This window comes from Triticum urartu, chromosome 6A (assembly GCF_056163025.1).
Source record: "Triticum urartu cultivar PI428250 chromosome 6A, HENAU_Tu73, whole genome shotgun sequence".
NCBI classification, from domain to species: domain Eukaryota; kingdom Viridiplantae; phylum Streptophyta; class Magnoliopsida; order Poales; family Poaceae; genus Triticum; species Triticum urartu.
The window spans coordinates 562862958-562935046 of record NC_141878.1 but is presented as its reverse complement, the minus strand read 5'-3'; the positions used below and the strand labels follow the sequence as shown (position 1 = coordinate 562935046).

At 45.2% G+C, this 72089-nt stretch overlaps 4 protein-coding genes and 2 pseudogenes across 5 annotated transcripts; 2 read left to right on the top strand and 4 right to left on the bottom strand.

Annotated features, from left to right (window-relative positions):
- Nucleotides 1–2988: 2988 nt before the first annotated feature.
- Nucleotides 2989–6608, bottom strand: LOC125512782 (sugar transport protein MST4). 2 transcript variants are annotated; one of them, XM_087528824.1, is made up of 4 exons: nt 5971–6198; nt 5089–5182; nt 4525–4649; nt 2989–4399 (listed from the first exon to the last, which is right to left on the bottom strand). In XM_087528824.1, the coding sequence occupies exons 1-4, from the start codon at nt 6045–6047 to the stop codon at nt 3409–3411; spliced, it is 1287 nt and encodes a 428-aa protein (XP_087384950.1). In that variant the 5' UTR covers nt 6048–6198; the 3' UTR covers nt 2989–3408. The 2 variants fall into 2 exon arrangements, with proteins under 2 accessions (XP_087384950.1, XP_048533821.1); XM_048677864.2 differs by lacking the exon at nt 5089–5182 and adding an exon at nt 6367–6608 and having other exon boundaries at nt 3002–4399; nt 5971–6290.
- A 1667-nt stretch (nt 6609–8275) lies between these two features.
- Nucleotides 8276–9307, top strand: LOC125512781 (phylloplanin). Its single transcript, XM_048677863.2, has 2 exons — nt 8276–8511; nt 8613–9307. Exons 1-2 carry the CDS (start codon nt 8346–8348, stop codon nt 8951–8953), a joined length of 507 nt encoding a protein of 168 aa, XP_048533820.1. The 5' UTR covers nt 8276–8345; the 3' UTR covers nt 8954–9307.
- A 1515-nt stretch (nt 9308–10822) lies between these two features.
- LOC147966349 (uncharacterized) lies at nt 10823–11717 on the bottom strand (annotated as a pseudogene).
- A 4305-nt stretch (nt 11718–16022) lies between these two features.
- On the bottom strand, nt 16023–16361 carry LOC147966348 (uncharacterized). Its single transcript, XM_087530797.1, has one exon. The coding sequence runs from the start codon at nt 16359–16361 to the stop codon at nt 16023–16025; it is 339 nt and encodes a 112-aa protein (XP_087386923.1).
- A 3234-nt stretch (nt 16362–19595) lies between these two features.
- Nucleotides 19596–19997, bottom strand: LOC147966347 (uncharacterized). Its single transcript, XM_087527230.1, has one exon. The coding sequence runs from the start codon at nt 19995–19997 to the stop codon at nt 19596–19598; it is 402 nt and encodes a 133-aa protein (XP_087383356.1).
- A 7935-nt stretch (nt 19998–27932) lies between these two features.
- LOC147966346 (uncharacterized) lies at nt 27933–55053 on the top strand (annotated as a pseudogene).
- Nucleotides 55054–72089: the final 17036 nt, after the last annotated feature.

The following is a 72089-nucleotide window of genomic DNA, read 5'->3' as shown; positions in this document are numbered from 1 at the left end:
TAATCACCTCTATGAACTCACACACGCATACTCTACCTCCTATGAGTACTTTCAAGAGACTGAGCCGACATATAATTTTCGGATTTTACGAAGTCACTGTAGGCGCCTCGTAGTCACCGAGAACGTCTCCTCCACTGAACGCATATCGTCGGAAATTCTGCAATAAATTCAGGACAAATACAAACACCAGGACTTGAACCCTGGTAGGTGTGCACCTATAACCATCTCAATCACAGGTTGGTTCTTACACTTCGCCGAGGTTATATTGGTCTTCGCAGAGTATTTCTCATACCCGACTTCATTTATTTCCCTGTAGTGCAATACAAATACGAAAATACTAACTAACAACCGTTCCATGGGAAGGGGATCACATGTGACCGCATTTTTCTGACAGTTTTAGTTGCGACGCCAGATGAAACATTGACAATTTCTGCCCGTTTTAGTCTCAAAACTTCTTTCTTTCCAGTAACCGTTATGCGTTCTTGAAGAAAATGCCATGAGTCTGTGAAAAACCTGCCAGCAAAAACGGTTTGCTTATATATTCAGAAGTTTCTTTTGTCCTCTCTTATGGAGGTAGCCAAAAGTGATTTTGAAAATGTGGTTCAATCTACTCCCTCTATGTAGCTTTCCGTCAAATTTTGATCATAAATTTAACTAATAAAAGGTTATATGTAAAAATATAGTAGCATATATTGGAAACTTATTTCAAATAAGAATCTTACAATATAAACTTGGTGATGTCACTTGTATTTTGCTAGTTAAATTCATGGTTAAATTTTGACCTAACATAGAAGAGAGGCTAATAAATTCGGATGCTGGAAGTAAATTAGTATCGGGTTAACCTACTTTTATGGAAAGAGATCCTCTGACTTAGATCAATCTACTGCAGAGGGAAGTAGTATGCCCTGCTCCGTCCGTTGGTGATCTAACGACATTCGCTGGTGGGGTACAACCAAAGCGCTCTTTTCGTTCGTGCCCACACGAACCCAAGCGGCCCAATCCTACGCCATGCACCGATTCATCTCTTGCTTGAGCTCTCGTCTCGCTTCTAAAAAAAAACTCTTGCCTCGCCTTAGGTTCGCCGTCGGGGACGAGCAGCTCCGGCAGGAAGCGAGGCCGCCTAGCCGTGGAGGAGGCGGAGCCAGCCTCTGCCCGTCCAGGCTGTGACGCCACCTAGCCGCGGAGGCAACTGAGCGTCGGAGCGAGACACGATGCCTCGGAGCCGTCGAGGCCGTGGAGCTGCGGAGGCCACGAAGCCAACGCCGTCAAGGCTTCCGCGGGCCATTTGCTCTGCTGCTTGCATTTGGTCTTGCTGTACGAATTTTTTCAGAGTAACAACAGAAAAGCTCTGTATGACTGAACTAGTGTTATACTCTGTTGTAGTTCTGCTATAGAAGCTCTGTTGTTACGCTAGTTGTGCTGAATTGATCAGATTTGAATGGTCCTTGTACATGTGCAGAGTTGAATGTTTGTTAAATGTTTGTTATGACTGAAGAATAGTTCCAGTAAACTACTTGTGCCTATGCAGAAAAGAACAAACAATTTTTGTGTGTGTGTGTGCAGAATCGAACGGAACTGAATTGAAGCAAGAAAGGTGCATAATCCATGCCATGCTTCTGCAAACACTTCCCCAACGGCCTCTCCCATTGCAATATCTTGATCTTTATAAAATGTTTTAGGCCCCTTTCCTTTATGAGCTATTAGAAAGGCCTCAAACAACCACAAGGACGCAAATGTTTCATCATACATGAGAGCAGCACCAAAAACTACAGTTTCTCTAAAATGATTGAAACCGAGGGTACTTTGTTAAATAATCCCTTTTGTCTTGTGATCGAAGACCCTCATTTGCACAAACAAATCTACATGATGTAACCTTGCCATCGCTTGGCCTTTTGTTTGTATACCTTTTTCTTGCTTCAAATCCTTTCTGTATACTATAGGTAAGCCAAAATGACCAAGCCTCATCTGAATTTTTGAATTCCATGCCAACATGAGGTATCAAACTAGGCAATACTACTCTGTAATGTAAAAATAACATGAACATTAGTAAGGATGGCAACTTTACTCACGGGTACGGGTACCGTACCCGCATGGGCAGGGTATGGGCACACTTTTATACCCCATACCCTACCTGTTAAGTCATGGGTAGGGTACGGGTATAGCCTTGTACCCGCAGGGATACCTATACCCTGCCCATTTGTGAACTAATGTTAAGTTGTCATCAATTAGTCATTAATTTGTCATGTGACTCGTCTAGTCCTATTGACTTAAGGAGTATGGTGTGATTTCTAAATACTGATAATGGTCATTTACTCATCTACTTGTTATTGAGCTGAGATAATTAATTTTTTTAGTCAAATGTGCTATCAATGAGCATAAAATTGTGAACAACTTGTGTACTATTTGTTCTACCCGCCGGGTACCCATCGGGTATGGGTATGGGTAAAGTTTCATACCCATGAGTATGGGTATGGGTAGAATTTTGTACCCACTGACTATACGGGTATGGGTACGGTATTGCTCTACCCTACCCATACCCTACCCATTGTCATCCTTAAACATTAGACTTATGGAAGTGTATAAAAAATATTGGGAGTAATACCTTTGAACATCGATCAATTTTATTCATGTGTTAGGCGTCGAGAGAAAGGACTGTGGAGACTTACCTGAGCTTGGCGAGCAGAGCAGCAGTCCCCACCGGGCGCCAGCGATCTCCTTCTAGTGAACTTTCCCGCCGTTTCTGTAACCCTCGCTCTTTTTCTGTGGCCTCTTGTGCCCTTTTCCCCTTGCTTCCCTCGCTTGCGTCGCGTTGGGCCGCATGAGCCGGTAGTTTTACTGGCGAACTGAGCGACAAAGCCCGTTCTACGTTCCTGCCATCGGATGGCCAACGGACGGCGCACGCCGTACTACTTCCCTCTGCAGTAGATCGATCTAAGTCAGAGGATCTCGTTCCACTTTGATATACACACCTGAGTGTATATCCAACATGTTATGGACAAATGGACAATTAACCGCGGGCATAGAATATCTAACACTGTGATCTAGTGGAAGCACCTATTTTGTTAAGGGGCTCCTGAAATTGAGTGTTACATGATGCCATACAATATTTGAAATGTATTTTAATATATAAGTGAAAAACTAATAATCATAAAGATCCCAATCCTATACAAACTCTGATTCATTGATGCGACCTTTTCGCTGCAACATCAAGCTCTGGTACTTCTTTCCGTGAGAATGAAGAAGCTATGGGGTACTCCCCGCTATATGCGCTCCATGGACTATCATCGATCATAACTGTGCAGACGACTGGAGCACCAAGATATGTTTGTGTTGCATGTAAGACCCAAGATTTGCGAAATCTTGATTTTGACTTGTTTACAAAATAAAGCCACACTGGTTGATGTTACTTCATTCTACAAACGAATCAAATAATGACACCGTGGATGGCGTTTCCTCCTCGCTGATGACGTGGTTGTCACCTCCATCATTCATTAATTGCTTCCAGAACCAGTGTAGTTTCCACACTCTTTCAGCCATCTCCTCGATGGGAATGTTCTTTGTTTCGGGTAGGAAGAAGAGGACGAAGAGCGACATGATGGCAACACAGACGGAGAAAAACACAAATATGAAGGACTTGAGGCGGCAGAGCATCGAGAGGAAGACCTGCGCAAAGACGAATGTGAAGAGTAGGTTCGTGCAGACACTGATGCTCTGCCCCGCGGAGCGCGTCTCGAGCGGGAAGGTCTCGCTCGGGATGAGCCACCCGAGTGGGCCCCATGACCAAGCAAAGGAGGATACAAAATTGCAGATGATGACAACGACCATGATGGCCCAATCATGGCCGAGGTGGTCTGAGCGGTCGGTAACCCTTGTCCTCATCACCACGGCCATGGCCACTAACGAGAGGAACATTTGCACGCCGGCATCCAGCAGCAACATCCGTCTCCCCACTCGGTCTACAGTGTACATTGATACAAATGTTGACAATACGTTCACTGCCCCCGTGATCACTGCCGAGTAGAGTGAAGCCTCGGTCTTAAATCCCAATGTGGTGAGCAGCACCGGGGCGTAGAACATGATGGCGTTTATACCGGTCAATTGCTGGAACATCTGGAGGAGGATGGTGATCATGAGAAGGGGACGGTTGTGGCGTTGTAGGAGGCTGCGAAATGGGTTCTTGATGTCATGGGCGATGCGACTGGCCTCCACGATCTCATTGAACTCTGGCTCCACGTTGTCGGTGCCACGGATCTTCTTGAGCATAAATTTGCCTTCCTCTTGACGACCGCGCTCAATGAGGCTATTGGGTGTATCGACCATGAAGAATGCACCTAGGGTGAACAACACAGCCGGGAATCCCGCGAGGGACAAAGAAAGACGCCATCCCCAAGGGTGGATCCTGCATGAGGATGAAAACCATTTGCTGGTAAGTCTATAGGCATATACGCTCATTTTATGTAATGCAAAAGTTCTATATATGGTAGGAAATAAGCATAGCATGGAAGACGCCTGATGGGCAGGTACCTGTTAGTGCCATAGTTGACGAGGTTGGCGAACAAAATGCCGACAGTGATGTTTATCTGGAACAGGGAGTTGAGGCCACCGCGGATTGTAGTCGGTGCGATCTCTGACAAGAACAGAGGAATAGCCTGCACATGTACATGTCAGTATATCAACATCGTAATATCAAAACATGAGGTCAAGAAATAATAGGCTATTATTCTGTGTGATGGAACCTGCCCACTAGGGTTCATGTCATAGACTTGACATGGGTGGTCGTATTTTCTTGGATTTATTCTAGGCTTTCCGACTTTATCTGTTCAGTGATCATCTCCATCTACTACAAAACGGCTATGGTGACTTCATCAATCTCAAGATCTGTCGGCTCAATCTATCGAAAGTGCTCATAAGATAAGATATGTGTGCATGTGTTCATAGGAATGCGCGTGTGTGAGAGAGAGACAGTGTTTGCATTTGCACTTTGTTTCTAGAAAAATTCTACTCATATAGTTCACTAATAATATGTCTATGATTGCACAAAACACTGATGTAACCACTAACAACGTGCGTTTTGTGCATAGAACTAACCCGATATGCAGTTCGACCAAACCAATTTGTGATATACACTTCCACCAAACCAATACTTGATCCCCACTCTTGTTCATTGCCAACACTTGTTGCTCTTGAATAGTCGATATTAATGTGCAAAAATAAGAAATCAGTTTGTGAGCCCAAGATTCATATTGCGCGTCAAGTTTTGACCATAAATCACCTAAAGAAATATACCTTATATGTAGCGAGAAGTAACACAATTGGAAAGTTGTTTTGGATCCGAATCCAACAATATATTTTTTGAGACATATAACTTACATTTTGATACTTAAATATATAGTCAAAATTTAACCCAAATTATAAAGGGACTAATAAATCCCAATGGAGTATGTGTATATTGAGGCTAGCTTCATCGTAAAGAACAAAAAGAAAACAATCTCATTCATTTAAACTTCCTACTATCCTATACTTTAATTTATGGGGTCGAAAAAATACAAATTTTTTAGAAGTAATTTTAGCATGTACTCCCTCCGTTCCATATTAATTGTCTCTCAAAAGAATGTATCTAACATCGAAATACGTCTAGATACATCTGTTTCAGGACAATTAATATGGGATGGGGAGAGTTTGATTAACCTGTCATATACTTCTACTCCCTCCGTTCCTAAATATTTATTTTTTCAGAGATTTCAATAAGTGAGTACATACAAAATAAAATGAGTGAATCTATACTTAAAATATGTTTATATATATATATATATATCCGTATGTAGTAGATCATTTGAAATATCTAAAAAGACAAATATTTAGGAACGGAGGGAGTAGTATAAAAAAATGTTAGATGGATAGACCACTTGCATTTTAGTTTTTGTTTGGGAGCTGCATAACATATAATTTGAAGTCCGGGAACTTTCTGACCTGGCTGGCGAAGCCAACACCGCAGCCAAGCAGGATCCTGCCGACGATGAGCATACCGAGGTTCCGCGCAGCGCCATTGAAAATGACGCCGACGATGAAAAAGGCGCCGGCTATGCGCATAGTGGCGCGGCGGCCGAGCCGGCGGGTGGTGTAGGACGCGAAGAGGGTGGAGACGAGGCCGGCGAGGTAGAGGGACGAGGTAAAGAGCTGCAGGCCTTGATTGTCGTATCGGCAGTAGTTGCTCCCCTTGTTCTCGCGGCTCTTGCGGAGCACCGTCGGGAAGAACTCACGCTGGAAATCCTCCATGGATGTCACCCCACCTATGCATACAGATGATTTGTTAGATACACCATGGTCCTACTTGTTAATTGCTTTGTAGAACGATGTTTGCTGTACCAGAGATGCCGATGTCGTAGCCGAACATGAGCCCGCCGGTGGCCGCCGTGACGCAGGAGGTGACCACCATAGGCGTGATCTTGGCCTCGAACTCCATGCCGGACGGCGGGGAAGACGCCGAGAACCCTCCTGCCGGCATCTTGGCTCGGCGGCCAAGCTAACCTCAGATGGATTGATATTCTCGTCCCAAGGTAGCCATGGAAATAAGACGGAACTAGGAGCTGTATTTTCTTCAGACAATCATTCAAAAGTAAATATATCACGCGACGGCTCCAGCTGTCGGTGTACACAGGAGGCAGGGCAGTGAGACTAGTCTCCAGTCGTCGGAGAAACTTCAAACGTATTGGCTCGCTCAGCCGCTGGTCAGTCAACGGACTAGTGCTTCACAAGGAAGAGTACTCCCTTCCTTTCCAGCTTTGGTTAAAGTCAAACTTTATAAACTTTGACAAAGTTTATACATAAAAATATTTACATATACAATAACAAATTAATATCATTAAATTTATTATTGAATGTACTTTTACATCCCATCATGTAGATTTGTTATGTAAATATTTATATTGTTTTTTATAAACTTGGTCAAATTTTATGAAGTTTGACTTTAGTCACTTCTAAAATGCAGAGTAAATAAAATCGAGGGGTACCTTGTTAAAAGTCAAGTTACACGTCCCACCAAATCAGCCTTTGCACACTGTAAAAAGTGGTAGAGCAGCTATAATTGATTTTTTAAAAAGATAACAGGTACCTGTTCCTCCTTGGATGGGGACGATCCCTCCCCGCCCCTGCCACCGGTGGCCGACGACAACAACACGATTGAGCTATTGCAACGGCTGCCGCGTCCAGGTGCTCCGGCTGGTGAGAGGGGTTCTCGAAGATGAGGAAGGCATAACTAATGGCGGCAGCCTCTCTTGCACTCAACAAATTTATCCCCTGCCACGTCACCATGACAAGCAAGCCCCCTTGTCAGATCTAGTGTCAAACATGGCAAATCGTGCGTTCAATGTTCCATTACAAGTCATCCGGCGTTTTTTTGCTAAAAAAATGAATACTGATGTTTTCCATGATTACGGCCATAATTGTTCTGACAGTTGGGTTCTGGCTGCAACATTTTGGTTTTAGGACAACTGCTAAAGGTGTTGCAAATATGCAACACTTGTAGCAAAAATTTGGGGCAGTTGCAAATTTTTTTTGGCATCACATAGGTATAGGGCGTCTTCTGGAACTGTTTTTCTTTTGGCCAAAACGAACCCAAATGACATGTTTTTTGGCACAACCATATTTTTATATCATCTGTTGGAGATGGCCTAAGACTCTAAACAGATCCAATATGGGAATGAAGCACGTATCCAATCGACAAGGACATCGCTATAATTTCTCCCTTCTTGGCACTGTTAGGCACATGAACCAATATTCATCAATAACTCCACCCGCATGCACCAATCGAGCACGCCGTGGAACAGCATCCCCACGGATCACGCGCGCACCCTACGCATGTTGTACATTCTATAGGTTGGTTATTCGTCGTAATAATCTGGCTATCATTTTTGCGAATAATAAGGCGTGTCCTCGCCCTCGATCGTAGCTCTCGCGATCAAAAATCTTTCTAGCTTGGCTTGGCATGCATGCGCTGGTGCTTTACGCTGCTAGTGCTCCATCTCCATGCATGGTGCCCGTGAACTGATCGAGATTTTTGCTGCTTGAAGCATGCGCTTGGGCGAACTTTAGACCCTTCCCATGCCGACGCGGACAGCAGCGTGCCCAGCTACGACACTGCAAGCACGCGCGCAGCGATTCAGTGGAACCAGAAAGTGTTGCATTGCGGCTACCTTGGAGTCGTCGTAAAAAACCGCGGCAACTTGGCCTCCTCGCATGCCTATAAAATGGGGATCCATGCAGCAGCATGAGCCACCACACTCAACGCAGCACAACATCCTCACACAGTCACGCATACAACAAAGTGGTCGAGCGTGTCGAAGCAAATGGCAGCCAATAGCCTTCTTCTCGCCGCTCTCCTCCTCGTCGTCGTCAGCCTCGCGCCGCGCAGTGCGGAGGCGGACAAGCAGCTTCCACTGGCCCTCGTCGCCGGCGTGGTGCCATGCAGCGCTGGGAGCTCCATCAACGTGGCTGCGGTTCCGCCGTTCCCGAGTAAGGAAGCACCTCTCATGCATGTTTCTTGCCTAATGACTGCAACTGTTGTCGGGCCGTCCTAACTATCGTTATTTGACTTGATTTTCGGCTCCGGGCAGACGCCGTCGTCCACATGGTGTGCGGCAGCAGGGTGGTGGCCGGCGCCAAGGCGGACGAGAGAGGAGCATTCACCATGAACATGGGCGCGGTCACGTCGTCGCTGCTCGCCCCTCTGCTCGGCAACCAGTGCAAAGTGGTGGTGGTCACCCCGCTAGCCGCGTGCAACGCGTCCCTGGCCAGCGTCACCGGGACGCTGGCCGCACCGGTGCAGCTCCTGGGTGCTGACAGCGGCGGCGGCCTCGGAGGACTTGGCGGCCTGATTGGCCTCGTCGGCCAGATCGTGGGTGGCCTCCTCGGCGGCATCCTTAACATCATCCCCTTGCCCTTCTCCGTCGTCTAGATGCTTGGTACATCGATCACCGGCCAGCGCCCTTGTCCATCCATGGCACGGCTGAATTATAAATACGTAAGCAGAAATCAATACGTACGTATATATATAGGACCAACCTACCGATGGACCCAACTATATATCCCCGCTTTATTATGTGTGTATGTAATCTACTCCTGTGGTGTACGTACTCCGTATGTGTATGTGTTACCGCTTCTAAGGAGCACATAAGTAAACCAATAGTATTGCGTAATACTCTGAGAGTGTGTCGTGTAATATAAGCGATGTTCGTTTGTGAAAAATAAAGCTAGGTGTGTGACTGTAAACGTGATTGGTTAATTAACTGCTTATATATCAGCTTACTTCTTCGTGGCTCCCGTACAAACTACAAAGTTACGTCTAAGGCCTTGTACAATGCAAGATGTTTAGAGAGGTGCTTAGTATTTCCTTTATACGAAAATACTTGTTATCAAAATGGATGAAAAAGGATGTATCTAGAACTAAATTAAACTGAGTTTTTTTTTCTTTAGCAACGATGCTTATTTCTTTAGGAGAATGCCTACTTAAGCGTCTACCCTGTATAAATAAGCACTGACGCTTAAGAAAAATTTGATTTATTTCTATAAATATCTTCCCTAAGCACCTTGCATTGTACAAGGTCAACTGGCACCATGCAACTAAATCTTCCTTGGTCCCTCAAGTCTCAAAACCGGATAGTTTGGTCCTAAATAAGATTTTGAGCGCGTTGACTGGGTTTGACCGCCACAAAACCACCCGATGAACAGTAAATCCAATAATTTTTTGGGGGGGTCCAATATGCTTATATGCGCAAGGTGCGACCAACTTTTCATGGTCTTTTGACACTCAAGGACCTCGTGGCAAAAAAAAAATCTGCCCAATGTGTAGTAAATTCAAAAAAAAATCGAAAAAATCTGAAATTTTTTAGGGTCCAATATTCTTACATATGCATGGTGCGACCAGAATTTTGTCATGAAATGACATCGGACAGGCTCTAGGAAAACAACAAGTTTTGGCTATTTTTTTCTGAGCAAAAATTTCTTCTTTTTTGCCACGAGCACCTCGAGTGTCGAAAGACCACGGAATTTTGGTTGGACCTTGCTCATGTAAGCATATTCGATTCTTTGAATTTACTGTTCATTAGGCGGTTTTGTGGTGATCAAACCCAAATGTGCTTAAAATCTGGTTTAGGACTAAACTTATCCGGCTATGAGACTTGAGGGACCAAATGTAGACCGATATTTTTTGAGCGACCAAGCCTATACTTTTTGAGAACTTGACGGACCAAAAACATGCTTTTCTCTTTACTTATTTTCAACAAAAAAGACCCACATCTACTACGAAAGTTTATAAATACAAAGCACCCTAAATAAAAAAAATACATCGAAGGCCATGCATCATCAAACAACCGCTATCGCCGTCAGAACGAGTCATCGACGCGCCGTTTTGTCACTGCTCACTACCAGAGCCGGTTTAACCTTGTTGATGACATTTGGAAAATCTTATTGCATGTACCCCGTCACACTTTTGAACCCTCCAACTCTTGATGTCGCGCTCAGACGGCTAGAAAGCAGGAATTTACGCCAAAGCTCTATTGACTCCGCCCTGGCGGACAAATTTGAGGAGGATAGGAGCCCCGCCGTCCGCCCGAGAAGGGTACATTTGCCTAGTCTATTGTGAGTTGGCTACATTATTTGTGAGTTGGCTACATTATTACATCAGCCGGAAAATGGCGTGAGCTTAGGGGTAGCATGTAGTTACTGTGTTGGTGCTCCAGCAGGTGCAGCTCCGGGGAGAGCTGGACAGCCATGAAACTGAGGATGCTGCGTCGTTGTGCCTTGGCTTTCGTGTTGTCGTGATTGGTTACCCAGAGGCAAAACCTGCCGCCTCCACAGTAGCCGACCTCGGCCAATTGCCCGCGTGTTCTATATCCAGCGCGCCATAGCTCCTCAGAAGGGTATGCTTCCGGCCAGGTCGCGACGACCGCTGGCGGCCTGGCGTCCATGTCAACGGTGCAAAAGGGATTCTCATCGTGATGACCATCTAACGCACGAATGCCGAATAGCAGCCGCCGACCGGTGCCGAGGAAGTCCGGGACTAGCACGCCCCTCCTGTTGATGGGCAGCTGCCAGGCGCCCTCCGCGCGCCACCGGCGGTGTGCCGTGTGATAGGAGTAGGTGCCCTGGTACCGCAAGGAGACCCAGACGCGTGCGCCCGACACAAAGTAGGCCTTGACTGCCGCTCGGCGGCAGGCAAGACCCGGTGGGTCCGGGTCCGGGACGGCGCTCCAGGCCCAGCGACTGCCGCCGCCAGGGCTAGGCTGCTGCTGGAGAGTCTCGAACCGGGGTCCCAAGTCGTATCCGGGGAAGGCGGAGATGGCGAAGAACATGTGGCAGCCCACGGGGACTAGGAACACCAAACACTTGGCGGAGGTCATGTCGGGGCCGCGGGAGAGCGCGGTGCCGTCGTAGAGCACGGTCCGTCCGTTGGCGCCGACACCGGCAATGAGGTCGCCGCACGGAGAGTCCGAGAACACCATATACTCTTTGGGGTTGACTTTCTTAAAGCAGACGGCGGGGTCGGGCAGGCTGAGCAGCGGCACTGGCGGCGGCGGGCAGTCGACGTCGGCCTGTGGTTGGGGTTTCTCCTGGGAGGAGAAGAGCCGCCTGAGGTCGAGGTTGAAGAGGAGGAAGCCTCCTTCACTGTCGTCCGGCGCCGCCACAAACAGTCGGGTGCGGTAGCGCTGCGAGTCGGCCATGGCCATGTATCGAACTATCGATCGACTCCTCCATGATTGATTTCGAACGATCTGCAAACAATATATAGTCGTCTCTTTTCTGGAGTCCGCCTCCGGATTGGACACAAACTGTTGCCGCTAGATTAGGACGAGCCGTCGACGCCTCTCTTTTTTAGGTAGTTAACCGCACGCAGAACCGACTCTACCCGATGAACTTGGGACGATGAGAATAAGGACCGCATTTTAGATGTATTTTAGCTTGCTAAACGGAAACACTAACGTTCACACGTGTGGCAATTTTATAACTCGTTCATATGTGTGGATCATCGTCCAGTGCAGTTTGCATAAATCTTGACACATTAAGGCAGAATTTACATGCCACGTATGACGGTCTTGATGTGTGGGTGTTGGAGAGTTTGCCCACACGCCCGCACCACGATGTTTACCGGCTGTGCTGTGTAGGCGAACTAGTTTCTGCATGCACAGTCACCACCTAGTTCATGCGCGTGTGGGCGAACTGCTTTTCGCCCACACGACACTCATACGTTAAGGATGGCAACTGCAGTTACGCGAACATGGCAGCTAGGTAAACACACATGGCAATTGTGATTCTTTGCTAAACGACAACTGCAGCTGCGCGTACGTGGGAACCAGATAAGCACACATGACAAATGTGATTAACCATACATGGCAATTATGGTTGGACCACACGTAGCAACTAGGTAAACACACATGGCAACTATTATTTGACCATATGTGGCAAGTAGTTAATCACACACGGCAACTACCATAAATTAGACATGGTAACTATAGTCAACCAAAACAGATAGAGTTGCCATGCTTTTACAACTACACTTGCCATCCCGGATAACTACATCTACCAACCAGGATGGCAACTAAATGTCATCCCGCGGGTACCTAACGTAGCTGCGTCAGGATGTGTGGGTATTTTTACTTCGTGTCACACGCGCGGGGTGGAGATGAGTAATATTTGTTGGGCGTGTGTCATGAAGTAGCCGCATCCACACGTGTAGGCAATTCTAATGCCCGCCCACACACAACCTGTGTGGGCTGCCTCTTGCTCACACCACACACGATGTGTGGGCGTGTTTCAAATATACTACACGTGTGGTGAATATTAACGTCCTTTGCTAAATCACATGTAGATGAGATATAGTTTATAATTATCTCACATCTAAGTACATCATCACCGTAAGATCGCGGGTGCGTCGCTTGTGTCGGCCCGTTTATGTCGTTGTCTCTGCTTTTTTTATTTTATTTTCACCCACTGTCGCACCTTTGGGTTGGGGCCGTTTGCCCTTTTTCTCCGTGAATTCCCCCCCCCCCCTCTCTATTTTCGTGTTTGTCGCTTGGGTGAACATATGTCGTTGTTTTATTTAATTAATAAATTTAAGAACTTTTTTAAAATCCATAGTATTTTTATTTTTTACTTTTTATATTTCCTTTTCCTTTTTCTTATTTTCTATTTTATTCTTTAAAAAATCATGAACTTTTTTGCTACTTCTCATGTAGATTAAATTTTGTAATGTGTCGTTTTTGGTTGTTTGATCTATTCTCTTTAAATGTCGTGGAAAACTTCACATGCAACTTGCCATTCGATCTTTTGTTGCCCTTTAGTTCTACTAAATCTTACCTAGATGAAATTTAACCATGTCTCATTTGAGCCCCTCGTTGTTTGATCTTTTGTTGATGTTTTGTTGCAAGAACTTGATTTAGCATCGCCCACCGCGTTTTTGATCATTGTTGTCACTTCAGTTACAAAGGTCCTATTAGTTGCAAGTGCATCCTCGCCTCACAACTAGGAGATTGATCTTTTTTTCCGCACTTGCAAATCAACCAAAGACTCACAACTAGGCCTGGCCCATTTCTCTCCCAGTTGCAAGTCCACCATTGATATCCAACTGGGCTTCTAATCTTTCTTACCCTCAGTTGCATGTCCACCCATTACTTGCAACTAGGTTCTTGATCTTTTATTGCCACAGTTGCAAGTCAAACAAAGACCAGCAGCTAGACCCGACCCTTTTTTCCCGATTGCAAATCCACCATTAACATGAAACTGGGCCTTTGATATTTTTTTGCCCCCAATTGCATGTCCATCCTTGGCTCGCAATTGGGCTCGTCTTTTTTGTCTCTAGGTTGAAGTACAACACTCGACTTGCAACTGGGCTCGATTTCTTTTATTTTGAAAAGGCCTGCCATTTATTTAGATGCAACTTGAGGGTGGTCTTGCAACTGGGCCTCACTTTTTTCACCTCACTTGCAAGTCCACCACCGACTCGCAACAAGGGGTTGACTTTTTTGTCCTAGTTTAAAGTCAACCATTGGCTCGCAACTATGTCCGCTCCTTTTTTTTAGTCTTAGTTGCAAGAAAACCATCGACTCGTTATTGGGTTCTTGATCTTTTTGCCGCAGTTGCAAGTCAACCAAAGACTCGCAACCAGGCAGCATCCTTTTTTTGTCCCGATTACAGGTCCACCATTGACATGCGTCTGTTGATCTTTTTTGCCCCTAATTGCATACCCATCCTCGACTCACAAGTGGGCACGACTTTGTTTGTCTTCAGTTGCAAGTCCACCCCTCGAATAGCAACTGGGCTCGATGTTTCTTTTGTTTTGCAACTGGTCCCTAGTGATTTTTGCATTAGTTGCAAGTTGGTTGTGGACTTGCAACTGGGCCCGCGTCTTTTTTCACCTTACTTACAAGTCCACCATTGACTCACACCTAGGGGCTGACCTTTTTTGTCATAGTTCCAAGTCAACCATCGAGTCACAACTATGCACGCCCTTTTTTATCCCAGTTACAAGAAAATCATCGACTCACAATGGGTCTCTTAATATTGTTTTGTCGTAGTTGCAAGTCCATCATTGACATACAACTAGGCTCTTGATCTTTGTTTCCCTCACTTGCATGTCCACCCTTGACTGGCAACTAGGTGTGACTTTTTTATCTCCGGTTGTAAGGCCACCACTCGACTAGCAACTAGCTCGATTTTTTTTTGCAAGTGGGCTTGAGTCTTTTTTTTTTGCATTAGTTGCAAGTCCACCTTTAACTTGCAAGTGGGTCTGACTTTTTCCGCCTCAATTGCAAGTCCACCATTGACTCACAACTAGGTGATGCTTTCTTATCCCAGTTTCAAGTTAATCACCGTCTCGCAACTGGGCTTGCACCATTCTTTATCCCAGGACAACCATCAACTCAAAACTGGCCTTTTGATCCTTTTCTTTGCCACTGTTGCAAGTCAACCAACGACTTGCAATTGGGTCTAACCCCTTTTTTGTCCTAGTTGCAAGTTCTCCATCGATATGAAACTAAGGCTTTGGTCCTTTTATTTCCCCTAGTTGCAAGTCCACTGTTGACTTGAAATTGGACCCAGCGTTTTTTACACAATTGCAAGTCCAACATCGACTCGAAACTGGGGTCGAACCCTATTTTTTATCCAGTTGCAAGGCCACCATTAACCCACACCTGAGTCGATTCTTTTATTTGTCTGAGTTGCAAGTCCACCATTGACATGCAAGTGGGCCCTTTGATCCTTGTTTCCCTGTTTGCAAGTCCATTCTTTGACTCACAACTGGGTCTGGATTTTTGCCTTAGTTGCAAGTCCACCAACGACTCATAAATAGGGCTGATTTTTTTGCATCTTACATGACTAAGCCCTACAATTCATTTTTTGACTGTGGAAGTTTTCTATTATGCGTAGGATACACATGAAGCATGTCATCACATCAGTCCGCATGTGCATGCATGTCAAGGTAAATACTAGTACATGCATATATCCAAGGTAAAGGTATAAAAGAATGCACAACAATCAACGCATACAAATATGCACTGAAAAACTTAAAAGGTTCACCGTACACTAAATTTGTTAAAAGAAATGTACATCATATATTAAAAGTAGTTCTTCTTGCACTAAAAAAGTCCAGTTTGTATATAAGAAATGTTTCGAATGTTCAAATATGTTCCCATTTTCAAAAATTCTTCACAATTTCAAAGAATGTTCAAGTTTTCATAAAAAAAAGTTCAGGTTAACAAAAAATGTTCGGAATTTCAAAAAAGTTTTTTAGGGGCTGGACAATAGTAATAAGAAGAAAAAGGAAACATCGTCTGGCCTGGACAACTAAAAAAACGAATAGGTCCTTTTCACCGAAACAGGGCTGAAAAATAAGACAAAAACGAAATAGCATCTGGTCGGGACAACTAAATAAAAAATGAAATAATGAGAGAAAATTGTCAACCGGAGGGCCACAAACAAAGGTGACATCATTTTAGATGTGACATTATATCTCATATCTAGATGAGATATAATCACACCCATATATCTAGTGCAAGGAGGTCCACGCAGCGTCCACCATAGCACGTCTGGCCATGCTTGCACGCTTTGTTGCAGCCGCCGCAGTGTTGGACGCTGGCGACAGTGTCCACACACTGGCCGCTGCAGCACGCCGTCCCCGTCGCGAGGCATGCTTCGGCTGACTTCTTGGAACAATCATACGCTGGCAGGGGCATGTGGACGGTGCCGCCAACAAGCAGGAAACGGCTCCTCCTTGCAGGGTGACGGGGGCTTGCGCTGGTGCCGGCCATGGCTGGAACAAGGGCACTGGCAGCGGCCAGCACCGTGATGAGAAGTAGGGCGGCGCTCGCCATTGTGGAGACAAGGAGAAGTAGTGCAGGTGTTTGGCTTATTGGCTCGTGGCACGGCTCTTAATTAAGGTAGCTCAACTGCTCAAGGATGTGTGTGTGTGTGGAGGAATGCCTCTCAAGGCTGAAGCATCACGCTTTATATAGAAGAGACCATGGGAAGAAAGTCAGCAGGTTAGCTCTGCTCTCTTAAGGTTGAATTTTCATGGAAATTAGACTTCAAGAGACGCCAAGCAGCTGCTTTTGTCCGGAGCAAAAATGATTGAAAATAAACGAAAGGCTTCAGGTACAACGGTTGTATCGAGTGTGAAGGTTTCAGAAAGATAAAATTAAAGGTTGATCAATCAATACTCCGGGTACTTGTTAAGCAACCAGTTCACAATAATAGCTAAGAACACAGAATGGCTGCAAAATTGTCATAGCACTAAGTGTAAATAAAGTAAGCTAAGCTCCACCAAGCACTAAGTCTGCATAACTAATTGTACACGGGATGCAATGAACCAAATGTCGCCCGTCCACGCATGCTGGACGTGTTGGGCGATCATAAGCTGAAGACATAAAATAAGTTAAGCATATGATTAAGAACGATGAAATTAACCCTCAAGCGAATGCACAGGGCGGTGGCTTCACATGCTACGCCCCCAAATTGTGCACAACGGCAAGACCATCAAGTCACCCTGTGTTTGAGGCATCTGTGGATCCAACCATTCTTCATACAGTACTTAGCTGGGATATGGAAAGCCGTTCAAATACATAATCATCGAGGAATAATGTTTAGGAGAACCATGGAACCATCACACCTCTCCTATCTGTCATCAGATCGACATCACCTCGAGATATGTGGCATACAGTGTCATTTGAGAATGTTTACTAATCTACCAACAGGAATCTTTTTAACAAACAGCTAGAGTCGCATTGGCTTTATGGTTCTGAAGAAAGCGCTCAAACACCGAGACCAATCCGTGGCCGTGATGGCGGATCCGGTCATCACAGCCTCTCCGGGGAAACCCTTGATTTTATGTGGATGATGGCGACGCCTTGGCATCATATTTCCTCTTGGGGCGGCGTCTTTGAAGTTCGGCATCGGTGAGCGAGATCAATGGATGGCAGTGGATTTGGCATCCAATCTTCTGTGGCAACGATAATGATGTCAACTCTTCTATAGCGTATCCATGGGATTGTCTCGGTTTGTTTCTTGCTGTGAAGTCAAAACGGCGGCGGCGGCGTCCCTGTGGCCAGTGGCGAATGAAGAGAAAAAACGAAGGGTTGGCTCAAAGTTAACGGCGAGAAAACCATACAACATTTTGAAGAGAAAAGAGCATTATCTCCTAATCCTTTTGTCCAAATAAGCTAATATTTTGCCAAAATAGTACTGAAAATATATATATTATTACTGTCATTTTATGGTTCTTTTTTGAAAATATCAAATTTTGAACGGAAATTTAAACCCATCTAGCTAAATATCCGTTATCTCCCGGTACTTTCGCTCCAAACAAGCTGAAACTTTCTTAGATTACTACTAGAAACATGTACTATTTGCTAGATTAAAAATCAAATTTTTAACCTAAATTTGAATTTGTGTAGCGGCCATGACGGCGGTGACGTCCACGGATGTCGTGTTCCTCCCTGGAGGCGTCGTCAAGGATCCCTTTCCCTTTCTTCCTGAATCTGGATGGGAACCCAAACCTTTTGGTTTTTGTGGCGGCAACGCTCTGGCGTTGTCCCCTTGTTGGAGGCGTCGCTATGGGATGACAGAGCTTTGAGTGCACTGGATTGTCAGTGAAGGGTAGTGCGCGATGGCTTGGGTTTGTCCCGGCGACAACCCTCCTCAGGTACCGCTCCCTCGGATGCACCATCTTAGTCTCTTATGTCAGCCCGATGCGGTTCTCTGTGGGCGGTGGTGCTGTTGATCTTGCGGTGAACTTCTTGGGTGATTCTTCCTGCTTGGTTTCTGCCCCCGGACAATTGTGTCGTCTGCTTCCGTTTGAGCTCTGGGGTGAGTCACTCTGTCGTGGCGGTGCGGCGTCCTTCGAGCCAGGACGAGAGGACAGGTGCGTCCTCTTCGATGACAGTTAAGGAAGATAGCGCATCCAATTTCATCCACATGTGGCTGACGACGGTGCAAGCTCTCTCCCGCGTTGTGGTCGCTTCAAGCTATCCCTCCCTCGCTTCATTGGATTTTCGCCTTGGTGGATGAGGACCTCACCGATCAAGCTGTGTTTCCTGCTTAGTTCTAGTTTGTTTGATCGTTTGATGTCTTGTAAGCTAATCTGTCAGCAGCATGTACCCTGTATCTTTGTCGTCTTCCTGTTTCTCAGGGCGTCATTAATTTAATGCCGGGCGATGGCCTATTTTCTAAGAAAATCATTAGATTGGAACTGAGTGGTCATCACGTTCTCTAAGCAGACACACTTTTATAAATTTGAATAAAAAACAGTAACGAATTCAAGAAATTATTTCTATGTACGACAAAAACGTTATCCAACTATTCTTCTTCTGAGAACAGGGCAAAGGTAAACTCCTAATTTGGAAACTGGGTTAACAAAGGGCTACAACAACAATTACATAGCCAAACAAAGCGTGCTATATATTCATATAGGCTACAAGTTAAGCTTGACTGCATTAGTTTTATATATAGCTTTAGTTTAACAAAATGTGATGAGCAACAAGTTTGTCATACCAATTACATAGCTTTAGTTTTATATATATCTTTAAGTAATATTCACATCTTATAACCAATAAAGACGCATTATCTGCAAAAGGATGCTAGAAATTATGCAGCACAAGGTTTCACCTTGATCATTACAAGTGTTCATCAATTCTATCTGAGATCGGAATAATAAAGAGAAAGCACATTCCACATATCTTGTGTCTATTTTTTTACAATGTACTGTATGTTTTACCAAAATCTCAACAATTTGAACAGTTCAGATTCACCACCTTCGTTCTGATTCACGGTTAGAAAAACTGAGATCACAGTTTTTTTATTTAAACAATATTACTAGCAGATATCATTACCACAGCACCAAGTTTTGGTAATATTCGACGGCCACAATATCAGTCACAACAATTTCCTACCGTACTAAACTGGCAGTCATTAATTATAATATATACATATAGGTTTTGATCTTATATAGCTCAAGCCCACACTCGCTTCTGCATGGGCACATAGCTATATATCTAGGACAGATATTCAGATACGATGGTCGACGAGCGCATGGTAATGTTGAACTTGGTTAATTACTGCGCATAATAGCAGAATCCATAGCTGCACTTCTTGTTGCACTTGTTGGAGCAGGTGCCACAGTTCTTCTTGTCGGAGAGGAGATCCACGCAGCGTCCACCGCAGCACGTCCGGCCATGCATGCACGCTTTGTTGCAGCCTCCGCAGTGTTGGACGCTGGCGATAGTGTCGACGCACTGGCCGCTGCAGCACGCCGTCCCCGTCGCAAGGCATGCTTGGGCCGACTTCTTGGAGCAGTCGTATGCTGGCAGGGGCGGGTGGACGGTGCTGCCAACACGGAGGAAACGGCTCCTCCTTGCCGGGGGCAGTGCGCTTGCGCTGGTGCCGGCCATGGCTGGAACAAGGGCACTGGCAGTGGCCAGCACCGTGATGAGGAGAAGCAGGGCGGCACTCGCCATTGTGGAGACAAGGAGAAGTAATGCAAAGTGTTTGGCTTATTGGCGGAGCTCAACTGCTCAAGGATGTGTTTGTGTGTGGAGGAATGCCTCTCAAAAGGCTGAAGCATCACGCTTTATATAGAAGAGAGCACGGGAAGGAAGTCAGCGGGTTAGCTCTGGTCTCTTGAGGTTGACTTTTGATGGAAATTCGACTTCAAGACACTCCAAGAAGCTGCTTTTGTCCGGAGCAAAAATGATTGCTAATAAACGAAAGACTTCAGGTACAACGTTTGTATCAAGCGTGGAGGTTTCAGAAAGATTGATCAATCAATACCCCAGGTACTTGTTAAGCAACCAGTTCACAACAATAGCTAAGAACAGAGAATGGCTGCAAAGTTGTCGCAGTACTAAGTGTAAGTAAAGTAAGCTAAGCTCCACGAAGCACTAATTTTGCATCACTGGCACACGGGATGCAATGAACCAAATGTCGCTCGTCCACGCATGCTGGACGTGTTGGGCGATCATAAGCTGAAGACTAAAATAGTTAAGCATATGATTAAGAACGATGAAATTAACCCTCAAACGAATGCACAGGGCGGTGGCTTCACATGTTACGCCCCCAAATTGTGCACAACGGCAAGACTATCAAGTCATCCTCTGTTTGATGCATCTGTGGGTCCAACCATTCTTCATACTTAGCTGGGATAAGGAAAACCGTTCAGATACATAAATGCTGATGAATAATGTTTAGGAGAACCATGGAACAACTCCTATCTGCCATCACCGTCACCTCAAGATATGGGTCATTTGAGAAAGTTTACTAATCTATCTACAGGAATCCTATTAACAAACAGATAGAGACGCAATGGCTTCATGGTTCCGAAGAAAGCACTCAAATACCGAGACCACTCTGTAGCACAGAGGTGCTTTACCTTGGTGCTTCTGTGGTCACCATGGCCATGATGACGGATCTGGCCATCGCGGCCTCTCCGGAGGAAAACCTTGATTTTGTGTGATCGGACGATGGCGGCGCCTTGGCATCGTATTCCCTCTTGGGGGCTTTGTCTTTCGAGCTCAGCATCGACGAGCGAGACCAGTGGATGGTGGCGAATTTGGCGCCCGATCTTCTTGTAATGATGGGAGTGATGTTGGCGGCACGACAATGGTTGAGATAGTTTGGCTCTTCTCTAGTGTTTCCACGGGATTGTCTCAATTTATTTCTTGTTGTGAAGTTGAAACTGCAGCGGCGGCGTCCCTGTGGGCTATGGCATATGATGACTTCCTGCATGTGATTCATTCGGCGATCTTCCGTGGCGCTAGTTGTGCCTGGTTTGTTCTTTGTAGTTCTTCGTCATAATCGAAGTTGCGTTGCCTGGTCGCAGGTGGCTGAGTTCTAGCGTGGATCTTCATGCAGGTCTACATGGTCTCTACAGTTAGGGTTGACTCAACGAACGCCAACGATGAAGTTGGGTCGTTTTGCTCAATGTTTAGAGATGGCGATGACGCCTTCTAAGGGAGGAATGATGATGATGATGATGCATGTGTGCTATCTCAGCGAGATCCTCTGTGGAGTGGTGTGCGTGGGGTGTCGTGTGTCTGTTTGTGTGCGCGCGCCACTCAGTGGTTGTGATAGTTTTTGCCATGTTTATCATAAAGCTAGGTAATCTGGTTTTAGCTCTACGGGAGCAACTCTTTTCTTGAGCACTATCAACGGTACAAAAGAAAGATAAAAGTATGTATCATATGAAATGTTATTTTACTTGAGCACTATTAATGCCTCTTAACTAAGTTGAGCCGCCTCTTAAACCGGTTGTCGATGATGCCATCAATTCTCTCTATTCTTTGATTAATTCAAACCATATCATGAAATTTAAACTATATTCACATCAATACAATCATTTTACGGCATTCCATTCTCGGTGTCTATATTGCTTATAGCGATTCGGAGATAGGTATTGTATGTCGCACCCCGTAGATGGACATGCGCAATGTGCAACGGACAAGAGGCACATGTATTATGCAAGCCATGCGCGGGAGCGTACGAGCATGGATTTTTATTCCGACCTTTTCACATTTTTTTGATAGTTTTTCACTATGTCTAGAAAGTTCCTAAAATATGTACTTGGGGATATTTTTACAAGATTTTTGACTTGTATTTAAAATATTGTTCGTCATGTATTATAGGAAAACATTCAATTATGTGAGTAAATGTGTATTACCTATTTTAGAAAGAATAATTTATTTAGAATTTCTTCAACGTGTATTTGCAAAAAAAAGTATTTCCATGTAGAAAAAATATATGAGTTGCTTTTGAAAAAAATCATGTAATTAGAAATTGTTCAATGCGCTAACATTTCCCCCCTATTTTTCAAGAAGTGTTCAATGCACTATTGTTTCCTACTAAGACAGGAAAAATATAAAAAAACAAAATGAAGCTTAGAAGAAAGGAAACTTAAAAAATCATAAAAAAAATAAAAGGACAACAAAAGGAACCTGAGACAAAACCAAGAGAAAATAACAAAAGCAAGACCCAGAAAAAGAACACAAAAACCGGGAACAAAAACAGAAAAAATTAACAGTGGTAGAGGGTTGTGGCCCATGTGGGAAGTACCGCTGTTGGACCGCAGGCCGCTATGCGCTCGCTAGATCCCGCCATGTGCTGCGGCCCAATGGGCTCCTCTACCTCTCACGAGCCCCTCAATAAAAACAACAACTCGCTCTCTGACGAGGTTGTTTTATTTGTTCGCTACTTCCTAGTGTATACTTCTTTTAAGAACGCTCACTAAGAAAGAGCAGAGAGTTTAATCACAAGTTGACTTTTAACCGGTTAACTGTTGACTTTTAGATAAATTTTCTTTAAAAATTAGGAATTCAAGAAAGTTCAACAAAAATTCAATAAGTTCACTGTATTCGGAGAAAGTTCATTGATTTGATAAAAAGTTCATCGATTTTTTTAAAAAGTTCACAAAATGGAAAAAGAGTTCATGGATTTTGAAAAAAAATCAACAATTTCATTAAAACTGATAAAAATTTGAAAAAAAGTTCACAATGAAAAAAAGTTAATCTATTTTTTGAAAGAATCACAAATTTGGAAAAAGTTCTTTGATTTTTTTTTGAAAAAACTCATCAATTCTGAAAAATGTTCATCAATATTCAAAAAAATTCATAGATTTTGAAATATAATCCACTAAGTTGAAAAGATTAATCGTTTGTAATAAAAATATGAATTTTAAAAAGTACGTGCATTAAAGAAAAGAAAAAGAAAGTAAAAATGAAAAGGAAAAAAGAAAACCAAATAGGAAAGAGTGCGCTTTTCCAGTGTTGTATTTTACGGAAACGAATCTAGCACTTGAGGTCAGGTTGCCCAGTTTGTTAGTGTGGCCGTACTAAATTCTGAAGGAGCGTGATTCGAATCCTGCAGGACACACTTTATTTGCAGTTTTAAAAGTAGAAAATGATAAGTAAATAGGCAGTTTTTCAATTAAATTAATCCATGAATAAATCATGAGCATGACATGGACATCATTGATAACACACTGATCTATATACAAATACAGTTTTCAAAGTGCTCTTCTCGGTCTGTGATGATCTCACTCGTATGGTAAGGAATTTTTATTGGGGCTCGGCAGAAGGCAAGAGGAAAGTGCATTGGCGCGGATGGGACTATTTGATGCAGCCCAAGTCGAAGGGGGGTGTGGGGTTCCGAGACTTTCGAATGTTTAACCAAGCCCTGTTAGCACGTCAAGCGTGGAGGCTCTTAACTAAGCCAAACAGCCTATGTGCCCAAGTTTTAAAAGCAAGGTATTACCTATTAGGCAGGTTGGATGATACAGTTTTCACTGGAAATGCGTCATCGTCATGGCAAGCGATCAGTTATGGATTGGATCTTTTGAAGACGGGCCTAATTTGGAGAGTTGGCAACGGCAGAAGTATTTGTGTTTGGCGAGATAACTGGATCCCCAGGCCCTTTTCCTACAAACCAATTTCTCCGCAAGGAAGATGTCGTGTTTGGTTTGTTTCCGACTTGTTAAACCAAAACGGATCATGGAACTTTGAGCTTTTGAATGCTTACTTTGTTGCTGCGGATGTACAAGAAATAGCAAAAATCAGGCCATCCCCGAGGTTGGAGGACGGTGTAATAGCATGGGGGCCAGGTAAGCATGGGATATTTACTGTTAAGTCGGCCTATAATCTGGCCTTCGAGGAGGCGCACTGGGCCACTGAGTCATCCTCCAGCTCATCACCTTCAGGACAAAGGAAGTGTTGGGATTTTGTTTGGAAGAGCTGGGCACCGCCTTCAGTTCGCAATTTTGCATGGAGGCTTGCCACTAATTCACTCCCTACCTGGCAGCGGAAGCATAAAATTGGCCTCGAAGTTGTTAGCAACTGTCCGGTTTGTGGGATGGAGGAGGAAGACAACTTTCATCCGTTCATTAACTGCCAGTTGGGACGGGACCTGTACCTTGCCATGTCCAAAGTTTGGGCGATCCCGGAGTTGGATTCCATACGCAACAATGGGAGGGAGTGGCTGCTCCATGTTCTAGCACCATTGAATGATGTAGGGCGGATGATGGTCTTGATGATATTTTGGAGAAGCTGGTTTGTCCGGAACGAAGTGGTGCACTGCAAGCCTGCACCACATATGGAGGCTTCAGTACGGTTCTTGCGAAGCTATGTGGACTCCCTGATTGGAATCAAGTTATTCCCGCATGCAGATCCAGCAAAAGGCAAATCTCCTATAGTATATGAAAATCCAATACAATCCGAAAGTGTTATTACTGTGACAGAGGAGAAGCCATGGAAGCCACCGGAGTTGGGGTGGAACAAACTGAACACCGGCGGGTCCTTTGATTCGTCTGGTAATGCTGGGGCGGGAATGATTTTACGAGATCACCATGGCACCATTAATTTTTCGGCTTGCAGAACCTTGTTCTCCTGTAGAGATGCCTTGGAGGCGGAGCTTTCCGCATGCATGGAGGGGTTATCGTTGGCGATTCAACGGACTGCTGGAAATGGATTCTCTTGAGGCCGTCCGTTGAATTATAAGCTATATAAAAATACTAATTATTAATAAGCTATATGAAAATTGTTAATTATATCCATAAAGAAAATTATGATATTAGAAAATGTCATAAATTTCAGAAACAATACGTCACATTTAAGAAAATATTCACTTGTTTCAAAATTTTGTCCGTCTCATTTCCAAAAAATGTTTTTACAACGTAGAAAAATCTTTTCATAGTTCAAAAAAACATTTATTTGAAAGATATTTCGGAAATTTTAAACATGTATTTGAATTATTTTTTAAACATGTATAATATATGTTTTACATGTGTACAAGAAATTTACAACATGTACTAGAAATGTATTGACAAAGAAACAGAAATAAGCGAAGAAATAGAAAAACATGAAAATCCAAAGAAAGAACAAAGAAAAGCAGAGTATAGAGTAGAAGGAAACCAAAGAAAACAGTTGAAAAAACAAAGAAAACAAAAAAGAATAGCCGATGAACCACTGTAAACAAAGAAAACGAGAGAAAAACAACAGAGGAAAAAAAAGGGAAAACCCGGAGTTAACTAATCAAACGCAGCGACCAGAGGTGGGCGAGTGAAGGCATCGAGTGACACAGGGCGGCCTGTATCGTACTCCCTTCTTCCCAAAATATAAGATGTGATTGAACTTTTCTGGTTTTCGTTGCACAACTTTGACTATGATTTTCATTTATTGTATGTCTATAAAATCAGTATACATACATATAAAATAAAATTGTTTTGCAAGACAAATACAACGATGCCATTTATACATGTTCAATGCATATACTTTGATACTCTCTTCATTCCAAAATATAATGCGCCCGCGCTTCCCGAGGTCCAACTTTGACCATAAATTTAACCAACGAGACCAACTGCGGCGGAAAAAAAAATATAATTGAAAACTTCTTTCGAATACGAATTCATTGATATAATTTTTGCTCCCGCCGCAATCGGTCTTGGTAGTTAAATTTACGGTCAAAGTTGAAGCACGGGGATAAAGGAAGCACTACATTGTGGAATGGAGGGAGTATATATTAGTGGTCAAGCTCATGCATCAAAGACCGTAAAAAGTCAATCGCGACTTATATTTTGGGAAGGAGGGAGTACTCCTGTAGGCGATTTCTATTAAAATTTGGTACGGGCAAGACATAGGCCTCATGTTGGACTGGACCTTCTTAGAAAGTCCTTACTTCAGTAGCCCACTTCAACCCCTGGCTTAACTCTTTTTTTTTTTGCAGGACGGTTTTTGCTGCAGCGAAGGCAAAATGGGCCGGCAGACCTTGTAGACGAGCTGTTTTGATTTTGTTTCTTCTTCGGTTTTTAATATCTTTTTAACCAAATAATTGGCTGTTTTTTAGGAGATATATATATATATATATCATAAAACCTATTAAAATTGAAGTTACTGTTTATAAAATTGTTCGATATTTGCTTTATAAAAACTAGAGTGTATATCAAAAGAAGTTTTATCTATATTTAAAAAAAATTAGGATGTATTATAATAATATGATGTATAATTTGAAAAGTTCATCATATATATCAAATTTACATAAAAAGTAAATTATATAAAAAATGGTCACTGTATAACAAAAAATTCCAGTGTGTACTTGAAAAAATTAGCATATATTGAAAAGTTCAGACAATATTAAAGAAACTGTAAAATTGCAACAATTAAACAACCTGAAGAAGAAAGGCTAAGATCTGAAAATAGAACGAAAAGGAAAGAATAAACATAACAGCCGTTACATGGGCCGACTCGCCTAGAGGAGCCTTCAGCGTAGTTTGAACTATATGACATACACGGGCGTCGTATAGGATTGGCCAACCTTTTTGATGGACGTTCATGCTTGCCGTCAGCATGCAGAATCATCATAACGGAAGTAACGCCATCATCATGATGTATAGTACATACAATTAGCAATAACGAACACCCCCCATCAGCTAGCCAGTGCCATTAACAACACGGCACACTGGCACAAGATAAGGCATGCTCTGATGCAGACGCCGACGTCGCTCGTCGCACCCAACTTGTACTACGTATGGCCAAAATTAATTGTTTTTTCTTGAAATGATCGATCGGGGCAGGAAGGATCCGAGGAAGTGTGACATCTTCCATGAAATCCATCCGGTCCAGCGACTGCAACGCTACCCAGCTCGTAATGCAGAATCTAGCTAGTGCAAATTTTATGATGATTAAACAAGTCTTATCCTTATCTGCTGCTTAACCTCTTTCTTATGCTACTTCATCCCGCTTTGGAGCTTTAATTAGTACTCCTCCATCCCGCTGACATAGCTGGCAAAAACGTCTTATGTAAGACGGAGGGAGTAATTACTTCGACAAAGTCTCGGGAAGAAATTTCCTTGCATTTTGTTTCGTGCAAGCTTGGCAGTGTGGTGCTGATTACAGTAAGCTTCTATTTTTCTCTCATTTTACATTTGCGGGGAATATACTTCCTCCATTCTATAATATAGTGCGTCCACAATTTTCAAGATTCACTTTGATTATAAATTAGACCAATAATATATAAATCATTTTACTAAAAAGTTACATCTTTAAAAACTTTTTTCGAATACGAGTTCAAAGGTATCTATCATGCTCTCGCTGCAGTCGCCCATGTTGATTAAATTTATGGTCAAAGTTAAGTCTCAAAAAACGTGAGTGTGTTAGAGTATATCTCCGTGTATCACTGATGTATAGAAATATCCCAACCTACCTGATTTTGTATGATATGGTTGTGATCTCCCTTGGCCTCCAAGGCATGTAACTCTCATGTATTCCTATATATATATGTAACACGAGGGCCACCCCATGTGTGGCGCATTGCCTAAAACCTTCTCGTTCACTTGGAATCAGATAGATCGATCCTCTCCTCCTACAACCCTACCACGTCGGTAGCCCCCTCCCGATCGCCGTCCCCTCGTGATGGCTGGCACCGCCGCTTCCACCAACTCAGCCCTCACCTCTTCCTCCCTGCCCGCCTCCCACTCCACCACCGCCGGCCCCCTCGTCAACTCCACCATGCCCGCCTCCGCCTCGCCGGCTGTGCAAGTCGCCAGCGTGCGCACCCACGTGCCCTTCACGCTGGATCTCCACACCTCCAACTTCGCCAAGTGGTGGATGCTCATCCGCGTCCTCTTCGGCAAGTATGACTTGCTTTCCCACGTCACCACCGTCACGGCCGAGGCGGACCACACGCCGGACTGGACCCGCGAGGACTACGTCGTCGGTCCTGGCTGTACGGTTTCATCTCCGACGAGATTCTCGATCTGATCATGGCGAAAGATCAAACGGCGCATGAGGCTTGGACTCTCATCTCCAATCTCTTTCTGGATAATCAGATGACTCGCGCGGTCTACCTCGAGGCCGAGTTCCGTGGTCTCGTGCAAGGCGACTTCTCGGTCACCACATACTGCCATCGCTTGAAGGCCCTCTCCGACGCCCTCGCCGACGCCGGCACTCCGGTCACGGACCAAACCCTCGTCCTCAACTGCATTCGCGGACTCAACCCGCGGTTCGCCGACATCACCACAATCGTGACCATGCAGAACCCGCTCTCGACCTTCGGGCAGACACGCTCTCTGTTGGTTCTCCGCGAGACTCAGCTCGCCAACACCTCCGCCGTGGCCAACCAGACTGCTCTGTACGGCGGCCACTCTTCCCAGGGCTCCGGCCTTGGCGGCGCCAACTCCAACCGCAGCGACAACCGCGGTGATGGCAACCGTGGCGGCGGCAACTCCGGTGGCGGCGGCAACCGCAACGGCGGAAATTGGCGCAAGAAGCGGCAAGGCAGCGGGTCCGGCGGCAGCAACTCCGGCGGCTCCCGTGCCGGTGCAGGCGGCCAGCCCGCGGATCTGCTTCAACCCATACACGGGCCAGCCGCTGCAACCCCAGGGCGCTCCCGCGCCACGCCCGACTGGTGGAGCCGGCCTGCTAGGCCCGCGTCCCCCGGTGCTGCCACCCGCCCAAGCATTCACCTCCCTGGTGCTACCTCTTGAGCTTGTGTTGGTTTTCCCCGAAGAGGACATGATGATGCAGCAGAGTAGCGTGAGTATTTCCCTCAGTTTTTGAGAACCAAGGTATCAATCCAGTAGGAGGCCACGCGCAAGTCCCTCGTACCTACACAACACAAAGAGCTCAACGCAACCAACACGATTAGGGGTTGTCAATCCCTTCACGGTCACTTACGGAAGTGAGATCCGATAGATAATATTTTTGGTATTTTTGATATAAAGATGCAAAGTGAAAAGTAAAAGGCCAAGTAAAAACAAAGCAGGATTAAAGTGATGGATATTGATATGATGAGAATAGACCCGGGGGCCATAGGTTTCACTAGTGGCTTCTCTCAAGAGCATAAGTTTTCTACGGTGGGTGAACAAATTACTGTTGAGCAATTGACAGAATTGAGCATAGTTATGAGAATATCTAGGCATGATCATGTATATAGGCATCATATCCGTGACAAGTAGATCGAAACGATTCTGCATCTACTACTATTACTCCACTCATCGACCGCTGTCCAGCATGCATCTAGAGTATTAAGTTAAAAACAGAGTAACGCTTTAAGCAAGATGACATGATGTAGAGAGATAAATTCATGCAATATGAAATAAACCCCATCTTGTTATCCTCGATGGCAACGATACAATACGTGTCTTGCTGCCCCTTCTGTCACTGGGAAAGAACACCGCAAGATCGAACCCAAAGCTAAGCACTTCTCCCATGGCAAGAACTACCAATCTAGTTGGCCAAACCAAACAGATAATTCAAAGAGACTTGCAAAGATAACCAATCATACATAAAAGAATTCAGAGAAGATTCAAATATTGTTCATAGATAGACTTGATCATAAACCCACAATTCACCGGTCTCAACAAACACACCGCAAAAGAAGAAGATTACATCGAATAGATCTCCACAAGAGAGGGGAGAACATTGTATTGAGATCCAAAAAGAGAGAAGAAGCTATCTAGCTAATAACTATGGACCCGAAGGTCTGAGGTAAACTACTCACACTTCATCGGAGGGGCTATGATGATGTAGAAGCCCTCCGTGATGACGGCCCTCTCTGGCGGAGCTCCGGAACAGGCCCCAAGATGGGATCTCGTGGATACAGAAAGTTGCGGCGGTGGAATTAGGTTTTTGGCTCCTGTTCTGATCGTTTGGGGGTATGTGGGTATATATAGGAGGAAGGAGTACGTCGGTGGAGCACCGAGGGGGCCACGAGGCAGGGGGGCGCGCCCTGTAGGGGAGCGCGCCCCCTACCCTCGTGACCGCCTCTGGTACTTCTTGGAGTAGGGTCCAAGTCTCCTGGGTCTTATCCGAGAAGAAAATCACGTTCCAAAAAGGATTTTTTTGTTTGGACTCCGTTTGATATTCTGTTTCTTCGAAACACTGAAATAGGCAAAAAAACAGCAATTCTGGGCTGGGCCTCCAGTTAATAGGTTAGTCCCAAAAATAATATAAAAGTGGAAAATAAAGCCCATATAGTCCAAAACAGTAGATAATATAGCATGGAGCAATCAAAAATTATAGATACGTTGGAGACGTATCAGGCATCCCCAAGCTTAATTCCTGCTCGTCCTCGAGTAGGTAAATGATAAAAAGAGAATTTTTGATGCGGAGTGCTACTTGGCATAATTTCAATGCAAAATTTCTTAATTGTGGTATGAATATTCAGATTAGAAAGATTCAAGACAAAAGTTCATATTGACATAAAGAATAATAACACTTCAAGCAAACTAACAAAGCAATTATGTTTTCTCAAAGTAACATGGCCAAAGAAAGTTCATCCCTACAAAATCATATAGTTTAGTCGTGCTCCATTTTCGTCACACAAGAATGCTCTCATCTTGCACAACCCCGATGACAAGCCAAGCAATTGTTTCATACCTTAATAATTTCAAACTCATAAACTTTCACGCAATACATGACCGTGAGCCATGGATATAGCACTATGGGTGGAATAGAATATAATGATGGGGGTTGTGTGAAGAAGACAAAAAAGGAGAAAGTCTCACATCAACGATGCTAATCAATGGGCTAGGGAGATGCCCATCGATTGATGTTAATGCGAGGAGTAGGGATTGCCATGCAACAGATGCACTAGAGCTATAAATGTATGAAAGCTCAACAAAAGAAACTAAGTGGGTGTGCATCCAACTTGCTTGCTCATGAAGACCTAGGGCACTTGAGGAGGCCCATTGTTGGAATATACAAGCCAAGTTCTATAATGAAAAATTCCCACTAGTATATGAAAGTGATAACTCAAGAGACTCTCTATATGAAGAACATGGTGCTACTTTGAAGCACAATATATGAGACTCGCTATATCATGGTGCTACTTTGAAGCACAAGTGTGGAAAAAATGATAGTAACATTGCCCCTTTTTGTTTTGTTTTTTTTGGGCCTTCTTTTTTTCTTTGGCCTTTTTTTTGGGGGGCAATGCTCTATTGAATGATGATCATCACACTTCTACTTATTTACAACTCAATGATTACAACTCGATACTAGAACAAAGTATGACTCTATATGAATGCCTCCGGCGGCGTACCGGGATATGCAATGAATCAAGAGTGACAAGTATGAAAAATTATGAACGGTGGCTTTGTCACAAATACTATGTCAACTACATGATCATGCTAAGAAATATGACAATGATGAATGTGTCATGATAAACTGGATGGCGGAAAGTTGCATGGCAATAATATCTCGGAATGGCTATGGAAATGCCATAATAGGTAGGTATGGTGGCTGTTTTGAGGAAGATATAAGGAGGTTTATGTGTGAAAGAGCGTATCATATCACGGGGTTTGGATGCACCAGCGAAGTTTGCACCAACTCTCAATGTGAGAAAGGGCAATGCACGGTACCGTAGAGGCTAGCAATGATGGAAGGGTGAGAGTGTGTATAATTCATGGACTCAACATTAGTCATAAAGAACTCATATACTTATTGCAAAAATCTACAAGCCATCAAAAACCAAAGTATTACGCGCATGCTCCTAGGGGGATAGATTGGTAGGAAAAGACCATCGCTCATCCCCGACCGCCACTCATAAGGAGGACAATCAAATAACACCTCATGTTTCAAATTTGTTGCATAATGTTAACCATACGTGCATGCTACGGGACTTGCAAACTTTAACTCAAGCACTTCTCAAATTCATAATTACTCTACTAGCATGACTTTGATATTAATACCTCCATATCTCAAAACAATTATCAATCATCCAACTTTTCTTAGTATTCAATGCACTCAAAAGAAAGTTTCACAAATCTTGAATACCAAGCAAGTTATTATCAAGCAAATTACCATGCTATTACGACTCTCAAAATAATTTAAGTGAAGCATTAGAGATCATAGTTTTTTTAAACAAAACACCACCGTGCTCTAAAAGATCTAAGTGAAGCACATAGAGCAAAATTTCAACGCTCAAAAGATATAAGTGAAGCACATAGAGCAAAACTACATAGCTCAAAAGATATAAGTGAAGCACATACAGTGTTCTATCAAATTTTAATTCATAGATGACTCTCTCAAAAGGTGTGTACAGCAAGGATGATTGTGGCACACTAACAAACAAAGACACAAATAATACAAGACGCTCCAAGCAAAACACATATCATGTTGGTGAATAAAAATATAGCTCCAAGTAAATTACCGACGGAAGTGGACAAAAGAGGGGATGCCTTTCGGGGCATCCCCAAGCTTTGACTTTTTGGTGTCCTTGGATTATCTTGGGGGTGCCATGGGCATCCCCAAGTTTAGGCTCTTGCCACTCCTTGTTCCATAATCCATCAAAAGAACTCACCCAAAACTTGAAAACTTCACAACACAAAACTCAATAGAAATCTCGTGAGCTCCGTTAGAGAAAGAAAACATAAAACCACTTCAAGGTACTGTAATGAACTCATTATTTATTTATTTTGGTGTTAAACCTACTATATTCCAACTTCTCTATGGATTATAAACTATTTTACTAACCATAGATTCATCAAAATAAGCAAACAACACACGAAAAACAGAATATGTCAAAGACAGAACAGACTGTAGTAATCTATAACTAACGCAAACTTCTGGAACTCCAAAAAATCTACCAAAATTAGATGACCTAGATAATTTGTTTATTGATCAGCAGCAATTTGAATCAGTATTTTATCACGTTCTGATGATTTTTAGTAATTCGGGCACTGAACACAAAGTTTCTGGAAATTACAGCAAGATCAAATAACTATCATCCAAGAAGATCCAATAGGTCTAGCTTGGCACAAATACTAATTAAAACACAAAACTACATCCAAACAGAGGGTAGATGGGTTATTTATTCCCTAACAGAAGAAAAACACAAAAAAAATTGGGTTGCCTCCCAATAAGCGCTATCGTTTAACGCCCCTAGCTAGGCATAAAAGCGAGGATAGATCTAGGTATTGCCATCTTTGGAAGGCAATCCATAAGTGGCTCTCATGATGGTTTCATATGGCAATTTTATTTTCTTTCTTGGAAAGTGTTCCATGCCCCTTTTTAATGGAAATTGGAATCTAATATTCCCTTCCTTCATATCAATAATCGCACCAACCGTTCTAAGAAAAGGTCAACCAAAAATAATAGGGTAAGAAGGATTGCAATCTATATCAAGAACAATGAAATCTACAGGCACATAATGTTGGAAATATGCCCTAGAGGCAATAATAAAATGGTTATTATTATATTTCTTTGTTCATGATAATTGTCTATTGTTCATGCTATAATTGTGTTATCCGGAAATCGTAATACATGTGTGAATACATAGACCACAACACGTCCCTAGTGAGCCTCTAGTTGACTAGCTCGTTGATCAAAGGATAGTCATGGTTTCCTGACTATGGACATTAGATGTCATTGATAACGGGATCACATCATTAGGAGAATGATGTGATGGACAAGACCCAATCCTAAGCTTAGCTCAAAGATCGTGTAGTTCGTTTGCTGTAGCTTTTTTGAATGTCAAGTATCATTTCCTTAGACCATGAGATTGTGCAACTCCCGGATACCGTAGGAGTGCCTTGGGTGTGCCAAACGTCACAACATAACTGGGTGACAATAAAGGTATATTACAGGTATCTCCGAAAGTGTCTGTTGGGTTGGCACGAATCGAGACCGGGATTTGTCACTCCGTATGACGGAGAGGTATCTCTGGGCCCACTCGGTAATGCATCATCATAATGAGCTCAATGTGACCAAGGGGTTGGTCACGGGATCATGCATTACGGTACGAGTAAAGTGACTTGGCGGTAACGAGATTGAACAAGGTATTGGGATACCGACGATCGAGTCTCGGGCAAGTAACGTACCGATTGACAAAGGGAATTGAATACAAGATTGATTAAGTCCTCGACATCGTGGTTCATCCGATGAGATCATCGAGGAGCATGTGGGAGCCAACATGGGTATCCAGATCCCGCTGTTGGTTATTTACCGGAGAGGCATCTCGGTCATGTCTGCGTGTCTCCCGAACCCGTAGGGTCTACACACTTAAGGTTCGGTGACTCTAGGGTTGTAGAGATATTAGTATGCAGTAACCCGAAAGTTGTTCGGAGTCCCGGATGAGATCCCGGACGTCACGACGAGTTCTGGAATGGTCCGGAGGTAAAGATTTATATATAGGAAGTCCAGTTTCGGCCAGCGGGAAGGTTTCGGGGGTTACCGGTATTGTACCGGGACCACCGGAAGGGTCCCGGGGGTCCACCGGATGGGGCCACCTATCCCGGAGGGCCCCATGGGCTGAAGTGGCGTGGGAACCAGCCCCTGATGGGCTGGTGCGCCCCACCCAAGGGCCCAAGGCGCCTAGGGTTGGAAACCCTAGGGGGCCGTTGCCTCCCGAGGGGGCATGCGCCCCCCTGGTTGGAAACCCTAAGGGGGCCGTTGCCCGAGGGGCCGCCGCCCCCCCTTTTAGATGGGATCTACAAGGGGGCATGCGCCCCCTAGCCCCTATATATAGTGGAAGGGAGGGAGGGCAGCCGCACCTTGCTCTTGGCGCCTCCCTCTCCCTCCGTAACACCTCTCCTCCCTGCTTGTGCTCGGCGAAGCCCTGCCGGGATCCTGCTGCATCCACCACCACGCCGTCGTGCTGCTGGATCTTCATCAACCTCTCCTTCCCCCTTGCTGGATCAATAAGGAGGAGACGTCTTCCCAACCGTACGTGTGTTGAACGCGGAGGTGCTATCCGTTCGGCACTTGGTCATCGGTGATTTGGATCACGGCGAGTACGACTCCATCATCCCCATTCACTTGAACGCTTCCGCTCGTGATCTACAAGGGTATGTAGATGCACTCCTCTCTCCCTCGTTGCTAGATGACTCCATAGATTGATCTTGGTGATGCGTAGAAAATTTTAAAATTCTGCTACGTTACCCAACAGTGGCATCATGAGCTAGGTCTATGCGTAGTTACTATGCACGAGTAGAACACAAAGTAGTTGTGGGCGTCGATATTGTCAATTTGCTTGGCGTTACTAGTCTTATCTGGATTCGGCGGCATCGTGGGATGAAGCGGCCCGGACCAACCTTACACGTACGCTTATGTGAGACCGGTTCCACCGACTGACATGCACTAGTTGCATAAGGTGGCTGGCGGGTGTCTGTCTCTCCCACTTTAGTCGGATCGGATTCGATGAACAGGGTCCTTATGAAGGGTAAATAGAAATTGGCAATTCACGTTGTGGTTTTTGATGGGGAACGTAGTAATTTCAAAAAAATTCCTACGCACACGCAAGATCATGGTGATGCATAGCAACGAGGAGAGAGCATGATCTACGTACCCTTATAGACCGATAGCAGAAGCGTTAGCACAACGCGGTTGATGTAGTCATACGTCTTCACGGCCCGACCGATCAAGCACCGAAACTACGGCACCTCCGAGTTCTAGCACACGTTCAGCTCGATGACGATCCGCGGACTCCGATCCAGCAAAGTGTCGGGGAAGAGTTCCGTCAGCACGACGGCGTGGTGACGATCTTGATGTTCTACCGTCGCAGGGCTTCGCCTAAGCACCGCTACAATATTATCGAGGATTATGGTGGAAGGGGGCACCGCACACGGCTAAGAAAACGATCAAGTGGATCAACTTGTGTGTCTAGGGGTGCCCCCTGCCCCTGTATATAAAGGATCAAGGGGGGGGGGGTGCGGCCGGCCAGGAGGAGGGCGCGCCAGGAGGAGTCCTACTCCCACCGGGAGTAGGATTCCCCCCTTTCCTAGTTGGAATAGGATTCGGGAAGGGGGAAAGAGGAGAGAGAGAAGGAAGGGGGGGGGGCGCCGCCCCTCTCTCCTTGTCCTATTCGGACTAGGGGGGAGGGGCGCGCGGCCCACCTCTCCTCTCTTCCACTAAAGCCCACTAAGGCCCATATACCTCCCGGGGGGTTCCGGTAACCTCCCGGTACTCCGGTAAAATCCTGATTTCACTCGGAACACTTCCGATATCCAAATATAGGCTTCCAATATATCAATCTTTATGTCTCGACCATTTCGAGACTTCTCGTCATGTCCGTGATCACATCCGGGACTCCGAACAAACTTCGGTACATCAAAAAGCATAAACTCATAATATAACTGTCATCGAAACCTTAAGCGTGCGGACCCTATGGGTTCGAGAACAATGTAGACATGACCGAGACACGTCTCCGGTCAATAACCAATAGCGGAACCTGGATGCTCATATTGGCTCCCACATATTCTACGAAGATCTTTATCGGTCAGACCGCATAACAACATACTTTGTTCCCTTTGTCATCGGTATGTTACTTGCCCGAGATTCGATCGTCGGTATCTCAATACCTAGTTCAATCTCATTACCGGCAAGTCTCTTTACTCGTTCTGTAATACATCATCTCACAACTAACTCATTAGTTGCAATGCTTGCAAGGCTTACGTGATGTGCATTACCGAGAGGGCCCAGAGATACCTCTCCGACAATCGGAGTGACAAATCCTAATCTCGAAATACGCCAACCCAACATGTACCTTTGGAGACACCTGTAGAGCTCCTTTATAATCACCCAGTTACGTTGTGACGTTTGGTAGCACACAAAGTGTTCCTCCGGCAAACGGGAGTTGCATAATCTCATAGTCATAGGAACATGTATAAGTCATGAAGAAAGCAATAGCAACATACTAAACGATCGGGTGCTAAGCTAATGGAATGGGTCATGTCAATCACATCATTCTCCTAATGATGTGATCCCATTAATCAAATGACAACACATGTCTATGGTTAGGAAACATAACCATCTTCGATTAACGAGCTAGTCAAGTAGAGGCATACTAGTGACGTTTGGTTTGTCTATGTATTCACACAACTATTATGTTTCCGGATAATACAATTCTAGCATGAATAATAAACATTTATCATGATATGAGGAAATAAAATAATAACATTATTATTGCCTCTAGGGCATATTTTCTTCAGTCTCCCACTTGCACTAGAGTCAATAATCTAGATTACACAGTAATGATTCTAACACCCATGGAGCTTTGGTGCTGATCATGTTTTGCTCGTGGAAGAGGCTTAGTCAACGGGTCTGCTATATTCAGATCCATATGTATCTTGCAAATCTCTATGTCTCCCACCTGGACTAGATCTCGGATGGAATTGAAGCGTCTCTTGATGTGTTTGGTTCTCTTGTGAAATCTGGATTCCTTTGCCAAGGCAATTGCACCAGTATTGTCACAAAAGATTTTCATTGGACCCGATGCACTAGGTAGGACACCTAGATCGGATATGAACTCCTTCATCCAAACTCCTTCGTTTGCTGCTTCCGAAGCAGCTATGTACTCTGCTTCACATGTAGATCCCGCCACAACGCTTTGTTTAGAACTGCACCAACTGACAGCTCCACCGTTTAATGTAAACACGTATCCGGTTTGCGATTTAGAATCGTTCGGATCAGTATCAAAGCTTGCATCAACGTAACCATTTACGATGAGCTCTTTGTCACCTCCATATATGAGAAACATATCCTTAGTCCTTTTCAGGTATTTTAGGATGTTCTTGACCGCTGTCCAGTGATGCACTCCTGGATTACTTTGGTACCTCCCTGCTAGACTTATAGCAAGACACACATCAGGTCTGGTACACAGCATTGCATACATGATAGAGCCTATGGCTGAAGCATAGGGAACATCTTTCATTTTCTCTCTATCCTCTGCATTGGTCGGGGATTGAGTCTTACTCAATTTCACACCTTGTAATACAGGCAAGAATCCTTTCTTTGCTTGATCCATTTTGAACTTCTTCAAAACTTTGTCAAGGTATGTGCTTTGTGAAAGTCCAATTAAGCGTCTTGATCTATCTCTATAGATCTTAATGCCCAATATGTAAGCAGCTTCACCTAGGTCTTTCATTGAAAAACTCTTATTCAAGTATCCTTTTATGCTATCCAGAAATTCTATATCATTTCCGATTAGCAATATGTCATCTACATATAATATCAGAAATGCTACAGAGCTCCCACTCACTTTCTTGTAAATACAGGCTTCTCCAAAAGTCTGTATAAAACCAAATGCTTTGATCACACTATAAAAGCATTTATTCCAACTCCGAGAGGCTTGCACCAGTCCATAAATGGATGGCTGGAGCTTGCACACTTTGTTAGCTCCCTTTGGATCGACAAAACCTTCCGGCTGCATCATATACAACTCTTCTTGCAGAAATCCATTTAGGAATGCAGTTTTGACATCCATTTGCCAAATTTCATAATCATAAAATGCGGCAATTGCTAACATGATTCGGACAGACTTAAGCATCGCTACGGGTGAGAAGGTCTCATCGTAGTCAATCCCTTGAACTTGCCGAAAAACCTTTTGCGACAAGTCAAGCTTTGTAGACAGTAACATAACCGTCAGCGTCAGTCTTCTTCTTGAAGACACATTTATTCTCAATTTCTTGCCGATCATTGGGCAAGTCAACCAAAGTCCATACTTTGTTCTCATACATGGATCCCATCTCAGATTTCATGGCTTCAAGCCATTTTGCGGAATCTGGGCTCACCATCGCTTCTTCATAGCTCGTAGGTTCATCATGATCTAGTAGCATGACTTCCAAAACAGGATTACCGTACCACTCTGGCGCGGATCTTACTCTGGTTGATCTACGAGGTTCAGTAGTATCTTGTTCTGAAGTTTCATGATCCTTATCGTTAGCTTCCTCACTAATTGGTGTAGGTGTCACAGAAACAGGTTTCTGTGATGTACTACTTTCCAATAAGGGAGCAGGTACTGTTACCTCGTCAAGTTCTACTTTCCTCCCACTCACTTCTTTCGAGAGAAACTCCTTCTCTAGAAATTTTCCGAATTTAGCAACAAAAGTCTTGCCTTCGGATCTGTGATAAAAGGTGTATCCAAAAGTTTCCTTTGGATATCCTATGAAGACACATTTCTCTGATTTGGGTTCGAGCTTATCAGGTTAAAGCTTTTTCACATAAGCATCGCAGCCCCAAACTTTCAGAAACGACAACTTTGGTTTCTTGCCAAACCATAGTTCATAAGGCGTCGTCTCAACAGATTTTGATGGTGCCCTATTTAACGTGAATGCGGCCGTCTCTAGAGCATATCCCCAAAACGATAGCGGTAAATCAGTAAGAGACATCATAGATCGCACCATATCTAGTAAAGTATGATTACGACGTTCGGACACACCATTACGCTGTGGTGTTCCGGGTGGCGTGAGTTGCGAAACTATTCCACATTGTTTCAAATGTACACCAAACTCGTAACTCAAATATTCTCCTCCACGATCAGATCGTAGGAATTTTATTTTCTTGTTACGATGATTTTCAACTTCACTCTGAATTTCTTTGAACTTTTCAAACGTTTCAGACTTATGTTTCATTAAGTAGATATACCCATATCTGCTTAAGTCATCTGTGAAGGTGAGAAAATAACGATATCCACCACGAGCCTCAACATTCATCGGACCACATACATCTGTATGTATGATTTCCAATAAATCTGTTGCTCTCTCCATAGTACCGGAGAACGGTGTTCTTGTCATCTTACCCATAAGGCACGGTTCGCAAGTACCAAGTGATTCATAATCAAGTGGTTCCAAAAGCCCATCAGTATGGAGTTTCCTCATGCGCTTTATACCGATATGACCTAAACGGCAGTGCCACAAATAAGTTGCACCATCATTATCAACTCTGCATCTTTTGGCTTCAACACTATGAATATGTGTGTCACTACTATCGAGATTTAATAAGAATAGACCACTCTTTAAGGGTGCATGACCATAAAAGATATTACTCATATAAATGGAACAACCATTATTCTCTGATTTAAATGAATAACCGTCTTGCATCAAACAAGATCCAGATATAATGTTCATGCTTAACGCTGGCACCAAATAACAATTATTTAGGTCTAATACTAATCCCGAAGGTAGATGTAGAGGTAGCGTGCCGACTGCGATCACATCGACTTTGGAACCATTTCCCACGCGCATCGTCACCTCGTCCTTAGCCAATCTTCGCTTAATCCGTAGTCCCTGTTTCGAGTTGCAAATATTAGAAACAGAACCAGTATCAAATACCCAGGTGCTACTGCGAGCATTAGTAAGGTACACATCAATAACATGTATATCACATATACCTTTGTTCACCTTGCCATCCTTCTTATCCGCCAAATACTTGGGGCAGTTCCGCTTCCAGTGACCAGTCTGCTTGCAGTAGAAGCACTCAGTTTCAGGCTTAGGTCCAGGTTTGGGTTTCTTCTCTTGAGTAGCAACTTGCTTGCTGTTCTTTTTGAAGTTCCCCTTCTTCTTCCCTTTGCCCTTTTACTTGAAACTAGTGGTCTTGTTGACCATCAACACTTGATGCTCCTTCTTGATTTCTACCTCCGCAGCTTTTAGCATTACGAAGAGCTCGGGAATAGTCTTATTCGTCCCTTGCATATTATAGTTCATCATGAAGCTCTTGTAGCTTGGTGGCAGTGATTGGAGAATTCTGTCAATGACGCAATCATCTGGAAGATTAACTCCCAATTGAATCAAGTGATTATTATACACAGACATTTTGAGTATATGTTCACTGACAGAACTGTTCTCCTCCATCTTGCAGCTATAAAACTTATTGGAGACTTCATATCTCTCAATCCGGGCATTTGCTTGAAATATTAACTTCAACTCCTGGAACATCTCATACGCTCCATGACGTTCAAAACGTCGTTGAAGTCCCGATTCTAAGCCGTAAAGCATGGCACACTGAACTATCGAGTAGTCATCAGCTTTGCTCTGCCAGACGTTCATAACATCTGGTGTTGCTCCAGCAGCAGGCCTGGCACCCAGCGGTGCTTCCAGGACGTAATTCTTCTGTGCAGCAATGAGGATAATCCTCAAGTTACGGACCCAGTCCGTGTAATTGCTACCATCATCTTTCAACTTTGCTTTCTCAAGGAACGCATTAAAATTCAACGGAACAACAGCACGGGCCATCTATCTACAATCAAACATAAACAAGCAAGATACTATCAGGCACTAAGTTCATGATAAATTTAGGTTCAATTAATCATATTACTTAAGAACTCCCACTTAGATAGACATCCCTCTAATCCTCTAAGTGATTACGTGATCCAAATCAACTAAACCATGTCCGATCATCACGTGAGATGGAGTAGTTTCATTGGTGAACATCACTATGTTGATCATATCTACTATATGATTCACGCTCGACCTTTCGGTCTCCGTGTTCCGAGGCCATATCTGTATATGCTTGGCTCGTCAAGTATAACCTGAGTACTCCGCGTGTGCAACTATTTTGCACCCGTTGTATTTGAACGTAGAGCCTAACACACCCGATCATCACGTGGTGTCTCAGCACGAAGAACTTTCGCAACGGTGCATACTCAGGGAGAACACTTCTTGATAATTAGTGAGAGATCATCTTATAATGCTACCGTCAATCAAAGCAAGATAAGATGCATAAAAGATAAACATCACATGCACATCGTAGCATCGTTGTCGTCTCGCCAATCTTATGCTTCCACGACTATCGCTACCGCTTAGTGATAAAGTAAAGCATTACAGCGCGATTGCATTGCATACAATAAAGCGACAACCATATGGCTCCTGCCAGTTGCCGATAACTTGGTTACAAAACATGATCATCTCATACAGTAAAATTTAGCATCATGTCTTGACCATATCACATCACAACATGCCCTGCAAAAACAAGTTAGACGTCCTCTACTTTGTTGTTGCAAGTTTTACGTGGCTGCTACGGGCTTATGCAAGAACCAATCTTACCTACGCATCAAAACCACAACGATAGTTTGTCAAGTTGGTGCTGTTTTAACCTTCGCAAGGACCGGGCGTAGCCACACTCGGTTCAACTAAAGTTGGAGAAACTGACACCCGCTAGCCACCTTTGTGCAAAGCACGTCGGGAGAACCGGTCTCGCATAAGCATACGCGTAATGTCGGTCCGGGCCGCTTCGTCCAACAATACCGCCGAACCAAAGTATGACATGCTGGTAAGCAGTATGACTTATATCGCCCACAACTCACTTGTGTTCTACTCGTGCATATAACATCAACACATAAAACCTGGCTCTGATACCACTGATGGGGAACGTAGTAATTTCAAAAAAATTCCTACGCACACGCAAGATCATGGTGATGCATAGCAACGAGGAGAGAGCATGACAGCGGAAGCGTTAGCACAACGCGGTTGATGTAGTCGTACGTCTTCACGGCCCAGCCGATCAAGCACCGAAACTACGGCACCTCCGAGTTCTAGCACACCCCGGACTCCGATCCAGCAAAGTGTCGGGGAAGAGTTCCGTCAGCACGACGGCGTGGTGACGATCTTGATGTTCTACCGTCGCAGGGCTTTGCCTAAGCACCGCTACAATATTATCGAGGATTATGGTGGAAGGGGGCACCGCACACGGCTAAGAAAACGATCATGTGGATCAACTTGTGTGTCTAGGGGTGCCCCCTGCCCCCGTATATAAAGGATCAAGGGGGGGTGGCCGGCCAGGAGGAGGGTGCGCCAGGAGGAGTCCTACTCCCACCGGGAGTAGGATTCCCCCCCCCCCCTTTCCTAGTTGGAATAGGATTCGGGAAGGGGGAAAGAGGAGAGAGAGAAGGAAGGGGGGGGGGCGCCGCCCCCCTCTCCTTGTCCTATTCGGACTAGGGGGGCAGGGGGGCGCGGCCCACCTCTCCTCTCTTCCACTAAAGCCCACTAAGGCCCATATACCTCCCGGGGGGTTCCGGTAACCTCCCGGTACTCCGGTAAAATCCTGATTTCACTCGAAACACTTCCGATATCCAAATATAGGCTTCCAATATATCAATATTTATGTCTCGACCATTTCGAGACTTCTCGTCATGTCCGTGATCACATCCGGGACTCCGAACAAACTTCGGTACATCAAAAAGCATAAACTCATAATATAACTGTCATCGAAACCTTAAGCGTGCGGACCCTACGGGTTCGAGAACAATGTAGACATGACCGAGACACGTCTCCGGTCAATAACCAATAGCGGAACCTGGATGCTCATATTGGCTCCCACATATTCTACGAAGATCTTTATCGGTCAGACTGCATAACAACATACTTTGTTCCCTTTGTCATCGGTATGTTACTTGCCCGAGATTCGATCGTCGGTATCTCAATACCTAGTTCAATCTCGTTACCGGCAAGTCTCTTTACTTGTTTCGTAATACATCATCTCGCAACTAACTCATTAGTTGTAATGCAAGCAAGGCTTGTGTGATGTGCATTACCGAGAGGGCCCAGAGATACCTCTCCGACAATCGGAGTGACAAATCCTAATCTCGAAATACGCCAACCCAACATGTACCTTTGGAGACACCTGTAGACCACCTTTATAATCACCCAGTTACGTTGTGACGTTTGGTAGCACACAAAGTGTTCCTCCGGCAAACGGGAGTTGCATAATCTCATAGTCATAGGAACATGTATAAGTCATGAAGAAAGCAATAGCAACATACTAAACGATCGGGTGCTAAACTAATGGAATGGGTCATGTCAACCACATCATTCTCCTAATGATGTGATCCCATTAATCAAATGACAACACATGTCTATGGTTAGGAAACATAACCATCTTCGATTAACGAGCTAGTCAAGTAGAGGCATACTAGTGACGTTTGGTTTGTCTATGTATTCACACAACTATTATGTTTCCGGATAATACAATTCTAGCATGAATAATAAACATTTATCATGATATGAGGAAATAAAATAATAACATTATTACTGCCTCTAGGGCATATTTCCTTCAGTCTCCCACTTGCACTAGAGTCAATAATCTAGATTACACAATAATGATTCTAACACCCATGGAGCTTTGGTGCTGATCATGTTTTGCTCGTGGAAGAGGCTTAGTCAACGGGTCTGCTATATTCAGATCCGTATGTATCTTGCAAATCTCTATGTCTCCCACCTGGACTAGATCCCGGATGGAATTGAAGCATCTCTTGATGTGTTTGGTTCTCTTTTGAAATCTGGATTCCTTTGCCAAGGCAATTGCACCAGTATTGTCACAAAAGATTTTCATTGGACCCGATGCACTAGGTATGACACCTAGATCGGATATGAACTCCTTCATCCAGACTCCTTCGTTTGCTGCTTCCGAAGCAGCTATGTACTCCGCTTCACATGTAGATCCCGCCACAACTCTTTGTTTAGAACTGCACCAACTGACAGCTCCACCGTTTAATGTACAGCTCCATATATGAGAAACATATCCTTAGTCTTTTTCAGGTATTTCAGGATGTTCTTGACCGCTGTCCAGTGATCCACTCCTGGATTACTTTGGTACCTCCCTGCTAGACTTATAGCAAGACACACATCAGGTTCGAAGCACCACGTGATGATCGGGTGTGATAGATTCTAACATTCGAATACAACAGGTGTAAGACAGATTTACACACGCAATACACTTAGGTTGACTTGACGAGCCTAGCATGTACAGACATGGCCTCAGAACACAGAAGACCGAAAGGTCGAGCATGAGTCATATAGAAGATACGATCAACATGAAGATGTTCACCGATGTTGACTAGTCCGTCTCACGTGATGATCGGACACGGCCTAGTTAACTCGGATCATGTTATACTTAGATGACTGGAGGGATGTCTATCTGAGTGGGAGTTCATTTAATAATTTGATTAGATAAACTTAATTATCATGAACTTAGTCTAAAATCTTTACAATATGTCTTGTAGATCAAATGGCCCATGTTGTCCTCAACTTCAACGCGTTCCTAGAGAAAACCAAGCTGAAAGACGATGGCAACAACTATACGGACTGGGTCCGGAACCTGAGGATCATCCTCATAGCTGCCAAGAAAGATTATGTCCTAGAAGCACCGCTAGGTGACGCACCCGTCCCACAGAACCAAGACGTTATGAACGCTTGGCAGACACGTCCTGATGATTACTCCCTCGTTCAGTGCGGCATGCTTTACAGCTTAGAACTGGGGCTCCAAAAGCGTTTTGAGAGACACTGAGCATATGAAATGTTCGAAGAGCTGAAAATGGTTTTTCAAGCTCATGCCCGGGTCGAGAGATATGAAGTCTCCGACAAGTTCTTCAGCTGTAAGATGGAGGAAAATAGTTCTGTCAGCGAGCACATACTCAAAATGTCTGGGTTGCATAACCGCTTGACTCATCTGGGAGTTAATCTCCCGGATGACGCGGTCATTGACAGAATCCTTCAGTCGCTTCCACCGAGCTACAAGAGCTTTGTGATGAACTTCAATATGCAGGGGATGGAAAGGACCATTCCTGAAGTATTTGCAATGCTGAAATCAGTAGAGGTAGAAGTCAAAAAGGAACATCAAGTGTTGATGGTGAATAAAACCACTAAGTTCAAGAAAGGCAAGGGTAAGAAGAACTTCAAGAAGGACGACAAGGGAGTTGCCGTGCCCGGTAAGCAAGCTGCCGGGAAGAAGCCAAAGAATGGACCCAAGCCCGAGACTGAGTGTTTTTATTGCAAGGGAAGTGGTCACTGGAAGCGAAACTGCCCAAAATACTTAGCGGACAAGAAGGCCGGCATCACGAAAGGTATATGTGATATACATGTAATTGATGTGTACCTTACCAGTACTCGTAATAGCTCCTGGGTATTTGATACCGGTGCGGTTGCTCACATTTGTAACTCAAAGCAGGAGCTGCGGAATAAGCGGAGACTGGCGAAGGACGAGGTGACGATGCGCGTCAGGAATGGTTCCAAGGTCGATGTGATCGCCATCGGCACGCTACCTCTACATTTACCTACAGGATTAGTTTTAAACCTCAATAATTGTTATTTAGTGCCAGCTTTGAGCATGAACATTGTATCAGGATCTCGTTTAATTCGAGATGGCTACTCATTTAAATCCGAGAATAATGGTTGTTCTATTTATATGAGAGATATGTTTTATGGTCATGCTCCGATGGTGAATGGTTTATTCTTGATGAATCTCGAGCGTAATGCTACACATATTCATAGTGTGAATACCAAAAGATGTAAGGTTGATAATGATAGTCCCACATACTTATGGCACTGCCGCCTTGGTCACATAGGTGTCAAACGCATGAAGAAGGTCCATGCAGATGGACTTTTAGAGTCTCTTGATTACGAATCATTTGACATGTGCGAACCATGCCTCATGGGTAAAATGACCAAGACTCCGTTCTCAGGAACAATGGAGCGAGCAACCAACTTATTGGAAATCATACATAAAACTGATGTGTGTGGTCCAATGAGTGTTGAGGCACGTGGTGGCTATCATTATGTTCTCACCCTCACTGATGACTTGAGTAGATATGGGTATGTCTACTTAATGAAACACAAGTCTGAGACCTTTGAAAAGTTCAAGGAATTTCAGAGTGAGGTTGAGAATCAACGTGACAGGAAAATCAAGTTCTTGCGATCAGATCGTGGGGGAGAATACTTGAGTCACGAATTTGGCACACACTTAAGAAAATGTGGAATAGTTTCACAACTCACGCCGCCTGGAACACCTCAGCGTAATGGTGTGTCCGAACGTCGTAATCGCACTCTATTAGATATGGTGCGATCTATGATGTCTCTTACCGATTTACCGCTATCATTTTGGGGCTATGCTTTGGAGACTACCGCATTCACTTTAAATAGGGCTCCGTCGAAATCCGTTGAGACGACACCGTATGAATTATGGTTTGGGAAGAAACCTAAGCTGTCGTTTCTAAAAGTTTGGGGATGCGATGCTTATGTCAAGAAACTTCAACCTGAAAAGCTCGAACCCAAGTCGGAAAAATGCGTCTTCATAGGATACCCTAAAGAAACCATTGGGTATACCTTCTACCTCAGATCCGAAGGCAAGATCTTTGTTGCCAAGAATGGGTCCTTTCTAGAGAAAGAGTTTCTCTCGAAAGAAATAAGTGGGAGGAAGGTAGAACTTGATAAAGTATTACCTCTTGAACCGGTAAGTGGCGCAGCTCAAGAAAATGTTCCTGAGGTGCCTGCACCGACTAGAGAGGAAGTTGATGATGATCATGAAACTTCAGATCAAGTTGCTACTGAACTTCGTAGGTCCACAAGGACACGTTCCGCACCAGAGTGGTACGGCAACCCTTTCTTGGAAATCATGTTGTTAGACAACGGTGAACCTTCAAACTATGAAGAAGCGATGGCGGGCCCGGATTCCGACAAATGGCTGGAAGCCATGAAATCCGAGATAGGATCCATGTATGAAAACGAAGTATGGACTTTGACTAACTTGCCCGTTGATCGGCGAGCCATAGAAAATAAATGGATCTTTAAGAAGAAGACAGACGCGGATGGTAATGTGACCATCTATAAAGCTCGTCTTGTCGCTAAGGGTTATCGACAAGTTCAAGGGGTTTACTACGATGAGACTTTCTCACCCGTAGCGAAGATGAAGTCCGTCCGAATCATGTTAGCAATTGCCGCATTCTATGATTATGAGATATGGCAAATGGACGTCAAAACGCCATTCCTTAATGGTTTCCTTAAGGAAGAATTGTATATGATGCAGCCGGAAGGTTTTGTCGATCCTAAGAATGCTGACAAGGTGTGCAAGCTCCAACGATCGATTTATGGGCTGGTGCAAGCATCTCAGAGTTGGAACATTCGCTTTGATGAGATGATCAAAGCGTTTGGGTTTATGCAGACTTATGGAGAAGCCTGCATTTATAAGAAAGTGAGTGGGAGCTCTGTAGCATTTCTCATATTGTATGTGGATGACATACTGTTGATGGGAAATGATATAGAATTCTTGGAAAGCATAAAGGCCTACTTGAACAAGTGTTTTTCAATGAAGGACCTTGGAGAAGCTGCTTATATATTAGGCATCAAGATCTATAGAGATAGATCGAGACGCCTCATTGGTCTTTCACAGAGTACGTACCTTGACAAGATATTGAAGAAGTTCAAAATGGATCAGTCAAAGAAGGGGTTCTTGCCTGTATTGCAAGGTGCGAGATTGAGCACGGCTCAATGCCCGACCACGGCAGAAGATAGAGAAAAGATGAGTGTCGTCCCCTATGCCTCGGCCATAGGGTCTATCATGTATGCTATGTTGTGTACCAGACCTGATGTAAACCTTGCCATAAGTTTGGTAGGAAGGTACCAAAGTAATCCCAGCATGGAACACTGGACAGCGGTCAAGAATTTCCTGAAGTACCTGAAAAGGACTAAGGAAATGTTTCTCATTTATGGAGGTGACGAAGAGCTCGTCGTAAAGGGTTACATCGATGCTAGCTTCGACACAGATCTGGATGACTCTAAGTCACAAATCGGATACGTGTATATTTTGAATAGTGGGGCAGTAAGCTGGTGCAGTTGCAAGCAAAGCGTTGTGGCGGGATATACATGTGAAGCGGAGTACATGGCAGCCTCGGAGGCAGCATAAGAAGCAGTCTGGGTGAAGGAGTTCATTACCGACCTAGGAGTCATACCCAATGCGTCAGGCCCGATGACTCTCTTCTGTGAGAACACTGGAGCTATTGCCCTTGCCAAGGAGCCCAGGTTTCACAGGAAGACCAGGCATATCAAGCGTCGCTTCAACTCCATTCGTGAAAGTGTTCAAAATGGAGACATAGAGATTTGTAAAGTACATACGGACCTGAATGTAGCAGATCCGTTGTCTAAACCTCTCCCTAGAGCAAAACATGATCAACACCAGAACTGCATGGGTGTTCGATTCATCACAATGTAACTAGAATATTGACTCTAGTGCAAGTGGTACACTGTTGGAAATATGCCCTAGAGGCAATAATAAAATGGTTATTATTATATTTCTTTGTTCATGATAATTGTCTATTGTTCATGCTATAATTGTGTTATCCGGAAATCGTAATACATGTGTGAATACATAGACCACAACACGTCCCTAGTGAGCCTCTAGTTGACTAGCTCGTTGATCAAAGGATAGTCATGGTTTCCTGACTATGGACATTAGATGTCATTGATAACGGGATCACATCATTAGGAGAATGATGTGATGGACAAGACCCAATCCTAAGCTTAGCTCAAAGATCGTGTAGTTCGTTTGCTATAGCTTTTCTGAATGTCAAGTATCATTTCCTTAGACCATGAGATTGTTCAACTCCCGGATACCGTAGGAGTGCCTTGGGTGTGCCAAACGTCACAACGTAACTGGGTGACAATAAAGCTATATTACAGGTATCTCCGAAAGTGTCTGTTGGGTTGGCACGAATTGAGACTGGGATTTGTCACTCCGTATGACAGAGAGGTATCTCTGGGCCCACTCGGTAATGCATCATCATAATGAGCTCAATGTGACCAAGGGGTTGGTCACGGGATCATGCATTACGGTACGAGTAAAGTGACTTGCCGGTAACGAGATTGAACAAGGTATTGGGATACCGACGGTCGAGTCTCGGGCAAGTAACGTACCGATTGACAAAGGGAATTGAATACGGGATTGATTAAGTCCTCGACATCGTGGTTCATCCGATGAGATCATCGAGGAGCATGTGGGAGCCAACATGGGTATCCAGATCCCGCTGTTGGTTATTGACCGGAGAGGCGTCTCGGTCATGTCTGCGTGTCTCCCGAACATGTAGGGTCTACACACTTAAGGTTCGGTGACGCTAGGGTTGTAGAGATATTAGTATGCAGTAACCCAAAAGTTGTTCGGAGTCCCGGATGAGATCCCGGACATCACGAGGAGTTCCGGAATGGTCCGGAGGTAAAGATTTATATATAGGAAGTCCAGTTTCGGCCAGCGGGAAGGTTTCGGGGGTTACCGGTATTGTACCGGGACCACCGGAAGGGTCCCGGGGGTCCACCGGATGGGGCCACCTATCCCGGAGGGCCCCATGGGCTAAAGTGGCGTGGGAACCAGCCCCTGATGGGCTGGTGCGCCCCACCCAAGGGCCCAAGGCGCCTAGGGTTGGAAACCCTAGGGGGCCGTTGCCTCCCGAGGGGGCATGCGCCCCCCTGGTTGGAACTGCCCCCCTTTTAGATGGGATCTCCAAGGGGGCATGCGCCCCCCTAGCCCCTATATATAGTGCAAGGGAGGGAGGGCATCCGCACCTTGCTCTTGGCGCCTCCCTCTCCCTCTATAACACCTCTCCTCCCCGCTTGTGCTTGGCGAAGCCCTGCCGGGATCCTGCTGCATCCACCACCACGCCGTCGTGCTGCTGGATCTTCATCAACCTCTCCTTCCCCCTTGCTGGATCAAGAAGGAGGAGACGTCTTCCCAACCGTACGTGTGTTGAACGCGGAGGTGCTGTCCGTTCGGCACTTGGTCATCGGTGATTTGGATCACGGCGAGTACGACTCCATCATCCCCATTCACTTGAACGCTTCCGCTCGTGATCTACAAGGGTATGTGGATGCACTCCTCTCTCCCTCATTGCTAGATGACTCCATAGATTGATCTTGGTGATGCATAGAAAATTTTAAAATTCTGCTACGTTACCCAACACATAATTCCTATTTGCAACAATAAGAACATCGTTAATCCTTCCCATAGGTTTCTTAATAGTAGAATCCGCGAGATGTAAGTTTAAAGAGCAATCATCAAGATCGCGGAAATCTAGCAAATCACACAAAGTTTTGGGGATAGTGGAGACACTAGCACCCAAATCACACAAAGCATAAAACTCATGATCTTTAATTTTAATTTTGATAGTTGGTTCCCACTCATCATAGAGTTTTCTAGGATAGAGACTTTCAACTCAATTTTTTTGTCATAAGATTGCATCAAGGCATCAACAATATGTTCGATGAAGGCTTTCTTTTGACTATAAGCATGCGGAGAGTTTAGCACGGATTGCAACAAGGAAATACAATCAATCAAAGAGCAACTTTCATAATTAAATTCCTTGAAATTCAATATAGTGGGTTTAGCAACATCTAAATTTTTATTTCTTTCAATCCCACTTTCATGAATTCATCATAAAGATCTAAATACTCCGAATTTTTGGAACGCCTTCTTGGTAAAGGAAGATCATGTTTAGTTTCATCAAGATTCATATTGCAAAACAAAGATTTTATAGGGGACACATCAATAACTTTTAGATCTTCATCTTGATTTTCATAGGTATTGGAAGAACACGCTTTAATAAAGGCATCTTTTGAAGCACGCATCCTAGCGGATCTTTCCTTGCACTCATCAATGGAAATTCTCATAGCTTTGAGAGACTCATTGATATCATGCTTAGGAGGAATATATCTAAGCTTTAAAGAATCAATCTCAAGAGAAATTCTATCAACGTTCCTAGCCAAATCATCAACTTTAAGCACTTTCTCTTCAAGCAAAGCATTAAAATTCTTTTGTGAATTCATAAACTCTTTAACACTATTCTCAAATTTAGAGGGCATCTTATTATAATTTCCATAAGAGTTGTTGTAGGAATTTCCATAATTATTAGAAGTATTACTAGGATATGGCCTAGGATTAAAATTCCCTCTATAAGCGTTGTTACCAAAATTATTCCTACCAACAAAATTCACATCCATAGATTCATTGTTATTCTCAATCAAGGTAGTCAAAGGCATATCATTAGGATCAGAAAAAACACTCTTAGTAGCAAATAATTTCATAAGTTCATCCATCTTTCCACTCAAAACATTAATTTCTTCTATCGCATGCACTTTTTTATTAGAAGATCTTTCAGTATGCCATTGAGAATAATTAACCATAATATTATCTAGGAGTTTAGTAGCATCTCCTAAAGTGATTTCCATAAAAGTGCCTCCCGCGGCCGAATCTAAAAGATTTCTAGAAGCAAAATTCAATCCGGCATAAAAAATTTGCATAATCATCCACAAATTTAAACCATGAGTAGGGCAATTACGTATCATTAATTTCATTATCTCCCAAGCTTGTGCAACATGTTCATGATCAAGTTTCTTAAAATTCATAATATCGTTTCTAAGAGAGATGATCTTAGCGGGAGGAAAATACGTAGAGATAAAAGCATCTTTGCACTTGTTGAAAGAATCAATACTATTTTTAGGCAAAGACGAAAACCAAGCTTTAGCACGATCTCTAAGCGAAAAAGGAAATAGCTTCAATTTAACGACATCATTATCGACATCTTTTTTCTTTTGCATATCACATAAATCAATGAAACTATTCAGATGAGTAGCGGCATCTTCACTAGGAAGGCCGGCGAATTGATCTTTCATAACAAGATTCAACAAAGTAGTATTGATTTCACAAGATTCAGTATTGGCAAGAGGAGCAATTGGAGTGCTAAGAAAATCATTACTGTTGGTATTGGTGAAGTCACACAATTTGGTAGTATCTTGAGCCATCTCGACAAACAAGCAATCCAACACACGAGCAAACAAAAGAAGAGCGAGAAAAAGGCAAACGGAGAAGGAGAAGGGGAAGGGGAAAGAGAGGGCGAATAAAACGACAAGGGTGAAGTGGGGGAGAGGAAAACGAGAGGCAAATGGCAACTAATGTAATGTGGGAGATAGGGATTGTGATGGGTACTTGGTATGTTGACTTTTTGCGTAGACTCCCCGGCAACGGCGCCAGAAATTCTTCTTGCTACCTCTTGAGCTTGCGTTGGTTTTCTCCGAAGAGGAAAGGATGATGCAGCAGAGTAGCGTAAGTATTTCCCTCAGTTTTTGAGAACCAAGGTATCAATCCAGTAGGAGGCCACGTGCAAGTCCCTCGTACCTACACAACACAGAGAGCTCAACGCAACCAACGCGATTAGGGGTTGTCAATCCCTTCACGGTCACTTACGGAAGTGAGATCCGATAGATAATATTTTTGGAATTTTTGATATAAAGATGCAAAGTGAAAAGTAAAAGGCAAAGTAAAAACAAAGCAAGATTAAAGTGATGGATATTGATATGATGAGAATAGACCCGGGGGCCATAGGTTTCACTAGTGGCTTATCTCAAGAGCATAAGTTTTCTACGGTGGGTGAACAAATTACTGTTGAGCAATTGACAGAATTGAGCATAGTTATGAGAATATCTAGGCATGATCATGTATATAGGCATCACGTCCGTGACAAGTAGATCGAAACGATTCTGCATCTACTACTATTACTCCACTCATCGACCGCTATCCAGCATGCATCTAGAGTATTAAGTTAAAAACAGAGTAACGCTTTAAGCAAGATGACATGATGGAGAGAGATAAATTCATGCAATATGAAATAAACCCCATCTTGTTATCCTCGATGGCAACGATACAATACGTGTCTTGCTGCCCCTTCTGTCACTGGGAAAGAACACCGCAAGATCGAACCCAAAGCTAAGCACTTCTCCCATGGCAAGAACTACCAATCTAGTTGGCCAAACTAAACGGATAATTCGAAGAGACTTGCAAAGATAACCAATCATACATAGAAGAATTCAGAGAAGATTCAAATATTGTTCATAGATAGACTTGATCATAAACCCACAATTCATCGGTCTCAATAAACACACCTCAAAAGAAGAAGATTACATCGAATAGATCTCCACAAGAGAGGGGGAGAACATTGTATTGAGATCCAAAAAGAGAGAAGAAGCCATCTAGCTAATAACTATGGACCCGAAGGTCTGAGGTAAACTACTCACACTTCATCGGAGGGGCTATGATGATGTAGAAGCCCTCTGTGATGACGGCCCTCTCCGGCGGAGCTCCGGAACAGGCCCCAAGATGGGATCTCGTGGATACAGAAAGTTGCGGCGGTGGAATTAGGTTTTTGGCTCCTGTTCTGATCGTTTGGGGGTACGTGGGTATATATAGGAGGAAGGAGTACATCGGTGGAGCACCGAGGGGCCCACGAGGCAGGGGGCGCGCCCTGTAGGGGGGGGGGGCGCCCCCTACCCTCGTGACCGCCTCCGGTACTTCTTGGAGTAGGGTCCAAGTCTCCTGGGTCTTATCCGAGAAGAAAATCACGTTCCAAAAAGGATTTTTCTGTTTGGACTCCGTTTGATATTCTGTTTCTTCGAAACACTGAAATAGGCAAAAAAAACAGCAATTCTGGGCTGGGCCTCCGGTTAATAGGTTAGTCCCAAAAATAATATAAAAGTGGAAAATAAAGCCCAATATAGTCCAAAACAGTAGATAATATAGTATGGCGCAATCAAAAATTATAGATACGTTGGAGACGTATCACCTCTCTCCTCTCCACGGCCAGGCCTTCGGCACCAACGCCCCTCGGTCCCTGGCTACAACCCGGCACCTCAGTGGGACTGCGCTGCGCTGATGGCCGCCTTGAACAACGCTGCATCAGCCTCCAACGTCGGTGAGTGGGTCATGGACTCCAGAGCCACCTCCCACGTGGCTTCCGACCCCGGTATGCTTCGCCACCTCCTTCCTGCTTCTTCCTCCTCCATTGTCACCGTTGGCAATGGCTCCACATTACCCATTTCTCATACTGGTGATGCTTCTATTCCTACTTCCGCTCGCACACTTTTTCTTCACAATGTTCTCCTCGTACGTCATATTGTTAAAAATCTACTTTTTGTTCGTCGTTTCACTATTGATAACCTATGTTCCATCAAATTTGACCCTTCGGCTTCTCCGTGAAGGATCTTCGCACCAAGGCCGTGATTCTAAGCTGCAATAGCCATGGAGACCTCTACGTGTTCCCCTCCTCGGTCACCAACCATCATGCCCATGGACTCATCGCCACCACCTCCATCGAGCTTTGGCATCGCCGTCTAGGACATCAAGGTCGTGACGCTATGTCACATCTTCATAAACAGTCGTCTATCCCTTGTAATAAACCGGCATCACACGTTTGTCATGCTTGCCAACTTGGCAAACATGTGCGCCTGCCGTTCACTAGGTCTACCTCGTATTGTGTCGAACCTTTTCAGTTAGTGCATTCTGATCTTTGGACATCTCCTGTTTTGAGCAACTCTGGTTTAAGTACTACCTTGTTATTGTGGACGACTTCTCGCATTATATATGGACGTTTCCCCTTTGCAACAAATCCGACACTGCCGCCACCCTTATTAATTTTGTCGCCTACGCCCTCACACAATTCTCCCGTCCACTAGTAGCAATGCAGTCCGATGATGGCACCGAGTTTCTCAACTCCACGGCCACCACCTTCTTCTCCTCCCATGGCATTCACCTTCAACTTTCTTGCCCATACACCTCCGCACAAAACGGCAAGGCTGAACGTGCTATTCGCACCCTCAACGATGTTACATGCACACTCCTCTTTCAGTCCTCGATGCCACCGCCCTACTAGGCGGAAGCCTTGGTCGTCACCACCCATCTCATCAACATACGCCCTTCTCAGTCCATCGAGTTCGCCATGCCCTACATCCGCCTACACAATACACTTCCCTACTATATCATGCTCCGTGTGTTTGGATGTCTATGCTACCCTAACCAGTCTTCTGTCGCCAAGCATAAGCTAGCGCCCCGTTCCATCGCGTGTATATTCCTAGGCTACCCCTCCAACCACAAAGGGTATCGGTGTCTAGACCCTCAAACACGCCGTGTCATCATATCTCGCCATGTCATCTTCGACGAGACGATCTTTCCCTTCTCCTCCTCTCCGGATCGCTCGTCTAACTCCCTTGCGTCGTTGGATTTTCTCCTCCACCTCGCAGCCACCGACACCGCACCCGCGGTCCGACCCGCTATGCATGCACCCGTTATCCATGCTAACCCCCCGCCTTCCCCCCACCCTTCCGCCCGCTCGCCCGCCAGCGCGCCTAGTCCCGCTGGGCCACCGAGCCTGCCGTCTAGTCCCGCTGGGTCGCCTAGTCCCGCTGGACCGCCGAGCCCTCCCCCTAGCTCTCCCGTTCTTGCTGACCCGCCGAGCGCACCCGCCTCCCCTGGGTCTTCACCCGCACCTAGCTCGAGCACATCCTCCCCTCCTATCGTCATGCACCGGCCACCTTCCCCTAGCAACACCCACACGATGCTGACTCAAGCCAAGCGCGGTATATTTCAGCCCGTCGATCGTATGAATCTTATGGCTTCCAACTCCTCCATCTCTCCCCTTCCAAAAACATACCGGGGTGCTCTTAACGACCCACACTGGCGTCATGCCATGCACGATGAGTTCGAGGCGCTTGTCACTAACCGGACGTGGTCACTTGTTCCACGCCCACCTCGTGCTCATGTTGTTTCAGGGAAGTGGATTTTCAAGCATAAGTTTCATTCGGACGGCCGGCTCGCTCGCTATAAGGCTCAGTGGGTGGTTCGCGGCTACTCTCAACAGCCGGGCATCGACTTCGACGAGATGTTCAGCCCGGTTGTCAAACCGGCCACCATCCGCATCGTCCTCACCATTGCGGTTTCCCGTGCATGGCCGATCCACTAGCTTGATGTCAAGAATGCCTTCCTCAATGGCAATCTTGACGAGGAGGTTTATTGCCAGCAGCCGCCTGGTTTTGTTGATGCCTGCTGCCCCGACTATGTGTGCCGTCTTCACAAGTCACTCTATGGCCTTAAGCAGGCGCCCCGTGCATGGTACCAACGGTTTACTCTCTACACTCATCGCCTCGGCTTTGTTGCATCCAAATCGGACGTCTTTCTGTTCATCTACCACCATGGACAGCAGCTCGCGTACATCCTACTGTACGTGGATGATATTGTGATCACCGCCTCTACCTTCACGCTCCTTCAGCACTTGAAGCAGCAACTACACTCGGAGTTTGCCATGGCAGATCTTGGAGACCTCTCATTTTTCCTCGGCATCTCCGTTACCCGGGATGCTAATGGCATGGTTCTCTCTCAGCGACAGTACGCCTTGGATCTTCTTCGGGCGTGCAGGCATGGCCGACTGTCATCCATCGCCTACTCCCGTTGATGTCAAGGTCAAACTCTCAGCCACTGATGGTGCTCTGCTTGATGATGCTACTACCTACCGGAGTTATGCTGGTGCATTGTAGTATCTCACGTACCCTCACCCGTCCGGACATCGCCTATGCTGTGCAACAGGCCTGCCTCTATATGCATGCTCCACGTGAGCCGCATCTACACTTGGTCAAGCGTATTCTTCGCTACATCAAGGGTACACTCGACCTCCGCTTGCACATTCCTCGGACGTCCACCTTGACTCTCACGGCCTACTCTGACGCTGACTGGGCCGGTTGCCCTGATACGTGGCGGTCTACCTCAGGTTACTGTGTCTATCTCGGTGACACCTTGGTCTCTTGGTCCTCCAAGCGCCAGACCACGGTTTCCCGATCAAGTGCTGAGGCGGAGTATCGTGTTGTGGCTCATGCTGTTGCCGAGTGCTGCTGGATCTGTCAGCTTCTTACCGAGCTTCATCACCCCTTGACTACTGCCACGGTCGTTTTTTGTGATAATGTCAGCACAGTGTACATGGCTTCCAACCCGGTGCAACACCGTAGTACCAAACACATCGAGATCGACATTCACTTTGTTCGCGAGAAGGTGTCTCTTGGTCAGGTTCGTGTGCTTCATGTGCCTTCATCTCGACAGCATGCTGACATTATGACGAAAGGCTTACCCTCGCAGCTCTTCTCGGACTTCTATTCCAGTTTGTGCCTATTGCCAGCTGACGCACAAACTGAGGGGGGATATTAGAGTATATTTCCGTGTATCGCTTATGTATAGGAATATCCCAACCTACCTGATTTGAGAAAAAGGGTTTCCCCCCGCTTTGTATGATATGGTTGTGATCTCCCTTGGCCTTCAAGACATGTAACTCTCATGTATTCCTATATATATGTAACACGAGGGCCGCCCCATGCATGGCGCATTGCCTAAAACCTTCTCGTTCACTGAGTGCACTATATTATAGAATGAAGGGAGTATGTATCATATGCTGGTAGTTGCCTATGCAAAGTTATCGATTAAAATTTGCAAGTAGCAGTACGTCGCCACAACAACTGCATTCCTTCAGGCCCCATACTTGTTTCTTCCATTAAACCGGCTCCTATTCGTAGTACGATTGTCCTAGGCCCGTGACGCACTATAGATTTTTTTTCTAATCGAATCACGGCTCAAGATCAATGAAGATAAGATCGTCCGTTTCCAACTTGATTGATAATTGCAGCGACAAGAAAAGGAGACAAATAGGTGTGCCCGTAGTAGTACAATACAATGGCGTGTTCGGCGCACAAAGGTTTCCCTGCTCCTATCTACTGGTTCCGAAAGCCAAATCTGCATGGAGGAGTGTGGAGTGTGCCAAAGCGAAAATGGTGCCCTACTTTCCTCGGATAAAGGTAGACCATGCGTGCTGGCTAGTGCTGCCATTCGAACGTCGTACTAGGTAGTACGTTGTCGACTTAGTTAATTAGCGTCGACATATTTTCGTCGACGGCAAAGTAAATGCAGCTTTAGGTACCGATCTGTTGTCCGGAAGAACGCGCTAGCAACCACTACCCACTATCCATTGTGGTGATCAACAAATTTTCCGCGACCGGAACCAAATTTTCCTGCGAATCAACCTGTGGTTGAGATGGTTAGGTGGACAGTGGTATCCTTAACCCATCAGGGTTCAAATCCCGGTGCTCGCATTATTTCTGGATTTATTTCAGGATTTCCAACGATGCGCTTTCAGTGGGAGGTGACGTTCCCGTCGACGACGACTTCGTAAATCTCAAGATGATATGCCGGCTCAGTCTCTCGGAGATGCTCATAGAGGTAGGGTGTGCGTGTATGCGTTCATAGGGATGAGTGTATGCGTGTGTGTATGAGCACTTGTGTCTGTACTGATGCTTAAAACAAATGAAGGGTGCCGATCACGTTCGCCGCGCTGCACCAGCTAGCGCACACATGGTCCAACAGAGCGATGCCACTCGTCTTCTCGGTGGGGTGCTCGATCGGTCTGTTCGGCGAACAGTCGGCTGGCTCTCGGACACATCGCCAGCTTGATCTTTCGAGCTGAATCAATGACCACGGAGCGCATGACACCGCAGCATGCAGTCCAATGCGTTTGCTCACTTGCGACGAAAATTGAGCAAAAATCTGGCCAGCAACGTACGTCCATTGAGCGACGGGCGGTCCGTGCCGACCTTTTTCGCTGCCCGTGCCCTGCACGACGCCGATGTCGGCTTCGCGTCCGGTGGGATGTTTCCCGGCATGAGCACAACGTCGGAATTACTGGCGCGGCCAATGGGGTAGAATTAAACGGGCGACAGAGAGAGGGGTCGAAATGCATGGTGAAACGAACGTGCGTGTCGATCGGAAACAAAACCCAGAGAAAGTTGCGGCCACGGTGGTGACGAGGACGGACGGCTTCGTCTCCCGTCTCCGGCAAAGACGACGTGGTGGAACGGTACTCTCCCGACCTTACAACGTGCGTCACCGTTGACCCCGGCGTGCACTGTCACCGGAAAAGTACCGAGCGCAGCGTAGCTAGGAAGGCCAACAAACGTGTATCGCACCGCCACGACGACCATGCCAAATTGTCGACTGAATTTTCCTTCTGATGAATGCTTCAGTCGCCGTGCAAAACAAATACTTCCTCTGTTCACTTTTATAATACCTTGAAAATATTTTAGACAATGTACAAAACAGCTTATTTTAAGTTATCTGAAATGATTTACAAAAATAAACAGAGAGAGTAGGTGTATTCGAGAAGTGATCGATGGAGTTACTATTTCTCAAGAGGATAGATTGTGCACACTAACGTAACGTGGGTAATGGTAGCCTTATCCTGACAGTAGCTTGGCAACTTGCTCTTACTAGCTAAAGCGAATCCTGGCTTTTAAGACTCCCTAATTGTTAATTAGCTGCGTGCAAGACCACCTGAATCCTGGATGCCTGTCGAGATTTGCTGGGTTTAGATATGCCAAACGCTGCCTTCACGTTCTGGGCAAGCCCCGCCGTGAAATCACTATTGAGGGGCTATTTAGATTGTGTTTACTTTATATTGTTATATTATTTTTGTCATACTTGTCTAACTTGAATTGCTTAAATTGTTAGCCATACTTTGGCTTGCCTAAAGAAATTTTGCCATACTTTTTCTGTCTATAACATGTGGGGTTCACTGCTAATAAAAAAATTATTGTCTTAAGTGTAGCTAGAACCAAACACCCACCTAACTTGATCAAACTTGCCTAAGGTGAGGTGTGGCAAAGTGTGGCAATATGTGGCTAGAAACCAAACAACTCCTGAGCTACAACCGGATGTATCCGTCCGTGGACAGAGCGAACCAGTCCGTGGACATGGACGCGACAAGCCGACATCCAACGCTAACCGCATACATTTCAAACTATTTTTCAACAAACCGAATGAAATTCATGCAAACACGACCGAATTTAATACAAACATGACGGGTTTCATATAAATATGACCGGATTTAATACAAACATGACGGGTTTCATATAAACACGACAAATTTAACTATATTTCAAACATTTAAAAAAAAAGACCCGCCCTAAACCTATCCTACGACTGCAGCGGCGGCTGCCGTCCAAGCCCGTGCCATCCGCCTTCTGTCGTCTCCATGACTACCAGTGGTAAGACCGATAAAGTGAAGGTGTGGTCTCCAGCGAGGAAGAGTAGAACACGGGAGACGGACCAGCCCACATGGGACACCAGGCCCCCCCGCCTCTCGTGGCCTATTCATCCTCGGAGGAGTCCGCGCCTTTTACGTCGCCGGTGGATGTGAGGTCCACGAGGGAAATGGTGTCGCCTTGGCTATCGTCGTCCCACCAGGCCGACAGATGGTTCGTCGGCCGCGCGTAGGAGGCGCGGTTGGCTATGTTCTTCTCCGCAACCGCGTGCAACTGCGCCTCCGCGGCTACCATTTCCAGGCGAGCAGCGGCTTGAGCACGGACGACATCGTAGATGGCACGCTGCTCCGCGATGAATTTGGGTTCTCCGCGGCCATGGCTGCTACGGCCTCCTCGCTCGCGCGCTCGGGGTAGATCTGGCCCTCTGCCAGTCGATGCTGCTCCAGGAGGAACATGTTGTACCGTTGTTCCTCGCGCGCCTGCTAAAACGCCGACAAAGCACCTCCGCCATGGCGACGTTGAATTGCGCTTGCGCCTGCTCCACGGTGAAGCCGGCGTGTACAGAAGGCGTGGGAGCCGGGGCGGAGTCGTCGGAGGCCGTCTCATCATGGTGTCTTCCTCGTCGTCGGAGACCTCGGGCGAGCTGGCCCACATGCCAGCCTCGATCTGCCTAGCATGGCGCCTATGCCAAGCGACGGCAAGGGCGGCCACCACGTGCTTCCTCTCCGCGACAGAATGCCCCATAATGCTTTCCCGGTGGCGGTCATGGCGGATGCAGTGCAAAGGGAGGAGGTTGTGGAGGGGTTGGTGTTGTGGTGTGGAGTTAGCCGGGTGTGGCCGCATTTATTTAGCGGATTCCGGTGAGGTCAGGTGTCCGGGTGCGTCAATGCGCGGCGCAGGAGTGGGTTTCTTGGCTGGCGATCCTGCTTAATGGCGGTAGACGGACGGACATCGGCATTGAACGGGCGCAGTAGATAACCCTCTTGTCCCGTCCAGTCACGCGTCTCCGGCATTGAACAGACACGGACACCGAAGACGCGTCGCGGACAGCGCCCTTGGCCGGTGCGACGCTTCAATGACGGAGCTGTGAGAGGCGACGTCTGCCCTGAGTTGTCTTCAATGTTGAGCGGCGCGCTCTACAGCGGCATGAATGTAGGCAGCTGGCGTCGGGCGGGAGCGTGGACGCTGGTGGGAGAGGGGGGGGGTTGGTGGGCCAGGGCGATCAGAAAACGGGCCTGAGATTGGTCCGAACTCCTGCAAACCTTCCCCACGCTTGTCTCCGATTTGCGGTAGGAATCACGTCCAGACTGCTTTGCGGACAGATACAGATCGGCATTGGATGGCTTTGGCGATCCGAACGGTTACGGGAGGTTTACGAATCCGCCTTTAAGATGCCCTCAGCAGGTGTCCCTCCGTAGCTAGCTGAAAGAACACACTAAACTACCGACATTAAATCCCCTAAAAGTAAGTACTGCTCCATGCATACTTGATTCGGCTTAGATTAGATTTGAGCATCTCCAACGACGGCTCTACAAACACAGTCATGCTAGAAAAACCTGCTTTTTAAGTCACGTGGGGCAAGAAAAAGCAACTTCAACAGCGGTGTCATAGACTCAAAGGTAATGGTGCCTAAAAATTTAGGTCCTGCCCAAACAATTGCTATAAGTGATGAAAATATATAGATGATCACTACCAACTACCCAAGACCTATGGCGGAACAGCAACCGTTCGAACTAAAAGTTCTCTCCATCTACTCGCCTCCCACCACGACCGCCACTGATACACCATGGAAGGCATCTATGACGTGACCGCCGATGTCGTTGGTCTCCCAGCTGCACCTACCGCACATGTAGTCGTCCTTCTCGTGGTTCCCTGCAATGGTCGCAACAAGTCGAAGGGCTTGTGCCGCCACGAACCGCCGCCGCGGCTGGCGGGGATGCGCCTAAGGACTCCGCCGTCGCCTCCAAGGTCCTCCGCAGGCAAACAAGGTCGCCGGGAAGCGATCGTTGTGGGATCCGTCGAGCAGTGCTATTGCTCGCACGAAAAAGAAGGCATCGACGATGGCAATGACCACGACGCCATCAATCCCTTCCACGGTGCCAGTGGCTCCTCCGGCACCGCCTAAGGCCTCTTCCCCACCCCTCCCACCGCTGGCACGAGGACGATATGGCATCACCTGCCGCCACAACTAGCGGTATCCCCACCGTGTTCGATGAAATGACTCGGGTGAAAATTTTCTTCTCTATTTTTTCATTGATTTTCATGGCATTTTACATTTTTATGCAATTGTGATGTGATGTGTTTATATTTTCTTCAAATTTGATATATGTAGTGCGGATGACAAAACTATTTTTTCAATACACTTAGTTGCATCTTGAGATTTTGTGATACGAAACGCAAGAAGAGCACCTTCTTGACATGGAAGAGAATGGCTTTGTTGATGCATCTCAAGATTTACCATCACAAGAGAAGTGCAAACTACACCACCAAAGAAGACAAGCTGTTGTGTCAAGCATGGAAGAAAATCGGTCTTCATGTCGTCATTGGTGCTGAGCAAGCAATGCCACTTATTGGGAGCATATCTATGAGTACTTCAAGGCACACAACACTAGTGGCTCTATCGATCATAAATTCGATGGCAAACTATATCATCGGGGTGTCAAAAGTGATCGGCATGCTTGCCATAAGTTGATCGTATGAACCTGAGAGGTAAAAATGCCAAAAGCAAGGTGTTTGTTTGTTTGCATTCATCAATTATTTCTTCATCTCTTGTATGTATTGGTGGCTAACTTGCTTTCTCACTAGTGGATTGTTCAAGGGCCGAGGATTCATGGATGGCATTGGAAGCTATGGTGGCAATGGAGAGAATGCAAGCAATGGAGAGCATGCAAGCACTAGTGATCCAATGGAGGCAATGACATTTGAGAGTTGTATCCATTCATGTTTTATGCATTCATTTTGCTACGTATATAGTCTTTTATTGGAATGTTTAAATAGATTTATATATAAGAACGAAGCGAGTATATGTCAAGGTTTGAGGTTTTAGATCTTACTGGAGTGTCCAAACTACAACCAAGAAAACCACAAATACTCCTTCCGTCTATAAATACAAGTATCTTTAGATATTTCAATACAAACCACAACTAGTGTCAACAACGTTCTTATATTGTAATAGGGAGTAGATATTTTCGCATTCAGAAGTTGCATGTGATTTTAATTCGGAGGAGATGCGTAACTGGATGGTGCCAATCAAGTGGAAGGTAAAAATGAAAAAAGAATGTCAAATCAAGTGGAAGTACAAAACTTCATTTTCCAAGAACCAGTGCCGAACAAGACCTTAGCGTATGTCAACGGAGGATATTTTATCGGTTTTTGGTGGCACACGGACCACTCGGAGAAAATCCCTCTCGCGATAAAGCGCGGGCAAGCACCATGGAAGTATACTCACTACAAAAATTAATATACCCACACCAAACCTATCGCCAACGCCAAGTCTATGTATACATAGTACAACAAGAACCACACTTCAAGCATTCTAGCTTGACAGAATACGGTGGCATTATCGTGGAGCATATGCCATCTCCTCGTCCGATCGGCCGGGCAAGATATAAGTATTCGAGGTGCACGTAGCATGCAGGCGTAATATGCTTAGCACATGCTTGCACAACACAAACTCTCGCCTAGGTCACTCACACACACACACATGCTCAACGGATTATTACGTACAGTACCTTGTTGCTTGCTCTGGACAACGCTGGCCGATCATCAATTATATATGCCATCTTCTTACCAGAAGCATCTACTCTGATCAGCTGTCGTGTTCTCGGGATGGACCACCCATACTGCCGTGGTCGTCTGAAATAAGAGTTTCTTGGCCAATGTCATGTTAAACAAGAGCAAGCCTTAGCCTTGCATGCATGTCCTATCAACTAATATGTCCTAGCGCATGCATGTGTTGTTAGTGACCGCATGCATATGCATGGAATGGAGTGGAAGGATATTATTTCCTTGGCTGGCCAATTGTTGGCACAAAACAAGCTACTAGCTAGCGCTTGCCTTATCTAATACGTGAGTTCAGTTTCTTGCCTGGCCGGTCGATGCGCCCTAGCTTCCATCTGGAAGTTCCAAAGTTTGGTTTGTGTCATGTGAGCTAGGCGGCAGTCGGCACGGCACGCTTAGGTTGGATCTTGTGGAGGAATAGGTGTGGAAAATGGATGGCTAATGCCTAATGGAGCGGTCATACCCAAGCATCTGTCCTAGCCTAGCTAGTGTACGTACGTGCCCTATCGAAATCGGCTGCACAACTATGTAGGCCGGAGTTAATGAAGAAACAAACTAGTAGGAGTAGTTAGTACAAATGGACGTATAACTTGTCGTATCTTGTTTTTTTCTCTGCGTGCGTTCGTAGCAGCAAAACAATAGAGAAATAGCTACTGTTTTCGAGGGAAAAGAGTTGAATCTTGATGAGATCAATCTTACTGACGGACAAGTAGTGCAGTTAGCTCACGCTTCAACTGTGCGTCTTGTAAGAAAAACCGTTTATGATGTCAATCAGGCAGGATAAAGAAATGTTAAAACGGCCCTTTTCAAGATGAGAGCAAGAAAAATGACTTTTGGGTGGAAAGCAACGTGACAGAGCCTTCAGGGGCATGGCTGTTTAATCCCACGAAGCAACTGACGAAGGCAGCGCCACCGGAGCTTCGTCACATGCACAGCTAGTCCACACAAAGAGAGCTTGCACTTGCAGCTGAAGGCAGCGCCACCTACTCACCTTGTGATGCAGGTTAGGCTCACCAACACAGAACACACACAAATTAATCACGGTCACGAAAGAGAAAAGACTGGGCAGTCAGCTATCAAAACCACCTTGTTATATCCACGATGTCTCTTGATGAGTCTGTGATTGATGATATACTTCAATTACAGGCAGCAGAGAATGATGTTCTCTCTGCACTATTTACTGAGAAAGAGGTTCATCAGGCCATAACCCAAATGAAGCCGAATAAAGCATCGAGATCAGATGGGTTTTCGGCTGAATTCTATAAGAAATGTTGGCGTATTATTAAAGATGATCTTATGCCTATGTTTCACGATTTTTTCGACGGCCATTTGGAGTTGTTCCACCTCAACTTTGGTACGATAACGTTGCTACCTAAGAAAAATGAGGCCGTTCGGATCGAACAATTCCGGCCCATTTGTCTGCTAAATGTGAGTTTCAAGATTTTCACAAAGGTGGAAACCAATAGACTGACACAAATTGCACACTCAGTGGTTAAACCAAGCCAGACAGCGTTTATGCCGGGACGACATATACTCGAAGGGGTGGTCGTCCTACATGAAACGCTGCATGAGATTCACTCGAAGAAACTGGATGGGGTTATCTTCAAAGTGGATTTCGAGAAGGCCTATGATAAAGTAAAATGGCCTTTTCTTCAGCAGGCAATGCGCATGAAGGGTTTTAGTGAAACCTGGAGGAACCAAGTGGATACTCAAATCCAGAAGGGTAGTGTTGGAATTAAGGTGAACGATGATATCGGTCACTATTTTCAGACGCATAAGGGGTTGAGACAAGGGGATTCCATGCCACCTCTTCTGTTCAATATTGTGGCCGATATGTTGGCCGTCATTATTGGCAGGGCCAAGCAGCGTGGCCATGTAGAGGGTCTAGTTCCTCATCTAGTTGATGGAGGGGTGTCCATTCTACAATATGCTGATGACACTATTCTATTCATGGAGCATGACATGGCTAAAGCACGTAACATGAAACTTATCTTGTGTCTATTTGAACAATTGTCTGGCTTAAAAATTAATTTTCATAAGAGCGAGGTGTTTTGTTTTGGGAAGGCCAAAGACGAGGAACACACTTACAAATAATTGTTCGAATGTGAATTAGGTGCTTTACCATTTAGTTACTTGGGAATCCCGATTCATCATCGTAAGTTATCCAACAAAGAATGGAAATGTATTGAAGAACGAATTGAAAAAAATCAGTTGTTGGAAGGGCAAGCTGATGTCATATGGAGGTCGGCTAGTTTTGATCACTCCGTACTGACTAGTATGCCGATGTTTCTACTCTCGTTTTTCGAAATTTCGAAAGGGGTCTGAAGGCGACTTGATTTCTTTAGATCCCGTTTCTTTTGGCAGTCTGATGAGGCCAAGAGGAAATACCGTCTCACGCGATGGGGTATCCTTTGCCGACCTAAAGACCAAGGGGGTCTCGGTATTGAGAACTTAGAAATTAAGAATAAATGCCTTATGAGCAAATGGTTGTACAGGTTAGAGACAGAGCCGGAGGGTATGTGGTCTCAAATCCTGCGCAATAAGTATTTGCACTCGAAAACACTAGCCCAGGTTACCATGAGACCGACTGAGTCGCCGTTCTGGAAGGGACTTATGAGAACAAAGGACATGTTCTTTCGTAGGGTCAAATTCTTGATAGGCAATGGTATGTCAACAAGATTTTGGGAGGATACTTGGTTAGGAGAGACGCCTCTGGCCGTACAATATCCAACCCTCTATAATATTGTGCAACGTAAGGAGGATTACGTAGGCATCGTCCTTCAAACTATTCTCTTAAACATCCAGTTCAGACGTGCGTTAGTAGGTGAGAGATGGATCACCTGGATGCACCTGGTTCGAAGATTGATAGATATCCAACTCTCCGACCTACCGGAATCAACACAATGGAAGTTAACTAAGAATGAGATATTTACGGTGAAATCTTTTTATACGGATTTGATTAATTCTGCCCCCCTCTCAAGGTCACTACACATATGGAAGGTTAAGGTTCCTTTGCGTATTAAAATTTTCATGTGGTTTGTCACAAGCAAGTGATACTCACAAAGGACAACTTAATTAAGTGGCAATGTGTAGGCAATTCACGGTGTTGTTTCTGTGCGCATGATGAAACTTGAATGCCCACTTGCCAAATTACTTTGGAGAACAATTCGTATAGCTTTCAATATCAACCTTCCAGTAGATATTGCGTCTTTGTTTGGGACGTGGTTAGCTGGGGTTGAACAGACTACTACAACTCGTATTCGGATTGGAATATGTGCGCTATTATGGGCTATATGGAACTGCATGAATGATATGATTTTTAACAGACAACACAACTTAACTTTTTTGCAGGTTATCTTCAGAGCTACATCTTGGATCCATAAGTGGTCCTTACTCACTCCTATGGACTCCGGGAAGTCTTTGGTTACTGGGTGCAACCAATGGGAGATGGTACCTCGGATTATCTTCAACCGGTTCGGATGACGCTCGCATAACAGGATAGGAGTGTAGGGAGCTTATCCATCTTATTACTGTATCAGTTGTTATTGTCCGCCCGTACTTTTTGCCGTTTCTTTACTTTGTTTCACTCCGTTTACGAGTTGTAAGACCTTTTTTACGTTACCTTATGGATTACTAATAAAAGGGCCGCATGCATCATCATGATGCAGAGGCCCGGGGCATGCCTTCATTTCTAAAAAATCTATCAAAACCACCATTTCGGTCAAGAGATGTATAGTTTATATTGAAATCTCTAAATGTAAGTATATTTAGAAACGGAGGGAGTACAACCAGGCTGTTGATTAACGCTACCATCCATGCAGATTTATTTCTGAACCACCGCAGGAAAGAGGAGACGGTTTCAATCGAGATCATTCAACTCTACCCCGCCACAACGAACCTGAGAGTTCGAGATCGTGCAACTGCGGCACATGTCTTTTTTTAGTGGCATCTACATTTTGCCCCTGTGTCGCGAGGGGAGTGACGCAGGGAAATATAATAGTAGAGCTTCTCCGGTAGATCCCCAAAAAGTTATATACGAGGCAGAGATTTCCATTTAGTTCATCAAAAAATAGCTTTACATACCTTCGAAATTTTCCTTCTAGCCTATTTTTTCCGAGAGAAGAGCGCTTCTCAGTAAAAATGAGGGGGATCCCCTCTTACATACATTGCATGACAATCAGCCCGCTGGCTATAAAAGCTAGCGCGCCCTCCCCCAAAACCCTAGCCCACCCCGCCACTCATCCATTTTGCTGCTGCCCTCCCCCTATCATTCGAGATTCAACCGCCACCGGTTTGGGTTGTCGTCGCCTTCATCAAACTCGAGGTTGCGGCCACCATTCAAGCTCTGCCGCCTCCCCGAGCCCTATGCAGCCTCCTTGAGATCATGCGCTCCCTCAAGCCTCCATGTTGTCTTCCCCGGCGCTGCCTCTCCGACGCCACCATGAGCCCCCGTGCCGCCTCCCCGAGCTCCATCGCCATCTTCCCCGTTGCCAGGCACCTACTCAACCGAACATGACTCAACCGAACATGTCACAACCGTAAAAATACCGCGGCACGAGTCTCTGACCATAGGGAAAGTGGGCGGCGGAGATTGGTAAACAGAACACGGCGGCTCGTATGTGACTTGGCACATTCGCCTACGACACTTGACATTGTCACACTTCGCTTCTTCGGGAGCTGCGCAAAGCGTAACTTCCCCGGCGACATCGTGACTGCCCTCGTGCCACCCTGGCGAAATAAATTGTTCTGCAAAAATTGCTTTTGAACATTTGGGGATCGGCTAGATGAATAAAACCTTAGGCCTCTTTTGGTTCATAGGATAGGATTACCGTAGGAATAGGAATTTTATAGGAAATGGGATGACATGTATCTCAAATCCAATGAATAGGAATAGGAAACGAGATGTCATTTGGTTGACACCAAAGGAATTTTTCCTTTGAGTCTAGGCTCATTTTTATTTTTCTATGAAATATGGAGGATAGAAATGTTGAAATATGAGATGAGCCTAGAGCCCATATGACAATTTCAGATTTGATCTCTAAGGGCCCATGTAGGTGGCATGACAAGGTGGTGGCAAGTTTAGTCCCACCCCGAAAGTGGAAGAAGAGTTGGAGTGGTTTATAAGGGATTCTCTTCCTCATGCCATTGGAGCTTGAGAAGAGATGAGGCCCTCGCGCACTCCTCCTTCTCCGCTCGCCTCGCCACGCCACGCCTCGCCTCGCCGGTGACTCCGTCCCGTTCACCGCGTACACGGTTGACGGGAGAGCAGGCCTTCGAAACCCTGCTTCTCTGGATCCTGTATGGGAGAGGGGCGATTAGGTTTTTGGGTAGCGACTACGCGACTGCTCGCTTCTGTTCATCTACGTCCACATCACCTTCGTCATCACCATGTCGACCGACGCCGACCGTGCCGCCGCTGAGAAGGCTGAGGCCGACAAGAAGGCCGCCGAGGATGCCGCGGCTACTGCCGCCGCCGCATGGCCGATTGGAGGGTATACATCGTTTATCCCTCTCATGTTTCTTTCTGTTGTAGTAGTACTAGCGATATGCGTAGATGTTTCTACTATATGCGTAGTACATGCTCTGTTAGATCGTAACCAGTGTTACATCGTTTATCCCTCTCATGTTTCTTTCTGTTGTAGCACTACTAGCGATATGCGTAGATGTTTCTACTATATGCGTAGTACATGCTCTGTTAGATCGTAACCAGTGTGTTATCAATACTGTCAATGTCATGCTTATGATTTATTCATGGATTAATTTAATCGGAAAACTGCCTATTTTCTTATCAATCCAAAAACCTAATGTGTGTAGGACTTTTTCGAATTCTGGTTTTGCTGCTGCACTGAAACCATCGCCGTTTACGGGGACGTACTTTAAGCGTTGGAAGACTAAAACCACCTTATGGCTCACTGCCATGAACGTGTTCTGGGTCGCCGGTGTGACTCCCACAGGAATGATCGCTCCTGATCAGGAGAAGGCGTTCAAGGAGGCCACTGTCGTGTTCCTCGGGGCAGTTCTGAGCGTGATTGGAGATAAGCTGGTTGACGCATATTTGCATGTGCGGTCTGCCAATGACTTGTGGGAGGCGCTCGAATCTAAGTTCGGGGCTACCGATGCAGGGAGCGAGATGTATATTATAGAGCAGTTCCATGATTACAAGATGGTTGAAAACCGTCCTGTATTGGAGCAGGCTCATGAGATAATATGCATTGTTAAGAAGCTTGAGCTTCTTAAGTGCGAGTTACCGGGCAAGTTTGTCGCGGGCTGCATAATCGCTAAGCTTCCCAATTCCTGGAGGAACTTTGCCACCACTCTGAAACATCAAAGGCGTGAATTCTCTGTGGAGGATGTCATTGGCCATTTGAGTGTTGAGCAGAATTCAAGGGCAAAGGACTCGCACGGAAAAGGGATCGAAGGAACTTCTGTGGCCAACATGGTGCATCAGAAGAACTCCAATTCCCACAAGCCCAAGAGAAAGAACGGTGTCCAACAGAGTGCCGACTTTAAGAAGAAGGGTAAGAAGACCTTCAAGAAGAACAAGAAGGATGAGGGCTGCTTTACTTGTGGTTCGCTTGAACATTGGGTCAACAAGTGCCCAAACAAGTATAAGAAGCAAGGGCGGGACTCCAAGTCTGTCAATGTGATTGTGAGCAACAATGAGAGTGGTGCATCTGGGTACGGTAATTTATTTGCTGTATTTTCAGTTTGGCCGTCCACCGATTGGTGGGTCGACACATGTGCAGGTGTTCATTTGTGTGCTGACATTTCATTGTTTTCTTCTTACCAGGCCACAGATCACGGGTCCGTACTGATGGGGAATGGCGCGAGTGCTTCTGTTCTTGGTGTTGGCACGGTCGATCTGAAGTTTACTTCGGGAAGGATCGTGCAGTTGAAGAACGTGCAGCATGTCCCCGCCATCAAGAAGAACCTCGTTAGTGGCTCCCTTCTATGTAGAGAAGGGTTTAAGTTGGTATTCGAGTCTAATAAATTAGTTGTTACGAAATATGGACTATTTGTTGGAAAGGGTTATGAATGCGGAGGCATGTTCCGCCTTTCTCTTGCAGATCTATGTAATAAAGTCGTGAACAATATTCATTTGAGTGTTAATGAATCTGAAGTATGGCATTCACGTCTTTGTCACATTAGTTTCGGTGTTATGACGCGGCTAGAAAAATTGAATTTAATCCCGAGTTTCACTTTAGCCAAAGGTTCTAAGTGCCATTCGTGTGTGCAATCTAAGCAACCTCGCAAGCCTCACAAGGCAGCAGAGGAGAGACACTTGGCGCCACTGGAACTCATACATTCTGATCTTTGTGAGATGAATGGTGTGTTGACTAAAGGTGGAAAGAAATATTTCATGACTTTGATAGATGATTCCACTAGATATTGCTATGTGTATCTGTTAAATACTAAAGATGAGGCT

Bases quoted from the DNA above. Each gene is read 5' to 3' on its own strand.
- LOC125512782 (XM_048677864.2), bottom strand. From the start codon at position 6,505: ATGCCGGCAGGAGGGTTCTCGGCGTCTTCCCCGCCGTCCGGCATGGAG. The intron at 4,650-5,970 runs GTCAGAAAGTTC...GTACATGTGCAG, and splicing joins GTGTTGGCTTCGCCAGCCAG to GCTATTCCTCTGTTCTTGTC. The intron at 4,400-4,524 runs GTACCTGCCCAT...ATCCTCATGCAG, and splicing joins GTCAACTATGGCACTAACAG to GATCCACCCTTGGGGATGGC.
- LOC125512781 (XM_048677863.2), top strand. From the start codon at position 8,346: ATGGCAGCCAATAGCCTTCTTCTCGCCGCTCTCCTCCTCGTCGTCGTC. The intron at 8,512-8,612 runs GTAAGGAAGCAC...GGCTCCGGGCAG, and splicing joins TGCGGTTCCGCCGTTCCCGA to ACGCCGTCGTCCACATGGTG.
- LOC147966347 (XM_087527230.1), bottom strand. From the start codon at position 19,997: ATGGCGAGTGCCGCCCTGCTTCTCCTCATCACGGTGCTGGCCACTGCC.
- LOC147966348 (XM_087530797.1), bottom strand. From the start codon at position 16,361: ATGGCGAGCGCCGCCCTACTTCTCATCACGGTGCTGGCCGCTGCCAGT.